Consider the following 72089-nt stretch of genomic DNA (forward strand, 5'->3'; position numbering starts at 1 on the left):
ATTGCCTTCTGTTTAGCTGCCGTTATGGACGACTACTATCTCCGGCTTTGATTTTATTTGATACATGTGACCATATCATCGTAAAGTATGTTTTTTCAATATAGTTTAATCAGATTATTGAATTTTTTTCGGGAGTTTTGCCGTGTTCCGTTCTCTGACTTTGTTGACGATGGAGAGATCCGTGCCACTTGGCTAGTGTGCGTGCTAAATCAAGAGGGAAAGTTGCCGTTCTAAATCCAAACAACGATTGTTCAGGACAGAGGACACCTTGTCCAACATTCTGATGAAAGATCAGCAAAAGTAAGAAACATTTTATGATGCTATTTCATATATCTGTCGTACATGTGAACTAGTCGTGGGCGCCCAACGTTTGGGTACTCTAGCTATACCGAAGCTGCATATCGTAATGAAGTTATTTTTAGAATTCTAACACTGCGATTTCATTAAGAACTAATGGATCTATCATTTCCTATACAACATGTATTTTTTAGTTATGTTTATGAATAGCTATTTGGTCAGAATATGTGTGTCAGAAAAAGTGTCAGGAAAAATCCGGACGTAGTGGAAAAAGTAGCTAAGTTAGCACAATGTGTAACCATTGATTTCAGCTCTAAATATCCACATTTTCGAACAAAACATAAGTGTATGTATAACCTGATGTTATAGGACTGTCATCTGAGGAAGAAAATCAAGGTTAGTCAAAAATTATATATCTTTTGCTTGTTTGTTACGATCGCTTACTTTTGCTACTGGGAAATTGCTTGTGTTTTTGGCTATTGTGGTAAGCGAATATAACGCTATATTGTGTTTTCGCTGTAAAACACTTGATAAATCGGAAATATTGTCTGGAATCACAAGATGCCTGTCTTTCAATTGCTGTACACTATGTATTTTTCAGAAATGTTTTATGATGAGTATTTAGGTATTTGGCGTTGGTGTCTAATTATTCTGTCTGCTTTCGGTGCAATTTCTGATTGTAGCTGCAATGTAAACTATGATTTATACCTGAAATATGCAAATTTTTCGAACAAAACATAGATTTATTGAATAACATGTTATAAGACTGTCATCTGATGAAGTTGTTTGTTGGTTAGTTTGGTTGGTTCTTGGTTAGTTAGGTTGGCTTTGTGCATCCTACCTGTGCTGTGAAAAATGTCTGTCCTTTTTTGTATTTGGTGGTGAGCTAACATAAATATATGTGGTGTTTTCGCTGTAAAACATTTTAAAAATCGGACATGTTGGCTGGATTCACAAGATGTGTACCTTTCATATGCTGTATTGGACTTGTTAATGTGTGAAAGTTAAATATTTAAAAAATATATATTTTGAATTTCGCGCCCTGCACTTGAGCTGGCTGTTGTCATAAGTGTACCGACGTTGGGCTTGCAGCCATAAGAAGTTTTAACATTAATCATCAATAAGGATCCAACCGGAGAATTTCATTGTCTGAAGAAAGAGCATTGGAACGAGAGCACTCTCTTTCGCTCGCGCGCAAAATGACACTGAGAATTTCTGAAGACCACTCAGTAAAATAGCTCCTATGAGCCCCTCCTTTATAGTAACATCATATAACCAAAATCTAAAGACGGTGACATCTAGTGGAAGCCCTAGGAAGTGTTTTCTCATCCATAACTATAAGGGGTATCATTTGGCACTGTTTTGAAAATCGAGTTCTCACTTCCTGTTTGGATATCTTCTCAGGTTTTTGTCTGCCAAATGAGTTCTGTTATACTTACAGACATAATTCAAACAGTTTTAGAAACTTCAGAGTGTTTTCTATACAATAGCAATAATAATATGCATGTATTACCTTCTGGGGCAGAGTAGGAGGAAATTCCTTTTGGGCACGCAATTTGTTCGAAATGCTGCCCCCTGTCCCGATGAAGTTTTAACTCTAGGCAGGCCCGGTGGGCTCTGTTATTCATTAGGTTTAATTTCACCTTCTCCTACCACCCAGGGTCCAAAAATGTGAATCCCGACACCCTTTTCCACTGGTACAGTTCTGCTGCCACACCCTTGGAATCAGACACAATCCTCCCTGCCTCATGTTTGGCGGCTGTGTTTGTCTGGGATATTGAGGCTCTGGTTCGCAAAGCACAACGTTCCCAGCTGGACCCTGGGGAAGGTCCGGCTAACCGGATGTTCGTTCCTGATTCAGTCCGGTCCCAAGTCCTGAAATGGGCTCACTCCTCCAGGCTTACCTGTCATCCTGGTTCTCGTCATACCCTGGCTTTCCTTCGACCGCGCTGCTGGTGGCCCACCATGGCTCCTGATGTCTCAGCCTTCGTCACCGCATGCATGGTATTTGCTCAAAGAAAGACTCTGCAGTAAGCTCCGTCTGGTCACCTTCAGCACATTTCCTGTTCCTCATCGCCCCTGGTTCCATATTTCCCTGGATTTTGTCACTGGGCTTCCTCCGTCAGATGGCAACACCACCATCCTGACAGTGTTTGACAGGTTCTCCAAGGCCGCCCATTTCATCCCTCTTCCTAAATTACCTTCCGCCAAGGAGACGGCCCAGCTCATGGTGCAGCACGTCTTCCGAATCCATGGACTCCAGGTCGACATTGTCTCAGATCGGGGTCCTCAATTTTCGTCTCGATTCTGGAAGGCGTTCTGCACCCTTATCGGGTCATCGGCCAGCCTGTCCTCCGTGTTTTATCCCCAGTCCAACGGCCAGTCGGTGCGAGCTGATCAAGATATGGATATGGCACTCCAGTGTCTTGTTGCCAGTGACCCCACCACCTGGAGTCCGCAACTGGTCTGGGTGGAATATGCCAGGAACACTCTCCCCTGCTCGGCTACTGGACTATCCCCCTTCGAATGCTCCATGGGATATCAGCCCCCGCTCTTCCCAGAGCAAGAAGCGGAGGTCAACCCACCTTCAGCCTAGATGTTCGTCCGTCGCTGTCGGCATACCTGGAAAAGAGATCCGGCGGCTCTTCTCAAGACAACCTCCAGGTGTCGTCGACAAGCAGTGGCTCCTCACTGTCGGGCAGAGGGTATGGTTATCCACTCAGGACCTACCCCTACTGGTAGAATCCCATAAACTTTCCCCCCGTTTCATCGGTCCTTTCCTCATTTCTAGAGTCATTAATCCCACTGCTGTCCATCTGCTGTTGCCCCGTACCCTCCGTGTTCACCCTACTTTTCATGTGTCCAGGATTAAGCCCTTGTCTCACAGCCCTCTGACATCCGTTTCTAGGCCCATCCCTCCCCCCGGGTCATCGATGGCCAGCCGGCGTATAAGGTGAGACGCCTCCTGAGGGTTCGACCACGGGGCAGGGGTTTCCAGTACCTGGTTGGCTGGGAGGGTTATGGTCCGGAGGAGAGGTGCTGGGTTCCTGCTAAAGACATCCTGGACCCGGCCCTCATTGCCTATTTTCACCGCCAACACCCTGGTCAGCCAGGTATGCGCCCAGGTAGGACGTCTAGGTGATGTCCCCGTTTCCGGGATGGGGGGGGGGGGGGGGTACTGTCACGCCCTGATCTGTTTCACCTGTTCTTGTGATTGTCTCCACCTCCTCCAGGTGTCGCTTATTTTCCCTTGTGTATTTATCCCTGTGTTTCCTGTCTCTCTGTGCCAGTGTGTCTTGTATGTTTTCAAGTCAACCAGCGTGTTTTTCCTGTGCTCCTGTTCTCCATTCTCTTTTTATAGTCTTCCCGGTTTTGACCCTTGCCTGTTTTTTCTGGACTTTGTACCTGCCGCCCTGACCCTTCTGCCTGCCCTGACATCGAGCCTGTCTTCCACTCTTTACCTCTTGGACTCAGAATCTGTTTTTTACCTTTTGCCTGTCCACGGCCATTCCCTTACCTACTCCTTTTGAATGAAATAAACAACAAAGACTCTAACCATCTGCCTGCTGTGTCTGCATCTGGAACTCGCCTTGTGCCCTTATAATTCTGATCCACAAAGGTTAATTTTGTCTTCTAAGGCAACATATTATAACAGGAGAGATGCTGCATGTATCTAGTTACAGACAAGTTGACTAACAAATAGTCAAAAAATCGTTCTGCCGTCTCTGACTGTAGCCTACAGCGCATTTTCAATATTTCCTGGTTAGAGTCAGGTGCGGTCAGATTTTCACTTCGTCACATATAGTTGGGTGGTTGCGGAGGTTTATTAGCAAATGCGGGCGGGTGCAGGTGAACAAACAGCTGACACCACTAGAACACACGCTTGAACACATCTGAAAAATGTCACGTGGATGTTTTGTTTACATGAGTAAGATATGGTTTTCCGGGGTTTCACATGGATTTTCACATGTACATTTGTTCGTACATGTACATTTGTTTGTACACAAATAATCCTTTGCAAAATGTTAACTATGCAAGCCATTGGCAAATGGATACAGTTCTTCATCATGCAACAATGATAGCCATTGAACATGAGTAGAAAAATCAAGGGAAAGTCAAGTCTGAAATTTCAAAGTGGAAATTACAAACTTCAGAAGCCTTTTTAATCCTTAAATACGCTACAAGTAAAAAAATTCCTGCATTGCATGAAAGTGCTCCTGCAACATGGTGATCAAATTAAGATCCTACATCTTTATTGGAAACGAGTAAAGGACACTTGTGGTGTTCCACAAGCTAACAGTGGTGGTTGCAGTTCCTGAGTTTCGATTACCATTTATGCTAGAAGCTGGTTTTAAATAGAGCCTAACGATGCTCTATTAGATAAGGGAGGAAATCTTGAGTATGCTGAACATGATATGCTAAACATTTAAAACACTATAAGATCATGTTACTGGAACGTACAATAAGCTATCAGCAATCAGTGTGGTTTTTTCATTCCATGATTGAAATATGACATTCAAGAAACAGCTCACATCTTTATATTGACAGGGACAGTTGATTAACGTGAACATTTATTTCAAAATTAAAGCATGTAAGTCTTCTTACCGAAAGTCAATTTGTACATTTCCAGATTTGTATACAGTGATACAGGTTATTTATTTGTTTGTTCTTGACTGTATTATATTTCCCCCAAACAGCTGTATTTATAATGAAAATATTTTTCTGTTATTGGAAATATGTATTTGGTGGGGAAATGTTGATTTTCCTCTCTTTGATCATCTTTGATTTGTGGGTGACTGGTCTTTGGTTGTGAGCCAAAAGCCCCTTTATGTAAGAATTGTGTGTGTGTGTGTGTGTGTGTGTGTGTGTGTGTGTGTGTGTGTGTGTGTGTGTGTGTGTGTGTGTGTGTGTGTGTGTGTGTGTGTGTGTGTGTGTGTGTGTGTGTGTGTGTGTGTGTGTGTGTGTGTGTGTGTGTGTGTGTGTGCGTGGGTGGGTGCATGTCTCTATGTACATACAGTACCAGTCAAAAGTTTGGACATGCCTACTCATTCCAAGGGTTGAACTTCATTTTTACTATTTTCTACATTGTAGAATAATAGTGAAGACATCAAAACTATGAAATAACACATATGGAATCAAGTAGTAACCAAAAAAGTGTATTTTGGTATATTTTATATTTGAGATTGTTCCAATAGCCACCCTTTGCCTTGATGACAGCTTTGCACACTCTTGGCATTCTCTCAACCAACTTCATGAGGTCACCTGGAATGCATTTCAATTAACAGGTATGCCTTGTGAAATGTTTTTCCTAAATGTGTTTGAGGCAATCAGTTTTGTTGTGACAAGATAGGGGTGGTATACTGAAGATAGCCCTATTTGTCCATATTATGGCAAGGACAGCTCAAATAAGCAAAGACAAATGATAGTCCATCATTACTTTAAGGCATGAAGGTCAGTCAATCCGGAAAATTTCAAGAACTAATATTTTGTCAAGTGCAGTCGCAAAAATCATCAAGCACTATGATGAAACTGGCTCTCATGAGGACTGCCACAAGAACGGAAGACCCAGATTTACCTCTGCTGCAGAGGATAAGTTCGTTAGAGTTACCAGCCTCAGAAATTGCAGCCCAAATAAATGCTTCACAGAGTTCAAGCAACAGACACATCTCAACATCAACTGTGCAGAGGAGACTGCATGAATCAGGCCTTCATGGTCAAATTGCTGCAAAGAAACCACTACTAAAGTACACCAAAAAGAAGAGACCTTCTTAGGCCAAGAAACACGAGCAATGGACATTAGACCGGTGGAAATCTGTCCTTTGGTCTGATGAGTCCAAATTTTAGGGTTTGGGTTCCAACCGGCATGTCTTTGTGAGATGCAGAGTAGGTGAACGGATTATCTCCTTATGTTTGGTTCCCACCGTGCAGCATGGAGGAGGAGGTGTGATGGTGTGGGGATGCTTTGCTGGTGACACTGTCGGTGATTTATTTTGAATTCCAGGCACACTTAACCAGCATGGCTACCACAGCATTCTGCAGCGATACGCCATCCCATCTGGTTTGCGCTTAGTGGGACTGTCATTTGTTTTTCAACAGGACAATGACCCAACACACCTCCAGGCTGTGCAAGGGCTATTTGACCAAGAATATGAGTGACGGAGAGCTGCATCAGATGACCTGGCCTCAACAATCACCTGATCTCAACCCAATTTAGATGGTTTGGGATGAGTTGGACCGCAGAGTGAAGGAAAAGCAACCAACAAATGCTCAGCATATATGGGAACTCCTTCAAGACTGTTTGAAAAGCATTCCAGGTGAAGCTGGTTGAGAGAATGCCAAGCGTGTGCAAAGCTGTCATAAAGAGGACGCTACTTTGAAGATCTAAAATATGAAATACATTTTGATTTGTTAAACACTTTTTTGGTTACTACATGATTTCATATGTGTTATTTCGTAGTTTTGATTTCTTCACCATTATTCAACAATATAGAAAATAGAACAAATAAAGAAAAACCCTTGAATGAGTAGGTGTGTCCAAACTTTTGACTGGTACTCTATATGAGGTGTGTATAGTCAGGTGTGTGGATGAGTGTGACCTTACTGTACTACACACTAATCTAATCAGAGGAAGTTGAAGCAGATCATAAAAGAGAGGGAGAGCCCAGAGGCTGCCAGACACAAGCAGAAGTCTGTTGTGTTGACATTCACACGAAAAAGGACGAGAGGCCGAATTATACCGTGACCTTCGGAGGTCTATTCAAACAATTCAAACAAATCAATTCAAAAAGTAAGTTACTCCAAAGTAATTCCAGCATCCAAACTGCACTGTGCACTCGCGGCATTTGATTTACTGTATGTAATAGCTCAAAAAGTGTAATGACATTCAGCAATTGTCTTTGGGTTTACACTCTTGTAGCCTGAAATAATTGATGTGTCTTGCTGACAAAAGGATATTTTTTGTTTAAAGAAAAGTTGGCACACCTGAAGAGGGGCTGAGATACAATACTGGGATGACATGTGCAGCCACATGGAATTCATTTTTTAAAACCATGACACAGAGTAATGTGCACTCTGCAAAGGACAACCAACAACCAGGCTGTGCTCTGTCTATGACCGCCATGGAGTGCCCTATACAGTCTACAAATGCTGTAGGTAACTTTATTCCACGGCCAAGACACTGAAAATGCAGAAAATATGACTTTAGGCTAGGTTGCATTGTTTACATAATCCATTCATAAATAATTAACATTACTGTATCGGTATAGATTTTATTGCTTACCATAATCTGTTGATTTCATGTTGTCTGTCAAAGATACACACAGCAATGTTCACAACATGTTGTTACAAATAGGACTAAACGATTTTATTGACAGTTGGAATAGAATAATAATTCACCAAATTGTGCATTACTCAACAATTAGTTTGAAAGAATTTCAAATATTCATGTTATAAATTATTGTGAATAAACCAAGGATCCACATGCTTAACAGCATCAGAAAGGACGTGCTTGCTCCCCATTTCATCCCACACCTCTGCACAAGAAAATGATATGCTCTGGGTCTAGTTGAAACACACCCATGTATTTTATGAACATAAAACAGTGCTTTCCTCTTTTAAATACCCAAACCCGCATAGCAACAGAGACGCCAACATGGGGCAAAAGAAACTGTGAAAAAATAAGCATTGGACAAAATTGAATTCAAAATAAGTTGAGACATGGGAGAAGAAAAAAAAACTGTTCACATTTTCACACTTTTTTTGCTCCTTGAATTACATTTTAGGATTGTTAAGTCATCTGGTATGATTCTTGTGTTTTTAAGGCCTCTACTTGCATCACAATTGATGGTAATGAATTTAGATGTGCATGACAGATACGAGTAAAAGAAAAGGGATAGGGATTCTGATGACAGCATATTTTGGTGTTTTTGACATTCTCCACCATTTAACCATATTGAAACATCTCATTAAAACAAACTCAAAGTCACACACCACTGCATCAGACCCATGAATTAAACTGTTGGATAGGCGATATCATACCTCTAAGGCTGAGATATATGAAACAACCACAAGTTAAATTTGAAATCGGGTTGCACTTGTAAGTAATTACATGGTTAATATTTTGAGCATTCTTCAAACATTTCCTACAATACCAATGTGTTTCATTCAATCATAACATTTATTTTTTATTATATCACAGTTGGTCAATTTTTAAAATAAACCATGTTCCTTTCATTTTGGAAATCCAAAATGGTACACTGAAGTACTAAAGTAGGTGAAGGACAACCATGCAATGTCAATATTATTTGATTTGATTGATTTTTCATATAGCTACTCTAAATTGATTTTGAAAGTAATGGTATAAGGAACAGAAGCCTGGGAGGTATTGTCTTTAATTGATAAAGGTTATTCCTCAAACTAAAACCTTCCATCAGTTTTAAAATGGAGATAGATTATTTAATGCCATGTGTATCTTTCAGTTTACATGGTACTAAATAATATCAGTTATTTTTGAAAGCATAGATTTTTTCCAAAAGGTTTGTTTTACATATAAAAAGAAAATACTTTGGCACAAAGAAATAACAAATACAAAAACATTCCAGTTAAGATAAGTAGATTGATTTGATCTATACATTTGATCAAAATATTTTTTTTCATGTGTGAAATTTACAAAATACAATCGTACAGTACAATGCACTTTTTACAAATGTTTTAAATCCTTAACTAGTTTTTCCAATATTCTTTAATAATATGGCATCTTTCTTTTCATGTCTATTCTACATAACATGTTCAGGCTAGTAAAGGTTCAATCCAAATGTTTTCTTTTTTGATTGTAAACTTGTTACAATGTGGTAAATGAGTTTTCTGGTCAGACTGTGAGTGAAACTGATTCTCATACTATCACCAACTCTGTTTAATCTTGTCCTATTGTACCACCCTAATGATGTAGCATTTGTCAGTTCAAACACATGCATACACTTATACACTCACACACATATGCGTGTGTGTGTGTGTGTGTGTGTGTGTGTGTGTGTGTGTGTGTGTGTGTGTGTGTGTGTGCGTGCGTGCGTGCGTGCGTGCGTGCGTGCGTGCGTGCGTGCGTGCGTGCGTGTGTGTGTGCGTGCGTGCGTGCATGCGTGTATAAGTGTATGCATATGTTTGAACTGACAAATGCATGCATACATACATACAGTACATACATACTTTACACAGGTGCTAAACTTATTGTCTACACTGGATTGCATATAAATTACTTACAGGTTGTATTAGCTTAATTATAGTTTTAGCCTTATACATCACACTTCGAGGGACAAAACATGGAGGTTTGTTATGGATTGTTGTGGATGGGTGCTGCTACTTATTGCTTTACAAAATGAAGATATTGGTTGGAAAAATACATGTTTCAAAACATTAAGTCTTAGTAACATATTCCTGTACCAGTGCTACCTGCTCTAGTGAGCTCTAATCTTTACCACTTTGATGCTGTGCCTACAATTTAATGTTCATCTTAAGACTTGAATTTAGTCTTCAAGTTAATTCAGCATTTTCAAAATGTTGTCTCCATATTATATATATGTTTTTTTACATTTCATAAAAATGTTGACTTAATACATTATGCACAACATGTAGGCTCATTCAAGCTAGATTCAGGTGTTCTGTATAGTACTTAAACGGACCAAATACACTTGTTTCTTAATATTTAATACAGATATTCTGTTTTCGACAGTAGCACATAAGTCAGAATTGCAATAATCTTCATAAATCTGAATTTAACTGCTACATGTTAAGGACAATACACAATGTTCCAGTGAATGGTTAAAAGCCGTGGGTGTCCATCCTATCCCCTCTGACCAGAACATTGGCCATAATCTTCTGTTTATTTCCCGACCATTCTACGTTGAACCACTTTTAACTGTTCGTTGGCACTGTGTGTTTTGTCGTTTAGCTCCTCAATCAATGTACAATTTAGTTTTAACCAACTTGTGCTGTTTCACATTCCCTTGTAATATCTCATGCTTACTATTATTATTTTGTGATAAGCTAATACGGTATTCTGTCATGCAGATGCTACCACCTATTGCTACAACCTTACTATGCTACCAAGTTCTGCATCTCTGCCCTTTGAACATGAATCAAATAAATCAAAAAACACACTTTGGCTCACTCAAGACTAACATTCATTAAAAAAAACATCTATAATAAAGTGGCCAAATAAAATACATGTTATTTTCATTACCCTACAGCTCTACAATTTTCTGTAAATTCATTTGATTTAATTATATTATCTGTCATATTTCCTCTCAGACCTTTGTTGATGATGAAAAAATATATTTCAAGCTTTCCTCACAGCTTCACTTGTGGAGTTGTGTTAATCACTACCTGCTTTGACAGTGTCATAATGATGATTGTAATTTAAAAAAGGGCAGCTCTAACTGAAGCTTCAGTGCCTCTGTCACGAGCTGTAATCAGATGTTTCCGTTCCAAAATTATCCTTTTGAACAATGGCACAAGCCACAAAGTCAAGACACTTACTGGTAAATTGGCACAGTTGAAACTGTTAGAATATTAGCCAAGCTTCAAAGACAATCTTAAATCTATTCAAACAACACTTAAGCTCAATTTAAATTTGAATTCTCACCTTGGCTTATTTTATTGTAGAGATAATCTGCTTCCCTTGGTGGTAGATGTCTAGAACTTGTGTTGGCTTGTTTGCTTCTGTACCAGCTACATTATAACCATGATATTGCACATTCCCCTCTGTGTTGCAACCTTCAGCTTCAGACCCAATGGCTGCCACCAGAACACAGGAATGAAACCTCCCCAGAGGAGGTTTGCAAACCTCTCTCTTGCTCCCATGACACGCATTGACATATTATCTGGGGCCATGTAAAAAGAAAACAGCCCAAGTCAAGAGTAAGAACAAGGAAATCCTATTCTCAAAGTCTTTCTAGACCTATGGTGCCCCCTTTATCTGCTGTTTTCTTCTGAAAAACAGTGCACGGCCAGTGTCACTAACCATCTCAGAGCAGTACACTACGGTCAGTATATGTCCCTCTGAAGGGGTAGTGCATTTCTTTTGGGTGGCACACAAAGGGAAGGGTGTGTTCAAAAAGAGCCAGTAAGCAAAGTTCTTAAGAGCGCTCAAAGGATGGGCCCACGGTGCTCTCCAAGGACAGTTGGGAAGAGTGCCGGATCAACGGTGCCATTGTGGGGTCCACCATGGACGAGGTGGGGAAAAGCTTGTACCAGCCAATCACCATGCTCGTCAAATCCAGCTCCTCCAATAAGATGCGGGCGACACCCATGAAACATTTACGATCCATGCGTCCGTAGTTTCCCCAAACAATCACCTGTTGGAGAAATAAAATGGGAATGTCAGTGAGACAAACAGAGATGCTATTTACTGCAGGACAAAATAATCAATGACCATAATTGATTTCCTCTGGGATCCTTTGCAGTAGACAAATCACCTCTACTAATTTCTCTCAATCTTTGGAATGAAAGATTGTTTCCCTGCCTCGGCATCCATTACAAATATGGTTCCTCCTCAACCTCAGGTTTCCAGAGGACATTTTGCAGAGGGGCTGGGTTCTGTTTAAGCCTTTTAATGCTTGTTATGACAGAAAGGAGTAAATGTTCTCCTCTGAAAATGTTATTTCAGATGAATGTTCAACATCCCCTTTCCTCTCTAATACCAGAAAACCAGGCAGTTTATCCCTGTGTTCCCATGCCAAGTCTCCTAGAGGCAGAAATGTGTCTGAACAGAATGATAAGGAGGGAGGTGCAAAGATCTAATTATGCAGTGATAGGACACCAAATCATTGCTGGGATTATTCACAAGCTGTCGAGTAAACAGTGACTGTTTTAAAAGGCTATTAACCTCTCTGTTCTGTTCTAACTGCTAGGGCATGACTTTAGTTAGCCATATCCATGCAGAGCCCCTTTGTGGCTTCAAAAGAGAAACTAAACTTGGGATATATAGAGCCTGGCTCAAATGGATAAGGCTATCAAAATATGAAAATAGGGCAGTCACTATACTTTATTCTTTCTTTGGCACAGTCACTAATGTATGTCGGTGGAAGGAACTCAGCATGCCTTCAGTCCTTCCATTGTGCTTGTTCTCATAGCCGAGTGGGCCAGCCTGATCCCATACTAATAGAAACCGATTTTGTGTGTCTGTACGGCCACAGGTGTGTGTGTGAGAAGTAAACAGGAAGAAGGTGGACTTGTATATCAGGCTTCCTGGAGCAATCGTACAAATGAGCACTTTCCATCATCTGATTGCACCTTTGGGGCAAGGAATTTGTTCCACTGGTAATGGTAGATGGTAGATGACTCTACACTTATAGATATACTTTACATGATGTTGTCTTTACATCTTCATAGGCTAGTCTACATAATTAGAAAACAACACTAGTTAACATTAGCCCGGTGTCCTGCATTTGAGGTTTTCGTCAACAGGAGTAAATATTCAGAGATATCTTTGATTGCCGCAGTCACTGCCGTTGTAATTATCGTAGAGACTGCCAGGGCCATGTTCATTGGGCACCAAGTGGAAGAAAACAGATGGAAAAGGGGAAAACTACCTGGACCTGGATGCTCATGATCATTTTCTCTTTAAAAACATTTTTAAACGTTTTCAAATGCGTGCCCTTATGAACATGAAACTGATGAACATCTACGTATATGGAGTGAATGGTGACTAAAGTCTGTTTTAACTTACCTGAACGACTTTCGCCTGTGGACTCTCCGAGAACACCAGCACTTGGTTATACAGAGGGTCCAGGGATTTCCTAACTGACTTTGTCTTCTTTTTTGCAACACAGATCCCCTTTTCAAGTAGGTACACTTTAATGTAAGCCGCTGGCAACAAGAGAAGACAGGTATTATTGCATTGTGTGTCTCTAGGGAACGCATAATACCTCAAAGCAATCAGATCACACAGATACGCTTTTCATCCCCCATTTCAGATTACAAGATTAAAGATTAGACTTTGACATCTTGAAATCTACCATGAGGAACAAGGTTTACAGTGTCTCAAAAATTGTTTTGTTTCTTCCCCCACTGTAGCAATATATGGTTTGTTTTGAGTACTGATTGGATATCATCTCCCAGAGAGCTAAAGGGATTAGATGATGGTTGCAGCTCCTTGCTCACCTGGAGGTCCTTTGGATCCAGGTTTCTGTGTGAGTCCTCTGGCCTGCACAATCTCCACCTCCAAACCACCATTTCGCTCCAGCAGGCCTATTTCAACATCACCTGGATAATTATAAACATATCTATGACTATAGTCACTCACACTCACAAACTTTACTACTATTGAATGTTGGCTGTATGGTTCATACACATTACATAATTTTAATGCATTTCCTAACTCATGAAACCACAGAAATCTTTTTACTTTAAGACAAACAATATATATTTTGAGCATGTGGTGAGGTGTGGCCCCTTCTGTCCATTACTGCACAATATATCTGTCCAGTTAAATAAAGGTTAAATAAATAAATCAAATCAAATCAAATTTAAGGGACCTCGTTTGGCTCCAGAGCTATCTCAAGCACAGTGTTTAGTAACTCTCACCCAATGATGTTGTGGCTAATGTCTGTCGCCCAACAAACTGTGCAGGGCCCATCCCATCTAGGAAGTCACTGAATTGGGCGTCAGAGGCAAGGCACATCCCACTGTAATTTAGACTGGCAAAAAGGAGAAAGAAAAAGAAATGGGAGAAACTGTTAGCTTTGCTTCTCTAAAGAGCAATCCTAGTTAGGCTTTATTTAATAACGCTTGGTTTTACAGCTCTCTGCCAGGTAGTTATGTAGGAATTACATAGTTAAAGCAGTAATTACCTAATAATTGTATAGGAATTACATTTTGGTTTCTTTGAGATTCAGTGAAACAACTTTTGTTGAATTCTTAGTTAATACTTTGTAAATAAAAGATAAGTATGAGTAACCACCAGTGTTACCCTTTATTTTACAAATTGTTACCATTTATTTTACAGTACTGTTTCAGTAAGAATTTGCTTGGTGTTTATTAAAGACCTCTTACGGATCAGACCTTTTTTTCAATTTTTGCCTAAAATGACATACCCAAATCTAACTGCCTGTAGCTCAGGACCTGAAGGAAGGATATGCATATTCTTACCACCATTTGAAAATAATAACCTCTACGGGATCGGTGTCCCTCCACCAGGACGGTTGAGCTAATGTGCGCTAATGTGATTAGCATGACCTTGTAAGTAACAAGAACATTTCCCAGGACAGAAAACATGTCTTATATGGGCAGGAAGCTTCAATTATTGTTAAGCTAACTGCACTGTCCAATTTACAGTAGCTATTACAGTGAAAACATAACATGCTATTGTTTGAGGAGAGTACACAACAACAAAAAACTGTTATCACGGCAACTGGTTTGATACATTCACCTCTGAAGGTAAATAATGTACTTACATTCAGTAATCTTGCTCTTATTTGTCATCCTGTGGGTCCCAGAGATATTTTTTGTATTATCTTTTACCAGATCTAATGTGTTATACTCTCCTACATTAATTTCACAATTCCACAAACTTCAAAGTGGTTATGACATCTACTTTGTGCATGACACAAGTCATTTTTCCAACAATTGTTTACAGACAGATTATTTCACTAAAATTCACTGTATCACAATTCCAGTGGGACAGAAGTTTACACACACTAAGTTGACTGTGCCTTTAAACAGCTTGGAAAATTCCAGAAATTATGTCATGGCTTTAGAAGCTTCTGATAGGCTAATTGACATAATTTTAGTCAATCGGAGGTGTACCTGTGGATGTATTTCAAGGCCTACCTTCAAACTCAGTGCCTCTGTGCTTGACATCATGGGAAAATCAAAAGAAATGAGCCAAGCCCTCTGAAAAAAATTCTAGACCTCCACAAATCTGGTTCATCCTTGGGAGCAATTTCCAAACGCCTGACGGTACCACGTTCATCTGTACAAACAATAGTACGCAAGTATTAACACCATGGGACCACACAGCCATCATACCGCTCAGGAAGGAGACGCGTTCTGTCTCCTAGAGATGAATGTACTCTGGTGCGAAAAGTGCAAAACAATCCCAGAACAACAGCAAAGGACCTTGTGAAGATGCTGGAGGAAACGGGTATAAAAGTATCTATTTCCACAGTAAAACGAGATCTATATCGACATAACCTGAAAGGCCGCTCAGCAAGGAAGAAGCCGCTGCTCGAAAACTGACATAAAAAAGCCAGACTACGGTTTGCGATTGCACATGAGGACAAAGATTGTAATTTTTGGCGAAATGTCCTCTCGTCTGACGAAACAAAAATAGAACTGTCTGGCCATAATGGCCATCGTTATGTTTGGAGGAAAAAGGGTGAGGCTTGCAAGCCAAAGAACACCATCCCAACCGTGAAGCACGGGGGTGGCAGCATCATGCTGTGGGGGTGCTTTGCTGCAGGAGGGATTGGTGCACTTCACAAAATAGATGGCATCATGAGGGAGGGAAATTATGTGGATATATTGAAGCAACATCTCAAGACATCAGTCAGGAAGTTAAAGCTTGGGCGCAAATGGGTCTTCCAAATGGACAATGACCCCAAGAATACTTTCAAAGCTGTGGCAAAATGGCTAAAGGACAACAAAGTCAAGGTATTGGAGTGGCCATCACAAAGCCCTGATCTCAATCCCATAGAAAATTTGTGGGCAGAACTGAAAAAGCGTGTGCGATTAAGGAGGGCTACAAACCTGACTCAGTTACACCAGCTCTGTCAGGAGGAATGGGCCAAAATACACCCAACTTATTGTGGAAAGGTTGTGGAAATCTACCTGAAACGTTTGACCCAAGTTAAACAATTTAAAAGCAATGCTACCAAATACTAATTGAGTGTATGTAAACTTCTGACCCACTGGGAATGTGATGAAAGAAATAAAAGCTGAAATAAATCATTCTCTGTACTATTATTCTGACATTTCACATTCTTAAAATAAAGTGGTGATCCTAACTGACCTAAGACAGGGAATGTTTACTAAGATTAAATGTCAGGAATTGTGAAAAACTGAGTTTAAATGTATTTGGCTAAGGTGTATGTAAACTTCCGACTTCAACTGTAAAATGTCTGTTAAAAAGCATATGATAATTAGCTTTGAATAAAATGACTATGTTTTTCCTTCTTCACCCCCCCTCACTCAACCACAGCGATTGGAGAGGCACCTGAGCTCTTGTACTCAGCTCATCCCCTTTTCCTTTGTATTTTATTCCGTCAGAGAGAAAATGCTGCCAAAAATCACACATCAAGTAATTCCCTTAATTCTGCCTCCAGGCTGGTGGTTTAGCTGCTCCTCAGTGCTGGCCTGCCGCCAGAGGACCACTCTGTGCTGCTTCCTGCCATAGACAGGCCGACCAAACTCCAGCCTCATTGTCAGACACCATTAAGCCAAAGCTGCCGCTATTATATAAGAGCACTGAGTTCCACTGCACCAATACAGTGGCAGTTCTCTATCGAATGTTTAATTGACATGAACCCACAGGGGTTTGCCTTGAATATTGGAGGGGGTAAGGCTGATGTTGTGTTGAAGGGAGGTGTATGAGGAGGGCATTTGTTATCGCTTTACTAGGGGTGGCCATTGCTATGTTTAGATGTTGTCATTGAATAACTCAGCCCATTACAGGACATGGCAACTAACATACTGTAATAAAGTGTAATGCAGTGTGTGTTGTTGTGGCTCCCAGGTCAGTGCTACAGACTGCTGACATTGTGACTGCATATACAATTATTGTTCTAGGTTCACAAGTGCATTTGATTTTACTGTGGTATTTACATTTCACTATATGTACACCTTTGCAGCTTTGAAATCTATTAAAACATGTACCATCCCAAACATTGGTACCCAGTTTGTTTTTGTTGAAGTACCAGAAATGTGATGAATTGTTACCACTTAATGAGTTGGACGCAAAGGATATAATTTTGCCCCCAGACAAGGCCCAAATCCCCGTCATTCACATGAAGAAAATAAGAAAATACAGGGGGAGGAGATCAGGGTGCTTTGTGAGAATTCGTCGGCGAGTGGGTAACCGCCTCTACCATCCGTTCTATTATCCAACGTGCAATCACTGGAGAATAAACTGGATGAGCTCCATTCGAGACTATCCTACTGTCATGACATTACAATCATTCATCTGATGACTGTTATTTATTTTATCAACTAACTATGTTTAATTGATGCTCTATTCAATTAAACATAAACACACATGGTATAGGTTATCGATTACTAATGTGATACAATGAAAACAGGTCCCTAGTGGACTAACAAAAGCATGACCGTTTGCTTACACAAAGGGAAACGAGGGGTAGGTAAGGAGAGGGAGAGACAAAGTGAGTCAACCTATTGTACATACACCACCGTTCAAAAGTTTGGGGTCACTTAGAAACGTACTTGTTTTTGTAAGAAAAGCACATTTCTTGTCCATTTAAAATAACATCAAATTGATCAAAAATGCAGTGTAGACATTGTTAATGTTGTAAATGACTATTGTATCTGGAAACGGCAGATTTGTAATGGAATATCTACACAGGCGTACAGAGGCCCACTATAAGCAACCATCACTCATGTGGTCATCACTCATAGCGATAATACACTGTTTACCAGGGGGCAGGGCTACCGACGTTAAGGCTAATCTGAAGATGGTGCTGGCTAAAGCTAAAACTGGCGAGTGTAGAGAGTATAGAGATATTGTTATCCACGTCGGCACCAACGATGTTAGGATGAAACAGTCAGAGGTCACCAAGCGCAACATAGCTTCAGCGTGTAAATCAGCTAGAAAGATGTGTCGGCATCGAGTAATTGTCTCTGGCCCTCTCCCAGTTAGGGGGAGTGATGAGCTCTACAGCAGAGTCTCACAACTCAATCACTGGTTGAAAACTGTTTTCTGCCCCTCCCAAAAGATAGAATTTGTAGATAATTGGCGCTCTTTCTGGGACTCACCCACAAACAGGACCAAGCCTGACCTGCTGAGGAGTGACGGACTCCATCCTAGCTGGAGGGGTGCTCTCATCTTATCTACCAACATAGACAGGGCTCTAACTCCTCTAGCTCCACAATGAAATAGGGTGCAGGCCAGGCAGCAGGCTGTTAGCCAACCTGCCAGCTTAGTGGAGTCTGCCACTAGCATAGTCAGTGTAGTCAGCTCAGCTATCCCCATTGAGTCTGTGCCTCGACCTAGGTTGGGCAAAACTAAACATGGCGGTGTTCGCCTTAGCAATCTCACTAGGATAAAGACCTCCTCCATTCCTGCCATTATTGAAAGAGATCGTGATACCTCACATCTCAACATAGGGCTACTTAATGTAAGATCCCTCACTTCAAAGGCAGTTATAGTCAATGAACTAATCACTGATCATAATCTTGATGTGATTAGCCTGACTGAAACATGGCTTAAGCCTGATGAATTTACTGTGTTACATGAGGCCTCTCCTCCTGGTTACACTAGTGACCATATCCCCTGGGCATCCCGCAAAGGCTGAGGTGTTGCTAACATTTACAATAGAAAAATGACTGCGTTTTCGTCTTTTGAGCTTCTAGTCATGAAATCTATGCAGCCTACTCAATCACTTTTTATAGCTACTGTTTACAGGCCTCCTGGGCCATATACAGCGTTCCTCACTGAGTTCCCTGAATTCCTATCAACCTTGTAGTCATAGCAGATAATATTCTAATTTTTGGTGATTTTAATATTCATATGGAAAAGTCCACAGACCCACTCCAAAAGGCTTTTGGAGCCATCATCGACTCAGTGGGTTTTGTCCAACATGTCTCTGGACCTACTCACTTGCACAGTCATACTCTGGACCTAGTTTTGTCCCATGGAATAAATGTTGTAGATCTTAATGTTTTTCCTCATAATCCTGGACTATCGGACCACCATTTTATTACGTTTGCAATCGCAACAAATAATCTGCTCAGACCCCAACCAAGGAGCATGAAAAGTCGTGCTATAAATTCTCAGACAACACAAAGATTCCTTGATGCCCTTCCAGACTCCTTCTGCCAACCCAAGGACGTCAGAGGACAAAAATTAGCCACCTAACTGAGGAACTCAATTTAACCTTGCACAATACCCACAATACGCAGTTGCACCTCTAAAAACTAAAAACATTTGTCATAATAAACTAGCTCCCTGGTATACAGAAAATACCCGAGCTCTGAAGCAAGCTTCCAGAAAATTGGAACGGAAATGGCGCCACACCAAACTGGAAGTCTTTCGACTAGCTTGGAAAGACAGTACCGTGCAGTATCGAAGAGCCCTCACTGCTGCTCGATCATCCTACTTTTCCAACTTAATTGAGGAAAATAAGAACAATCCAAAATTTATTTTTGATACTGTTGCAAAGCTAACTAAAAAGCAGCATTCCCCAAGTGAGGATGGCTTTCACTTCAGCAGTAATAAATTCATGAACTTCTTTGAGGAAAAGATCATGATCATTAGAAAGTAAATTACGGACTCCTCTTTAAATCTGCGTATTCCTCCAAAGCTTAGCTCTCCTGAGTCTGCACAACTCTGCCAGGACCTAGGATCAAGAGAGACACTTAAGTGTTTTAATACTATATCTCTTGACACAATGATGAAAATAATCATGGCCTCTAAACCTTCAAGCTGCATACTGGATCCTATTTCAACTAAACTACTGAAAGAGTTGCTTCATGTGCTTGGCCATCCTATGTTGAACATAATAAACGGCTCTCTATCCACCGGATGTGTACCAAACTCACTAAAAGTGGCAGTAATAAAGCCTCTCTTGAAAAAGCCAAACCTTGACCCAGAAAATATAAAAAACTATCGGCCTATATCGAATCTTCCATTCCTCTCAAAAATGTTAGAAAAAGCTGTTGCGCAGCAACTCACTGCCTTCCTGAAGACAAACAATGTATACGAAATGCTTCAGTCTGGTTTTAGACCCCATCATAGCACTGAGACTGCACTTGTGAAGGTGGTAAATGACCTTTTAATGGCGTCAGACCAAGGCTCTGCATCTGTCCTCGTGCTACCAGACCTTATTGCTGCCTTTGATACCATCGATCACCACATTCATTTGGAGAGACTGGAAACCCAAATTGGTCTACACGGACAAGCTCTGGCCTGGTTTAGATCTTATCTGTCGGAAAGATATCAGTTTGTCTCTGTGAATGGTTAGTCCTCTGACAAATCAACTGTACATTTCGGTGTTCCTCAAGGTTCCAATTTAGGACCACTTTTGTTTTCACTATATATTTTACCTCTTGGGGATGTCATTCGAAAACATAATGTTAACTTTCACTGCTATGCGGATGACACACAGCTGTACATTTCAATGAAACATGGTGAAGCCCCAAAATTGCCCTCGCTAGAAGCCTGTGTTTCAGACATAAGGAAGTGGATGGCTGACAACTTTCTACTTTTAAACCTGGACAAAACAGAGATGCTTGTTCTAGGCCTAAAGAAACAAAGAGATCATCTGTTAACCTCTTTGGGCTCAAGGGGCAGTATTGAGTAGCCAGATAAAAGGTGCCCATTTCAAAAAGGCCTCGTACTCAATTCTTGCTCGTACAATATGCATATTATTATTACTATTGGATAGAAAACACTCTCTAGTTTCTAAAACCGTTTGAATTATATCTGTGGGTGAAGCAGAACTGGACTTAGAGCAATTTTCCTATGTGTATGTCAGAATGCAGAATTTTGCTGGCTTTTCTGAGACCTGTGTATTAATTTGCCTGTCCTCTATTGGTTGAGATGCACTGCATATGCCTTCCACTGGGTGTCAGCGAATAGGGAGAGTTGAAATGGAGTTTCTACGTAGGTCCCAAAGGTTATAAATTGCTTGGAACCGAAGTGTCCCATCTTTCCACTCTTCGCTCTGACGCAGGAAGGGTCTTGGCATGTCATTTTAGAAGCTCCCGTATTAGCTCCTAGATATATCCGGCTCTGTTTTTATTCGATATAGGTGTTGAAGACATCGTAATGTTGTTATTTGAAACCGAATTATATCAGTTTATGTCAGTATATTGCGATTTTCGGGTATTTATTTTCGTGACGTTTTAGGAAGTTGGGTATCTCTGGCCCACATGGCTATTGTTTACTGCTAATTGCAACGTTGAAGACGACGTTCTCCAACCTAGCAACGATTCTTTTGGACAAAGGACACATTTCCCAAGATTCTGATGGGAGTTCATCTAAAAGTAAGAACTATTTATGCTGATAATTCATTGTTTTGTTGAAAAATGTCAAATGCATAAGACGCCATTTCCTGCAGTGTAGCCTTGCGTTATCGCAGCCTGTATTGCGCAGTAAGGTTAATTTTAAAAATGTAATTCAGCGAATGCATTAAGAACTAATTTGTCTTTCAATTGCTGTCCAACCTGTATTTTTTTTGTCAAGTTTATGAATAGTATTCGATAAGAAAAGGTGCCTTTACAAGATGGCGCCGGACAGACGTTATGGACACTATTCTCATTGTCTAAGCACGATTTGTGCCGCTAAATATGCACATTTTCGAACAAACTCTATATGCATTGTGTAATATGATGTTACAGGACTGTCATCTGAATAATTCTGAGAAGGTTAGTGAAACAATTAATATATTTTGGTGGTTTATACATTATAGCTATTTTTGCCTTGAATCAATGCTGTTGTTATGTTTGCTATTGTGCTAAGCTAATATAACGCTATATTGTGTTTTCGCTGTAAAACACTTGATAAATCGGAAATATTGTCTGGAATCACAAGATGCCTGTCTTTCAATTGCTGTACACTATGTATTTTTCAGAAATGTTTTATGATGAGTATTTAGTTATTTGGCGTTGGTGTCTGTAATTTTTCTGTCTGCTTTCGGTGCAATTTCTGTAGCTGCAATGTAAACTATGATTTATACCTGAAATATGCAAATTTTTCTAACAAAACATATGCTATACAATAAATATGTTATCAGACTGTCATCTGATGAAGTTGTTTCTTGGTTAGTGGCTATTTATATCTTTATTTGGTCGAATTTGTGATAGCTACTGATGTAGTAAAAAACTGATGGAGTAAAAATAGTGGTGTCTTTTGCTAACGTGGTTAGCTAATAGATTTACATATTGTGTCTTCCCTGTAAAACGTTTTAAAAATCGGACATGTTGGCTTGATTCACAAGATGTGTACCTTTCATCTGGTGTCTTGGACTTGTTAATGTGTGAAAGTTAAATATTTTAAAAATATATATTTTGAATTTCGCGCCCTGCACTTTGAGCTGGCTGTTGTCATAAGTGTACCGACGTCGGGCTTGCACGCCAAACAGGTTAAATCTGACAATTAATCTTGATGGTTGTAAAGTCGTCTCAAATAAAACTGTGAAGAACCTCGGCGTTACTCTGGACCCTGATCTCTCTTTTGACGATCATATCAAGACTGTTTTAAGGACAGCTTTTTTCCATCTACGTAACATTGCAAAAATCAGAAACTTTCTGTCCAAAAATGATGCAGAAAAATTAATCCATGCTTTTGTTACTTTTAGGTTAGACTACTGCAATGCTCTACTTTCCGGCTACCCGGATAAAGCACTAAATAAACTTCAGTTAGTGCTAAATACGGCTGCTAGAATCCTGACTAGAACCAAGAAATTTGATCATATTACTCCAGTGCTAGCTTCCCTACACTGTCTTCCTTTTAAGGCAAGGGCTGATTTCAAGGTTTTACTGTTAACCTGTTGAGGATGGGGGCGCTGTTGTGACTATTTATGCTAATCGTGTAATTTTTGAAACGGCTTCCCACAAAATCCTTGATCGTACAATATGCATATTATTATTATTATTGGATAGAAAACAGTCTATAGTTTCTATAGGAGTTGAAATTTTGTCTCTAAGTGGAACAGAGCCCATTCTACAGCAATTTCCCTGACATGGAGTCAGATTTCAGAATTTTTGGCCCCTGATCTGGAGTCAGTTAAAAGGGCACTGTTATTGCTATGAGTATACGGACACTGCTTACGTCTTCCCCTGGATGCCTTTACGTGATGACGATTTGAATGGGGTCGATTGCGCGTTCACAGGCACGACAAATTAAAAAACCCTGAGGCTAGTCACTCTTTTGGAGCTGCGTCATGCGCCTAGAGGACACCGACCCGCACCTGTTCCAAGCATTAGTGGAGGGAGTAATATTACTCGGGTCATGTTTCTACTCGTTATGGGAGTTAAAAACATCATAAGGTAGTTAATTTAAAGCGTTTTATAGCAATTTATATCCGTTTAGTGCGATTTTGGGACATTTATTTCTGAAACGCTGTGAATTGCTGGGCACGCTTCCAGTTCATCCCGAACGCAGTTGGCATTTCCACATGGCAAGAGGACAGCTTTCCACCAAAAGACGATTACTCCCAAGAAAGGATCCTTTGCCCAAGATACTGATGGAAGAACAGCTCAAAGTAGGACATTTTTATTATGATAAATCGTGTTTCTGTCGAAAAATGTTAGTGGCTTAGGACGCCATGTTTTTTGACGTAGCTTCGCTTGGCGCAAACTGTATTGAAAAGTAAGGATAAATTAAAAAATGTAATTCCGCGATTGTATTAAGAATTAAATTGTCTATCAATCCCTGTCCACCCTATATTTTTTAGTCACGTTTATGAGTATTTATGTATAAGAGTAGATCACTGTCTAAGTGGCGCACGGACATTTTCTCACCAGCTTGGCTACATTTCACATTGTCTAACCATGATTTTGGTGGCTAAATATAAACATTTTCGATCAAACTCTATATGGATTGTGTAATATGATGTTACAGGAGTGTCATCGGAAGAATTCTGAGAAGGTTAGTGAAAAAATTAATATATTTTGGCGATGTTGACTTTTATCGCTCACTTTGGCTAGAATCAATGCTGGGCTGCTATGTGCTATGTGCTATGCTAATATAACGATTTATTGTGTTTTCGCTGTAAGACACTTAGAAAATCTGAAATATTGTCTGTATTCACAGGATCTGTGTCTTTCGATTAGTGTATGCTGTGTATTTTTACGAAATGTTTGATGATTAGTAAGTAGGTAAACACGTTGCTCAATGTAGTTTTTCTAGTCCATTTGTGACGGTGGGTGCAATTGTAACCTATGCCATCTACCTGAAATATGCACTTTTTTCTAACAAAACCTATCCCATACCATAAATATGTTATCAGACTGTCATCTGATGAGTTTTTTTCTTGGTTAGGGGCTATAAATATCTTAGTTTAGCCGAATTGGTGATAGCTACTGGTGTTGGTGGACAAATAAAAGATGGTGGATTATGCTAATGTGTTTTTAGGTAATAGATGTACATCTTTACATATTGTGTCTTCCCTGTAAAACATTTAAAAAATCGGACATGTTGGCTGGATTCACAAGATCTGTGTCTTTCATTAGCTGTATTGGACTTTAATGTGTGAAAGTTAAATATTTAAAAAAAATATTTTTTTTGAATTTCGCGGCTCTGCCTTTTCAGTGGGGGGGGGGGGGGAGTAGGTTAACCTATAAAGCGTTACATTGGCTTGCTCCTACCTATCTTTCCAGAGTTGGTCCTACCGTACATACCTACACGTACGCTACGGTTACAAGACGCAGGCCTCCTAATTGTCCCTAGAATTTCTAAGCAAACAGCTGGAGGCAGGGCTTTCTCCTATAGATCTCAATTTTTTTGGAATGGTCTGCCTACCCATGTGAGAGACGCAGACTCGGTCTCAACCTTTAAGTCTTTACTGAAGACTTATCTCTTCAGTAGGTCATATGATTGAGTGTAGTCTGGCCTAGGAGTGTGAAGGTGAACGGAAAGGCTCTGGAGCAACGAACCGCCCTTGCTGTCTCTGCCTGGCCGGTTCCCCTCTCTCCACTGGGATTCTCTACCTCTAACCCTATTACAGGGGCTGAGTCACTGGCTTACTGGTGCTCTTTCATGCCGTCCCTAGGAGGGGTGCGTCACTTGAGTGGTTTGAGTTACTGACATGATCTTCCTGTCTGGGTTGGCGCCCCCCCCTTGGTTTGTGCTGTGGTGGAGATCTTTGTGGACTATACTCGGCCTTGTCTCAGGATTGTAAGTTGGTGGTTGAAGATATCCCTCTAGTGGTGCGGGGGCTGTGCTTTGGCAAAGTGGGTGGGGTTATATCCTTCCTGTTTGGCCCTGTCCGGGGGTATCATCGGATGGGGCCACAGTGTCTCCTGACCCCTCCTGTCTCAGCCTCCAGTATTTATGCTGCAGTAGTTTATGTGTCGGGGGGCTGGGGTTAGTTGGTTATATCTGGAGTACTTCTCCTGTCTTATCCGGTGTCCTGTGTGAATTTAAGTATGCTCTCTCTAATTCTCTCCTTCTCTCTTTCTTTCTCTCTCTTGGAGGACCTGAGCCCTAGGACCATGCGTCAGGACTACCGGGCATGATGACTCCTTGCTGTCCCCAGTCCACCTGGCCTTGCTGTCCCCAGTCCACCTGGCCTTGCTGCTGGTCCATTTTCAACTGTTCTGCCTGCTGCTATGGAACCCTGACCTGTCCACCGGACGTGCTACCTGTCCCAGACCTGCTGTTTTCAACTCCCTAGAGACCGCAGGAGCGGTAGAGATACTCTTAATGATCGGCTATGAAAAGCCAACTGACATTTACTCCTGATTATTATTTGACCATGCTGGTCATTTATGAACATTTGAACATCTTCGCCATGTTCTGTTATAATCTCCACCCGGCACAGCCAGAAGAGGACTGGCCACCCCTCATAGCCTGGTTCCTCTCTAGGTTTCTTCCTAGGTTTTGGCCTTTCTAGGGAGTTTTTCCTAGCCACCGTGCTTCTACACATGCATTGCTAGCTGTTTGGGGTTTTAGGCTGGGTTTCTGTACAGCACTTCGAGATATTAGCTAATGTACGAAGGGCTATATAAAATAAACTTGATTTGATTTGATTCCAATGGCACGTTGTGTTAGCTAATCCAAGTTTAGCATTTTAAAAGGCAAATTGATCATTAGAAAGCCCTTTTGCAATTATATTAGCACAGCTGAAAACTGTTGTTCTGGCCTTCTTAAGACTAGTTGAGTATCTGGAGCATGGGATAGATAAAGGCTCAAAATGGCCAGAAAAAAAGAACTTTCTTCTGAAACTCATCAGTCTATTCTTGTTCTGAGAAATGAAGGCTATTCCATGTGAGACATTGCCAAGAAGCTGAAGATCTGGTACAACGCTGTGTACTACTCCCTTCACAGAACAGTGCAAACTGGCTCTAACCAGAAATGAAAGAGAGTTGGGAGGCCCCAGTGCAAAACTGAGCAAGAGGACAAGTACATTAGAGTGCCTAGTTTGAGAAACAGACGCCTCACAAATCCTCAACTGCCAGCTTCATTAAATAGTACCTGCAAAACACCAGTCTCAACGTCAACAGTGAAGAGGTGACTCCGGGATGCTGCCCTTCGAGGCAGCATTGCAAAGAAAAAGCTATATCTCAGACAGGCCAATATAAATAAAAGATTGAGATGGGCAAAAGAACACAGACACTGGACTTAGGAACTCTGCCTAGAAGGCCAGCATCCTGGAGTCTTCACTGTCTTCACTGTTTTGAGATATTGAGAGTACCTCATGTTAAGCTGTAGACCACACTATCTACCAAGAGATTTTTCACCAGTGGTGTAAAGTACTTAAGTTTTTTGGGGTATCTGCACATTAATTTACTATTTATATTTTTGGAAACTTTTACTTTACCTTCACTACATTCCTAAAGACAATAATGCACTTTTTACTCCATACATTTTCCCTGACACCCAAAGTACTCGTTACATTTTGACAGGAAAATAGTCCAATTCACACACTTATAAAGAGAACATCCCTGGTCGTCCCTACGGCCTCTGATCTGGCAGACGCACTATACACAAATGCTTCGTTTGTGAATTATGTCTGAGTGTTGGAGTGTGCCCCTGGCTAACCATCAATAATAAAAAGCAAGAAAATTGTGCTGTCTGGTTTGCTTAATATAAGGAACATTTACTTTAGATACTTAAGTACATTTTAGTAATTCCATTTACTTTTGATAATTAAGTATATTTAAAATCATATACTTTTAAAATGACCACCGCCCCGTAGCACTCACGTCGGTAGCCATGAAGTACTTTGAAAGGCTGGGCTTGCCTCACATCAACACCATCATCCCAGAAACCCTAGACCCACTACAATTCGCAAACCGCGCCAACAGTTCCACAGATGATGCAATCTCAATCGCACTCCACACTGCCCTTTCCCAGATGCTGGACTTCCTGGTGGGCCGCCCCCAGGTGGTAAGGGTAGGCAACAACACATCTGCCATGCTTATCCTCAACACGGGGGCCTCTCAGGGTGCGTGCTTAGTCCCCTCCTGTACTCCCTGTTCACCCACGACTGCATGGCCAAGCACGACTCCAAAACCATCATTAAGTTTGCAGACGACACAACAGTGGTAGGCCTGATCATCGACAACGACGAGACAGCCTCGTTGTCAGAGACCTGGCAGTGTGGTGCCAGGTTAACAACCTCCGATGAGACAGCCTCGGAGGTCAGAGACCTGGCAGTGTGGTGCCAGGATAACAACCTCCCTTAACGTGAGCAAGACAAAGATGATGATCATGAACTACAGGAAAAGGAAGACCAAACACGCCCCCATTGACATCAACGGTGCTGTAGTAGAGCAGGCCGAGAGTTTCAAGTTCCTTGGTGTCCACATCACCAACAAACTATCATGGTCCAAACACATCAAGAAAGTAATGAAGAGGGCACAACAAAACCATCACAAATTTTTACAGATGCACAATTGAAAGCATCCTGTTGGGCTGTATCACCGCCTGGTACGGCAAATGCACCGCCCACAACCGCAAGGCTCTCCAGGGGGTAGTGCAGTCTGCCCAACGCATTACCGGAGGCAAGCTAGGACACCTACAGCACCCGATGTCACAGGTAGGCCAAAAAGATCATCAAGGACATTAACCACCCGAGCCACTGCCTGTTCACCCGCTATCATCCAGAAGGCGAGGTCAGTACAGGTGCATCAAAGCTGGGACCGAGAAACTGAAAAACAGCTTTTATCTCAAGGCCAACAGACTGTTAAACTTCCATCACTAGCACATTAAAGGCTGATCCCTATAGGCATATACTAGGAATTACTGGCCACTTTAAGGAATTGGAACAGTAGTCACTTTAATAATGTTTATATATCTGGCATGACACATCTCATATGTATATACTGTATTCTATACTATTCTACGGTATCTTAGTCACTTAATAATGTTTACATATCTTGCATTGCTCATCTCAAATGTGTATACTGTATTCTATACTATTCTACGGTATCTTTGTCACTTAATGTTTACATATCTGGCAATACTCATCTCATGTGCATATACTGTTTTCTATACTATTCTATGGTATCTCATTCACCTAATAATGTTTACATAACTTGCATTACTCATCTCATATGTATATACTGTTTTCTATACCATTCTACTGTATCTTAGTCCGTTCTGCTCTGACATCGCTCATCCATATGTATATAGTCTTAATTCATTCCCACTTAGATTTGTGTGTATTGGGTATATGTTGTGTAATTTGTTAGATATTACTTGTTAGATATTACTGCACTGTCGGCGCTAGAAGCACAAGCGTTTCGATACACCCGCAATATCATCTGCTAATCACGTGTATGTGACCAATAACATTTGATATGATTAGATCAGATTTTTCCACCTCAGGAGACTGAAAAGATTTGTCATGGGTCCCCAGATCCTCAAAAAGTTATAGAGCCGCACCATCAAGAGCATCCTGACTGGTTGCATTCACCGCCTGGTATGGCGGTGAGTAAGCATTTCATGGTGGTCTACACTTGTTGCATTCGGCGCATGTGACAAATAAATGTGATTTGATTTGAATTATGGCCTTGATTATGATGAAGCAGCTTGACAGGAGGTTGGTGGCACCTTAATTGGGGAGAACGGACTCGTGGTAATTGCTGGAGCAGAATCAGTGTAGTGGTATCAAATACATCAAACATGGTTTCCATGTGTTTGATGGTATTCCATTTCCTCCGTTCCAGCCATTATTATGAGCCGTCCTCCCCTCAGTAGCCGGCTATATAGCGGCTATACGACTGAGCTGATTAATGATTAATTTCTACTCATTAGCGGGTAATCCAGGACTCACTTTCTATAATTAGGAACGCTGTAGTTACTTATTGTTAGATAATAGGGACATTTTGATGGTACATGTGTCCAATTAATTCAGTACAAACAATTAAAGCCACAATCTGTCATTTCAACTGCCACAATGTTTAGTAAGTAGAGGGATGGGGGTGTGGTAATGTAACCACTCTCAAACTGATTGCTATGGGTCACTGAGTATAAATCATAACCTGATAGTACAAAGATGTAATGTGCCTTCAAAAAGAAAGTAAAATGTTCCACATTTTGTTGTGTTACAAATTGGGATTAAAATGAATTACTTTTTTTAAATATATTTTTTTTTACAATCTATACAAAATACTCTAATGTCAAAGTGGAAGAAAATAAACTATTAATGAAAAATAAAACACGAATATATCTTCATTAGATAAGTTTTCAACCCCCTGAGTCATTACATATTAGAATCACCTTTGGCATTAGAGCTGTAAGTCTTTTGGAGTAAGTGTCTAAGAGCTTTGCACACCTGGATTGTACAATATTTGCCCAATATTGTTTTTTAAACTCTTTAAGCTCTGTCAAGTTGGTTGTTGATCATTGCCCAGACAGCCATTTTCAAGTCTTGCCATAGATGTTCAAGACGCTTTAAGTCAAAACTGTAACTAGGCCACTCAGGAACATTCAATGTCGTCTTAGTAAGTAACTCCAGTCTATATTTGGCCTTGAGTATTAGGTTAAAGTCCTGCTGAAGATGGATTTGTCTCCCAGTGTTTGTTGGAAAGCAGACTGAAACAGGTTGTCCTCTAGGATTTTGCCTGTGCTTAACTCTATTCTGTTTATTTTTATGGTTAAAAAAAACATAGACCTTGCCGATGATGAGCATATCCATAGCATGATGCAACCACCACTATGTTTGAAAATATGAAAAGTAATATTCATTGATGTGTTGGATTTGACCCAAACATAATGCGTTGTACTCAGTACAAAAAGTACATTTCTTTGCGACTTTTTTTTGCAGGATTACTTTAGTGCCTTGTTGCAAACATATGCATGTTTTGGAATATTTTTTATTTTGTACAGTCTTCCTTCTTTCACTCTGTCTTTGTGGAGTAACTACAATGTTCTTGATCCATCCTCAGTTTTCTCCTATCACAGCCATTAAACTCTGTAACTGTTTTAAAATCACCATTCGGTCTCATGGTGAAATCCCTGAGCAGTTTCTTTCCTCTCCGGCAACTGAGTTAGGAACGACGCCTGTATCTTTGTAGTGACTGGGTGTAATGAAACACCTTCCAAAGCGTAATTAATAACTCCACGATGCTCAAAGGGATATTCAGTGTCTGTTTTTTACCCATCTACCAATAGATGCCCTTCTTTGCGATGCATTGGAAAACCTCCTTGGTCTGTGTGAATTTTTTCAAAAATCTAAATTTCACTTTGACATTGTGGGTTATTGTGTGTAGATCAGTGGCACAAAATCAAAATTGAATACATTTTAAATTCAGGCTGTAGCAAACAAATGTGGAGAAAAAAAATTAAGGTGTGTGAATACTTTCGGAAGGCACGTTCTGAATATTCAAATGAAAACAAAAACACTAGAACAAGCAACCCCCCCCCCTCCCCCCACCCCTGTACCGACCTTGTTCATTGAGCTGAACATAGGTGCTGAAGACGCATAATGAATTTCCTCCCTGTGTTAAAGTTATGACCTCGATTCCTCGTTTTTTCCCCCTTCTCTCTGGTTCTTCGCTGATCTATTTTTAAAGCACTTCAGGGACAGTCCAAACCAGCTGCCACACATTTGGACAGGCAGTCTTGGGAGAATTCTCACCCTATCTCATCTATCTTCTGCCATCACTCTCGACTCAGGTTCACTGTTTCTTTATCAAATGTGCTTGAAGAAACACGGCCATTCTGGGTAATGAGCGGGATAACAAAATACAGACTGACCCAATAACTATTTTGCTCTCTGTTGCTATTATGCATTACATCCTGTTCCACTGAAATTAAAGTTTTACTCTTGATAAATGAAAATGATTACCCCTATGTCCCTAATGTACCGTATATTCTAATAGGCAATGTATGAACACAAAATATATTATAATTTGACTAACAGGTCTATTTTCATGCATTAATAATGATCCTGTGCCCATTACCTTATTAAAATACACATGCTCAATCATCATGCTTCATTACTTTGCCAGCTGAAATATGCAGAGGTACACTACATGACCAAAATTATGTGGAAACCTGCTCGTCAAACATCTCATTGCAAAATTATGGGCATTAAAAGGGAGTTGATCCCCCTTTACTGCCACTCTTCTGGGAAGGCTTTCCACTAGATGTTGGAACATTGCTGCGAGGACTTGCTTCCATTCAGCCGCAAGAGCATTAGTGAGGTTAGGCACTGACGTTGGGCGATTAGGCCTGGCACGCAGTCTGCATTCCAATTCATTCCAAAAGTGTTCGATGGAGTTGAGGTCAGGGCTCTGTGCACACCAGTCAAGTTCTTCCACACCGGTCACGACAAACCATTTCTGTATGGACCTTGCTTTGTGCACAGGGGCATTGTCATGCTGAAACAGGAAAGGGCCTTCCCCAAACTGTTGCCACAAAGTTGGAAGCATAGAATCGTCTAGAATGTCATTGATGCTGTAGCTTTAAGATATCTCTTCACTGGAACTAAGGAGCCTGAACCATGAAAAACAGCCCCAGACCAGTATTTGTCCTCCACCAAACTTTACAGTCGCACTATTAATTTGTTCTGTGAGCTTGTGTGGCCTACCACTTCGCAGCTCAGACATTGTTTCTCCTAGATGTTTCCACTTCACAATAACAGCACTTACAGTTGCCCGGGGCAGCTCTAGCAGGGCAGAAATGACTTTTTGGCTTTTCCTATGACCGTGCCACGTTTAAAGTCAATGAGCTCTTCAGTAAGGCCATTCTACTGCCAATGTTTGTCTATGGAGATTGACTGGCTGTGTGCTCGATTTTATACACCTGTCATCAACGGGTGTGGCTGAAATTAACGAATCCACTCATTTGAAGGGGTGTTCACATACTCAATCACATTTTAGACTTCCATGTTTGTTTGTTGTGACAAAAACTAAGTCAACATATTTCAGCGACACTGAAACAAATACTAGGGTCAAATCCTGCGATGTGTATCTAGTGTTGTACGCCAGGCATGCTAATGTTTTGGGATTATGTACATATTTTTGAGAAAACGAGAGCCAATCTCACTCAACCTATGGTATATAAAATAGCTTTTGAAATTAGATTGGGTGAGTTGACTGAGAATACATTCTCATTTGCAACAACGACCTGGGGAAGGTTACAAGACATAGGCTTGGTTACATACAAGATCTAAGCAAGCAAAAAAACACAACACAATACAAAATATAAAAAACTTAAGATCTAATCATAGAAATATAAAAAACAAACGCATTATTCCTTAAAAAGGTCCTCACATAGCTGTCTGACTGCATCAGAGGCACCAATTCGTGACATTTAAACCATTCCACAAGCAACGTGCAAAATAGATAAAGACAGATTTACCCAACTCTGTCGAGATCGAAGGAACCTCTAGAGTTTACCGTTCCTGAGATCTTGTCTGATAGCTTGTATCTCTATAGGTTACCAGAGAAGTCAGGTAGGGTGGTAGTTTACACAAGAGGGCTTTATAGACAAAAAGAGCTCAATGCATAGATCTGCGAGACTTCGAATAGGGCCAGCCTACTTTCTCATACAGAGTACATTGATGTGTGCTGAACCTACAGCCCGTAATGAAGCATTATGCACTATTACATACAGTGTCCAGTGGCTTCAATACAGTGGCAGCTGCATTTATATAAATTATATTGCCATAGTCTAAAATTGGAATGAATATCGACTGAATTATTTGTTTTCTGCTATTTACCGTAAGGTACAGTCTATTCCTGTAAAAGAAGCCAATTTTTATAGTTAACTTTTTAACAACACTCATCAACATGTGTTTTGAATGAAAGCCTATTGTCAATCGGGATGCCCAGATATTTATACTTCGTTTAACTTGCATTAAACACTAACTTCAGTTCAACAAAGGCCCTCTGCAGGGCAATAAAGACAGACTGAACGATCCGAAAGAGCCTGGTCAGCCGTGGGGGCAATAGCATACACAAAAGTATCGTCTGCATACAGGTGAAGGTTGAACGCTTTTACAGATGAACCAATATTGTTCATATAAATCGTGAAAAGAACCAACCAAGACGTTAACCTTGTGGGACACCTTCTGTTATGTCCACAAAGCACGATTTAACACCATCAGTAAATACACGGTGTTCTGTCCTATGAATAATTTTCAAACCAGAAACATGCAGCCTGGTTCAGGCCAATTATTGGAAGTCTCTGAATAAGTGATGAGTGACCCACAGTGTTGAAAGCCTTAGACAGGTCAATAAAAAAGGGCCTCACAATGTTTCCTCCTATCCAAACAATTAAAAACGTAATTTAGCAGAAGCAGATATGGTGGTGTACATTTAGAATACATCTTATGGTTAAAAAGGATCTAAGTTGAGTATTTACCAAGGATTCTAAAATGTTTGCTAGGGAAAAGGCCTGGTAATTATTTTGGTCACAAGGGTCACCACTTATGTGAAGGGGTATATGTGCTGCCTTCCAGACCGTGGGGATGATACCAGAAGTAATCGTAAGGGTACAAATATGTGTTAAAGATTCTGCAATCAGAGCAGCAGAAAGCTGCAGCAAGAAGGGATCATGTAAATCTGCCTCAGTGGATTGTTTTTACATCAATCTTCAGCAAGGCATATAGAACATGACAAGTAGAAAGTTGTTGAAATGAAAACAAAGATTCACCAGAAGTTGCCTGATCCTCCATCAAGCCAACCGGGGGCTGGGAGAGGGAGGAGCCATCTACTGACTGACCAGGGTCAGCTAAACCAACATTTCTTTCAAATTAAAATTGTACTGAGATAAAATCATGATTAAAAGCATCACTTATTTAATTTTTCCCAGTAATGATGCCAGAGTCTGACAGAAGGAGGGGAATTCCCACGCTTCTTTGCATTTACTGTTTTAAAAAATTTGGACGGATCACTAACAGTCAGAAATAGGACTTAGAAAGTAGCTGGATTCAGCTTTCTAAATTGAGGAAGTACATTTATTTATCAATTGTCTGAAAAGCTGCCAATCGGCTAACAAGTCTCTTTTTTTGTCTATGCTCAGGCCTGATTTCTCATCATAATGAGATCTGAAAGTTCTATAGAGAATCATGTATTAGCTATATTTGTTACTCTAAGGTGTTTAAAGGGGGCGTTTGTCTCCCTGAGATATAGAAAGAGATGAGAAAATAGCTGCTATAAACAAGTAACCAGAAATTTAAACTTTTCGGTAATAGTGACACTTAGGGAACATGATGCTACAAGAGTCAATTTCCCATACAGTACCAGTCAAACGTTTGGACACACCTACTCATTCAAGGGTTTTACTTTGTTTTTACTATTTTCTACATTGTAGAATAATAGTGAAGGCATCAAACTATGAAATAACACATATGGAATCATGTATTAACCAAAAAAAGTGTTAAACAAATATATTTTTGATTCTTCAAAGTTTTGCATTGACAGCTTTGCACACTCTTGGCATTCTCTCAACCAGCTTCACCTGGAATGCTTTTCCAACAGTTTTGAAAGAGTTCCCTCATATGCTGAGCACTTGTTGGCTGCTTTTCCTTCAATCTGCGGGTCCAACTCATCCCAATCCATCTCAATTGAGTCCTCATCTGAACCGGAGCAGAGGAGGATAGTCTTGTTTGGATTGTATAATGCACTAAGAAATTGCACCCATTTCTTTGCCTTTCAAGCATGAACTTTCAGAGAGAAAACCAAATCAAGGTAATAGCCCATTTTTCCCCCGCCGGTCGGCCCCAAGTCTTTCGACGGCTTGTTTATGTAAAGATGTTATGTATTCTGTTCATGAGATCCAATAAAATATGGTGAACCATCCTCTGTGCCAAAAAAGTAATCCCGACTGTTCAATTCCCTGTAATCCAGCTTCAATGAGGTTGATTTCCCTCCCTGATGCTGTTTCCCCTGTCGGAGTGGCCACAGATGTTACATAACACTACAGTGTGCATGCAGTGGTCATCCCTGGTCCTTTGATGATGGCTCACTTTGCAGAGTACAGAGCTGGCTCACGTTTAGTAGTGCCTGGTAGGCGGCTGTCAACAAGGGAAACTTCCATAGAGGAAAGAAATACTGTATTGTCCTCTTACTCGTAATAAAATGAAAGCAAAAAAGGGCACTGATAATGCCACCCTTTTTTCACTTCTTTGATGTAATGTGTGTAAGCATTGTTCTTTTAATAACACCAAAGGACTAAGACGCTGTTAAACCAGCTACCATCGGTGCTAGTCTGAGCCAGCCAATCCACATGTTTTGTGTGGTATACATCAAAATCACACTGCACCTATCCACATAACATTCCCTATGCTTTTGAAAAAGAACAGCAACATTGGATACACAAAGGCTTAGCAGAGGCCGTTTGCATTCTGACTCTGGATTAGTACTTGTAAGTGCAAATAACTTGTATTGAAATCACACAGTCGGTTCACAACAATTCTTCAGGAATATTTATATTATAATGCCATAAGCCACAACATTTTGGACGGATCTCCTTCAACGATTTTTTTATGTTTTCTTAATTTTAGGCATGAAAGAAGAAAATCATCCAGTGACATGACACTTTATGTTCCGCTTGTTTGTATTTTTATTTATTTTCAAATTGTTTTTGGGATGTTTGTAAATCGGAGCAACCATGATGTCACAATGTAGGCCTGAAATCCAGAACCTGTTTTGTGCTGACATTTCACTCCTCTTACCCCGTGTCATTGCCAAATAGTCTGACCTTTCTGCAATCTCAACGTTCCAAATGCAGCTGGATTTTGTGCACGATCCCTGATTGGTTGTTAAACATAACATAAATAATTCCATGACAATCACTGCACCAAATACCCTAGTTTCAGTCTCCTAACTAGTCTTTCACCTCTGAAGACGAGATACTTCTATGCCAACTTTGGTGTTTTATCTCTGAACACTCAAAGCTTGTTTCTCCACCGACTGTTGGTGGGGAAGTATGGGGTATTAACAACGTTCGGTGGAGACTAGAGATCCTGACCGCCAATGTGTCTAGGCTGAGACATGCCATGTACTGTAGATATCACCACATTCACACCTGACCATTGTTACGGCCCCCATCTCCCTTTATGGTCACAGCCCCCCACCTCTCCCTTTAATGCCCCCCACCACCACCATACACTAATTCTGTCATCAATTCAAGGAAAAGTCACGTGTTTACTATTTAAACATTGAAACATGCTTTTTTTGGGTCAAAAACGAAGAACAAGTGTTCAAAAGTCAGATGATAAAATACAGCATATTTAATTAAATAAACATTTCAAAAAAATAAGTGTACAAGGAAAGCCAAGAAAAAAATGATCCCAAACCCCCTTCCAAAAAAAGAAGTAACTGTAACGGCGGTCCTCCTCCTCTTCGCCCGAAAAGGAGGAGTATTGATCGATCCAAGGCGCAGTGGAGTTTGAACACATATTTATTTAACGAAAACACGAACTTAACTAAACTAACAAAACAACAAACGGTGTAGACAGACCTATACGACGAACTTACATAAAACAAGAAGAACGCACGAATAGGACAATTAGACTACACAAACCGTAACAGTCCCGTATGGTGCAAACAATTACACAGACACGGAAGACAATCACCCACAACGAACACTGTGACAACGCCTACCTAAATATGACTCTTAATTAGAGGAACGCCAAACACCTGCCTCTAATTAAGAGCCATACCAGGCAACCCAAAACCAACACAGAAACAGAAAACATAGAATGCCCACCCAACCTCACGTCCTGACCAACTAACACACATAACAAACTAACAGAAATAGGTCAGGAACGTGACAGTAACGAAATAACAAATAACTGTCAGCTCATAATGGTGCAATACACATTTATAATAAAAATGCACAATATTAAGACATTTCTCAAAAAAACAATGAGGAGTAAATAGTAAAAAGGGTAATGTTCTGTGTGTGTGTGTGGTGTATATATATAAAAAAAAAATATATATATATATATATGTATATATATTAGTTTGGATACACCTATTCATTCAAGGGTTTTCCTATATTTTTACTATTTTCTAATTGTGTAGATACCAAACTATGAAATAACACATATGGAATCATTTAGTGACCAAAAAAGTGTTTCCAAATTCGCCTACAGTTTCCAAATTAACCTAAAATTTAATTAGGAGCTATGTTTTTCATTTTTGAATGTTGGATGCTTGGGAATATTAAAATTGTAATGTGAGTTCCGCAACCTACAAGACAGGTCGGTTGAGGGATGAGTGGTGACGCTCATGAGGAGTGACGTCACCTGTCGGAAGACAATGCTATTCTCCTCGTTCATTAATGATATGTTAATATTGGAATATTGCAGAAAGGCCAGTCTGTTTGGCATGACAACGAGTGGCAAAGGGTGAAATGATAGCGGAAACAAATTGGTACCCAGGCTAGGCCTTTCTCGGCCAATTTGGAAACTGTAGAATGATTTCCCAAAGTCATATCTGCTTCTATTCCATTATGCGCTGTAATTTAAATGCATCATAATGAATGCATCATAATACTTTTGGTAAAAACCTCAATGATCAAACTATCGCAGGTGTTGGAGGTATAATGTGTCCACTCCCAAATCAACAACTGCATTTCATGGCCTATAGCTGCTCTGTTTTACCCTCTAATCCTTACTAATAAAGCAAGGTTCAAAATATAGACATCAAACGTGAGCTAGTAGATTAGTCAGCCCACACTGGGGAGAGGGAAGTTTGACACATTGCATTTCCAAGAGAAAGACAGTGCCATGATTCCACAGGAATTATGGGAGTTTTTTCAATGCTCCGGAGTTGAGCTTATCAGCGGCATATCCAGACACCAAAAAGCTGAACAGATAAACAGATTTTTGAGGAGGGGGGAATTGCATTGAATCAAATGATTAATTAACAGTGATTTACCGCCCGTAAGGGAGGGTGCCACTAGTTACATTATACTTCACTATACTATACTTCACCTCACTTAGCAGATGGTTTTATCTAGAGGGACGTACAGTACAGTAAATGCATACACTTTAAGTATGTTTATGTGATTTGTGCAGGAGTGGACCCACAAGCTTGGCTTTGTTAGCGCCACACGCATACTAACTGATCCACACAGAACCACTGTGAATCAGTGGGCGCCCCAAGTGCTAATGGTGCTAGTTATGTTTTGTACTCACTTGCCCTCTGAGCCGTAGCTGTTCATGCTGTCTTCAATGGACTCGTGGCTGGCCTGGCGTACAGTGCGGCTGGGCATCTCTACAGCCAGTCCCGTCTCAGTGCTCCTTTGGATCCCCTTTAGCCTTCTACCCTCAGCATCTACAATTCACACAGGGAATAGACATGTTTGGTAAACAGAGGTAACACTTTACTGGCTAACTCTAGAGGTCCCGTTGATCTCTAGAGAATTAAGTAAATCTGCATTCAGTTTTTTGGCGCCCCGTAAATGGAATGATCTGCGGAGCTCTCTGCACCTTGACACTCTGGTGCATCTAGGGCAGTTCAAGCTATTAATGAAGTACCTCATTGTTAAGGAATGTGTTTGTTTCTTAAAGGTCAACTGCCCCTTAGAACCAATCTCTCTGGTTTTAAACAGCCAATGTGGCATTGACATGAGTCAGAAACATTCATTATAGTGTAAAAATGTACTACAACGTGTAAATAGGATCATTTTGTTCATACAGTCAGCCTCGTCCAGATTTGGTAACCAACTTACCTGAGGGTTTGGTTTGGATTACAATTATGTCATCAATTTATGCTCCCTTTTGCCTATTAATATGTGGTGGCACCGTGTTTTCTGGGAAAAGCCTGGGAGATTTCGATTTGCATGGCCGCAGAGCTCTCCTTAGGAGGACCAGTGGAATGGTTGAAATGGAGCAAACCCCGCCCACCCAGCTTGATTTGCAATGCACATATTGATCGGGAAATAGCTACTCTAGTGAAAATGGGCTGCCGTAAAGTTCAACAATCAGATGGCCAGGATATGGATTACATCCAACGCTAGATACAAGTTCTGCAGGCTGTCAACCGTCAAACTTGAGACTATACGTGGTGTTGTTGGTGATGGTCAGTTGGTTACGCATGTCTTGTGGGGTATGCATGGGTGTCTGAGCTGTGTGCTAGTAGTTTAAAAAGACACCTCGGTACATTCAGCATGTCAACACTTCTTACAAAAACAAGTAGCGATGAAGTCAACCTCTCCTCCACTTTGAGCCATGAGAGATTTACATGCACATAATCAATGTTAGCTCTCCGTGTACATTTAAGGGCCAGCCATGCCGCCCTGTTCTGAGCCAATTGTAATTTTCCACGGTGACTCTTTGTGGCACCTGACCACCCACGACTGATGGTGTGACAAAACTAAGGCCTGTAGGACCTGCCTTGTTGATAGTGTTGTGAAAAGGCAGAGCAGCGCTTCATCATGAACAAACTTCTCCCCATCTTAGCTACTGTTGTATCAACATGTTTTGACTATGATAGTTCCAGGGTTACTCCAAGCAGTTTAGTCACCTCAACTTGCTCAATTTTCATATTATTTATTACAAGATTTAGTGTTGAGTCATCTGCATGCATAGACACACTGGCTTTACTCAAAGTTAGTGGCGTGTCATTAGTAAAGATTGAAATTAGTTAAGACCTGGATTATGTTGGAGAGGCTTCTATAAAGAACAACCTCTCTTTATCCACAATATAGCAGGGGGTGTAAAGCCTGACACATACGTTTTCCCAGCAGCAGACTATGAACGATAATGTCAAAACCCACACTGAAGTCGAACAAAACAGCTCCCACTATATTTTTATCATCAATTTCTCTCGGCTAATCATCAGTAATTTGTGTAAGTGCTGTGCTTGTTGAATGTCTTTCCCTATAAGCGTGCTGAAAGTCTGTTGTCTGTTGTCTATTTTTAGTTGAATCCTAGAATTTAAACAATAGCTATTGATGACTTCCCAGATGCTATATAGGCCTAAATAGCAATATTGATGATATATGATTGATAAAGTATGGTTACATTTAATTTGCTCTGTTAAATCTAACCTTTGGAATGACTTCGATAGCAACGGTAAATCTATTAAATGGAGATCTCTCAACAATCAATCTCAGGATTGCACATTGATAATAGTCAGTTATAAATATGAAAGCTAAGTAGTGCTGGGCTTGGTTAAAACACTGGACGGGAGACCAAGGGGATAGCTATAGACAGATCAACTCTCCAGTAGAAGGTGCAGCCCAGCCTATTGTTTTCTTGCTTATAGTGGATATTATGTTGAAGATCTGTTGTTTCAAAGGTACAAATTCAACTTATTTTATACTAGGCTATATCAATAATAGGATAATGTTTGCTCCACATACTAGGTCATGAATCACATCCTTGATTTAGCCTCCAACTGCAAACACACTAGCAACATTTAAAAACAGGGCTTTGATTTTTCAAAAGGCAGTATTCCTTAACTCAGACGAAGCATTTTTTCAAATGGAGTTGTTGATGTATAGCAGTGCAAAACTTTCATTTGGAAATCTACAGAATGCCAGAACTGTTGTACAACAAGTGCCAACCACACAGCCACATTATTTACAGTAAAGGCTCTGCCTGCTAAATGTCATTCATTATATTATGAGACCTCTGTGAACTGGAACAATTCATAGTTATTCCTGTCCACCAATGCACAACAATGAATTAAGACATAATGTCAAGGTAATAATAATTTGGCTACCTTGTCCTTGTGCAATACTATAGAGACAAAAGTAGATGTTTTTTTTCTATTTCCAATTCTCAGTAAATACAGCACATATAATCAGATGTTCACAGTAGTAGCCTCACCTACCTAACATTTCTCATTCTAAGCAAGAGACACTTTTTTATGGAGTGCTCCAACAGGCTTGATAAAAAAGTCTTTGACATCGTCAATCTATTATTAAGGACAGGAAAATGTCCCATTTTTACAGCCTGATGGAGCAGACAGAGTGCAATATCAGTTTCAGGTCATCCTAGTCTATGCCTCCATGTTAACTTTGCACTGTGCCATTGTCTCACAGCCATGCAGTACAGTCCTGAACACTATAAACACCTTGCCCAAAGATACAGAGAATTGGTCCATAGTCTTCTGTGCAATAATCATACTATTGAGATTTGATCATTTGCTGCGTGTAAAATAACTGTGATATCTGTACATGGCCCAGTCTTACATAGCAACTCCAGTAGGGGGTGTCAGGGATTAGGTTTTTAATATTGCTCAGATGTGACCCAGAACATTGCTATTTTCATGCTGTTCACTGGGAAATTAAACATAGGCATATTGGGGTTACTCAAAGACTGGTTTCAAATAATTGTGCATTGATACGCATCCTGTCTGCAGGTAACCGAATTCCACTCATTAATAATGGGAATACAATCATGTTCAGCATTCAAATGCTGAATCTTAGACACATTTTATATACTACCTGTTCATGCTGTCTGAAACCATATCAACCCGAGTGTATTATATAAAAGCAATGAGCAGCATGCTGTCCTAACAACATCTCTAAAGCTATGTCTGAAAAAGGACATTCCGCCACAAGAATTACGAAAAGGATGTTGTTGCTATGGGAGACCACACCAAAGACATTCTGGAAGTGTGTCCCGTGGCTTTGAAAATGTTTTAACCCTGTTAACATTTTAGAGAAGGATCATTATGTCTTACTTCTATTCTCTTAGAGTGTAACACTATTTCACCTTTCCAGCAAGATCCAGCTGAACAATAGTGTTATGCACAGCAGGTAGGACTATAATGGTTCTTGCAAGGTTGAGACAGATGTACAGTACAAATGGAATAAGAATTCATATACCATAGAAAGGGACAATAAACATTCAATAAACCCTGAACACAGAGACCTGTTCTGTTGCAAATAGTATAATAAATGACTTGCCATTAAAAACAGTGCTGTAACCTGAAGTAAAATACACAGGCTCATTGATTTCTCATCATAAAAAACATTATTGGTACAATTTTATATGTGCTCTAGTCTATTAACATTCAATTATCTGGCAACAGCTCTGTTGGACAGTCCTGCAATCAGCATGTCAATTGCACACTCCCTTAAAAGTTTAAATATCTGTGGCATTGTGTTTTGTGACAAAACTGCACATTTTAGAGTGTCCTTTTATGGTCCCCAGCACAAGGTGCACCTCTGTAGTGATCATGCTGTATAATCAGCTTCTTGATATGCCACACCTGTCAGGGTGATGGATTATCTTGGCAAAGGAGAAATGCTCACTAACAGGGATATAAACAAATTTGTGCACAGAATTTGAGAGAAATTCCTGGGATCTTTTATTTATTTATTTTACATTTAGTGTTTGTATTTTTGTTTAGTATAGAAGTAATATAACACATTGATCATGTATACCGTATTTAAATACATTTCCATTCTCTGTAACAAATATACACTAAAAAACAGACTCAGAAAGCAATGCATTTTCAGCTGATTACCTTGTTTTGTCATTTCAACATAGGTTTGTTTTCAAGCATCTGCTTTTTTTTTTTTTTACATGAAAAGAGACTTTGTCTTTACTTAGAGGCCTCTAGGAAACCACCAATCTACAATGTTTGCGTATGAAGACAAGAATCGGGACCGTATGACACACATACCTTCCCATCAATGTGAACCAGATTGATAACTTTGGTGTCCAGTCTAATGTAGCACATGCACAAGTAGGTCTCATTACAGAGGTCCCTCGTGTGGGGATATAAATGAAATAGAGCACATTGATTAAGTTGGCTGAATTCATTTAGCACATAAATTTGAAACAGGGAAAGGGAGAGAAGGGGTATTGTTAAAGCACCTGCTGATCACTTTGCTTATTAAATGGTTCACAAGATAGCAGTAGCGGTGCATGGGTAAAATCACTGCTGTGTAGCCAAGCCAAGCCTATGTTGTGATAATTGCATTGTTTGCTCTTTAACCCATACGTTCATACGCCACCATGATATACAATAAGGCCAAGACAAGAAAAAGACAACAGTCACACAGTGGCGGTTTTGTGTTTCATTACAAAACCCGGAGAGCAACATCTGTCCAGTGAAGTCCACAAAGCAAATATCTCATGGTCGAGCAACTTAATGTTTTCGACAGTTTACTAAACAACTACTGATTTAGAACAGCGGAGTTACTGCAAGTCAGCACAAAGTACACTGCCGCAGCTATTCCAGCACCATTTCAACTTAAAAATCATCAAATCAACAAGGCTTTATATGCTTAATTTAATACAGTGAAAACAAACTTAAAGATACTGAAAACTATTTAGTCCAATCAATGTTCCTAAATATTATGTGGCTGTCCATGGTACTGATTTACCTGTGTGTGTGTGTGTGTGTGTGTGTGCGTGTGTGCGTGTGTGTGTGTGTGTGTGTGTGTGTGTGTGTGTGTGTGTGTGTGTGTGTGTGTGTGTGTGTGTGTGTGTGTGTGTGTGTGTGTGTGTGTGTGTGTGTGTGTGTGTGTGTGTGTGTGTGTGTGTGTAGACTACTTGTAGACTAGTTGAACATCAATGCCATCCTCCTCACTTTCAGGTTGGCAAAACGGTCTATGGCTCTGTCAAACAGTGCACTTTTAGTTTTTGTTGTCATAGGCTACCTAGCTTAAATGCTTGCAAGCCTAACTTCCTCGCATGGGAAACAATGAACCAGCTAAGTTAGCTAGCTAGTTAACATGAGCCTAGGTAGGCTACATCTAGGCTACATATTGAACATATCGTCTCAGGCCAGTGGCACAATATATGATTCAGGCACTTGTGAATTGAAGGAAAATTATCCAAACAGTCTTTTGTCTGCAATGTATTTTTCGAAATGTGTCGGACCCCAGTAAGACTAGCAGTCACTAATAAGGATCCTAATAAAAACATATAAAATATATACATTATTTTATCATCTTTACTTTTTATTTGTCAAATATTTGGGGATATTTGGGGCTTTCCTTGGCATCCTTGAACACACGTCACTGCAAAACAGGCACAGGCCTTATAAATGCCTGTGGTGTGATAATCCCATTGATTGAAGAAATACATTCTAGTTTTTTAAGTTGACGAAACTGAAAATTGTATTTCTTATCTTCAAAATCTCATGCATCAGAAACAACATGTTTTATCACTATCTCTATCAACATCTGTATCTGCTTCTCCTCCCATAGAGAATGGCTTGTGAAAGGGATATTTTCTAATGTTTTAATATAATTAAATGTACCATTCCTATCACCTGGGGTGTTATCGATCCCAAACCCCAGTCGTCAATGCTCTTTTTAATTCTGATCATTGATTGGGCCATCATATAGCACGTCATTACTCACTCTGCCATTAATGAACCATTAAGCAGGTGATGGATTGGTGGTGCCTGTAACTCATCAATCCCTAATGATTTCAAGGAATGGTCTGCCAGAGATAAGGGTATTGCTGTAGACCACTCTGCCTCTGGGGTGTCTTCTGTGTTAGATGGTTTGATCAGATGACCCAGGTCATGAGGTTTGAAAGTCCCTGAACAGGATATGCAATCCTACATCTGATGAAGGATATACACAGGGTTTCAGATGTCTGTGATGAAACAGACTCTGATCCTTTGTTGGGAACTCATCCATACACAATATTACAATTTCCCAACCTGTGCAACTCTATTTTGTTGTAACTTGTCTGACTTGATGTAGTCATGCTGGTCAATGGCATCTAAATCAAATACCACGAGTAATAACATCCCATAATACACTAGAAATGAAACTTGACATTGATGTGGAGGATACAGATGCCCTAATAACAATGCTGCAGGAAGGCCAATGGGTTTGGAATGGGCTCATTGTGTTAAGCCCTAAGTAGTCCCATTTTGCAAAGCCGATAAGAGCATGTTATGTAAACGCCTAAAACAAAACAAGCAGCCATCCTAATAGACATTCAAGAGAAACATATGATTTAGGTCTGTCACACAATCCTGGGCCACATTCAGTAGGCAAACGTGGAACATTGCAGATAGAAATGTCATGAATAGGGCCAATATGATTCCTCATTCCACATGTAAGAGAGGCATGTTTGTTCTACATCATATATTTATATCTGAATGTTCCACAGCTCCTGTTATAGGCTAGCTCCGAATGGGGAGGTGTAGCTGTAGCACGCATTTGCTTAAAGGTCAGATCAGTGCTTGTTCTGTGCAGACCTTGCTTTCATAGAACACATGTTTGTGCACATCCACGGCACTGTATTAGCAGGAACAAAGCAAGCAAAGAAAGGAGGACAAGGTGGAGGGGTTGAGGCAGGCAAGCTGCATGAATGGGCTTCACGTGGCCAACAAGAGAACATCAATAGATTGCTAACAGGGTTACTTCATCTCATCTATCTCATGTTTGTGTAAATCAAATATGGATTTGCCATTTTTTAGAGGATTGCTCTAGGATGAAATCTCATACATAGTGACAGATTATATAAATCATGGAGGGATTATACACTTGATAAAGCCTAATATAGTCACATTGCCACTGAGTAACTTCAGATACACATATTTTTTAATTCAAAGTCCATTAGGTGCTAACGGATATTTACCCCCTACACACACATGACAACTTGACAACTTTAATTCCTCATTGTTTAATACAATGCAGACTGCAAGTGCATGGGTATGGGAACTACATTTCTCGAGACACTCTCTCTCTCGTTCTCTCTATTTCTCTCTCTCTCTCTCAGTCTCAATAATATTTTGAGAGGCAGCATCAAACCAGGCTTGACAGTGAGGGACTGGTAAGAAGCATAGGAAGTTCTGAGATTTTTTTCAATAGATCCCAGTTCATCTCCTGGAGGCGCTAGAAAACAGGCTTGGCATATAGATCCTCAGTAGTGCGTCAATACGAGTGGTAAACACGAACATTTGAAGCAAAAGATGATACTTTAAATACATTGGGAGAAGGTTGTGCGGTGGGTTGGATCTGAAGACACATTTCTTACATGTAGTCCATTATGGGACCCTATGAACACAGCTTAGACACTGACCTTGTGAAAGGTAATAGATACTTGACCTTTGAGGCATTGGTTGAGCTGAGGACCCAATAGAGAGGTATGCATTCATGCCATGAGGCTATGAAGTGAACATAGAGATAACTGTAAACTGACCCAGAAAAGACAATGCATTTCTGAATTCGGGATGACAGTACTTCTAGGTCTCAGGATGGCAGTAGTGATGCACTTAGCCATCCACCACACTTTGGCCTCATCCAGCAGCAACCCCAACAGCCAGATGAAACCCAACTGTGTGATTTGAGTCAAGTGCAACAGGGTGTGAACTCACAACCTTTCGCACCGTAACATAACATACCCAAGAAGCACCATCAATATCACTGACCCCGAAAAGCCAAGGCATTTCTGTTACCGCAACAACAGTACTTCTAGGTGTCATGAAGGCAGTAGTGATGCACTTAGCTATCTGCTCCATAACCAGAGGCGCCTGAGCAATGGAGCCAATGGAGCAGCTGCACTTCCACTTTCAAAATAAGAGTGCAAATGTATTGTTTTGCAGATTATCATACTCCATTGGGAAATCTGTCATTTTTTTATATTTGTAATGTTTTGAGCTATTCTGTAATACTATAGATATGACAATTTTATATATGATATAAAAATGTACAGATTCCATTTTGCACCCACTCCCCCAATGGACTCAAGATGAATGATTTTGAGCACTGGAAAGTTTTGCTTCCCTCCTGTGTGCCACTGTTTTAGTTTAGTTAGAAAGGGGTGGCAGGTCGCCTACTGGTTAGAACGTTGAGCAAGTAACCAAAATTTGCTAGGCCGAATCCCCGAGATGACAAGGTAAAAATCTGCCGTTCTGCCCATGAACAAGGCATTTAACCCACTGTTCCTAGGCCGTCATTGTAAATAAGAATTTGTTCTTAACTGACTCGCCTGGTTAAAAAAAAAGCACTGGTTGCACCACTGGTATTTAAAATGAAAAGGCACCTGCAAAATAAAATGGTTTATACATTTTTATTGATGGTGTTGGTTCAATGGTGCTGTTACATATCATTTGAGCTCCGTGCACCACCAGCAAATTCATTGTATCGTTTCACTTTGCCTGTTGGAACCAGACAGACTCTGCCTCTGAGTAGCCTTCCATCAGCCTATCAAAGGTTGCACCTGAGCAGAAAACTGCCTGTCCGGTAGCTCGCAGGGTGTCAATGAGTAGCTCGCAAGTAGATAGTGATATTAGGCCTAATATTACATAATTAAATCAGTTAACTAATTCTCCTCCCAAGCTGTTTACAGGTATTTAACAGCATTCTGCATTTTTGCCATCTACTGATGATTATTTTTATGATTTTCATGATTATGATGTTTCTTCAGCATTTGTTAACAGATATGTAGCCTACTCACGGTGGTTATTGTTCAAGAGGCCACTATAAAACAGAACGACAATTTAACAATCATTTGAAAATCATTGATAGTAGCCTTGTCCTGCAGGGACTATTCAAACCAGTTTGTTCTCTCTTAAAAAGGCAAGATTCGCAATGTAGGCTACAGTAGAATGATTTTTGTAAAAAAATGTGTGGTTTTAAGAACCAAAATGCAATTATGTTATGAATGTTCTTTGTTTTTAGTCATCAAATTTGGCCTACACAGTAACAAAATATGCAAGCTGTATATGATTAGCTTGTGAAAACATGTTTTAGTATGAAGTAGCTTTTATGAAACAAAAGGTTGGAGAACCCAAACTGTTCAAATATGACCCATATTACCGGAGCACCATTTTATTATTTCTATTGCAGATTCATGGGCCGCAAGTTATGGATATTTATATAGTTGCCCAAAAAAATGCCAATTGGATAATAAAAAACGTATAATATCTTTGCACTATTCTTTTTATGTGAACATAATCAATTACCAAATTTAAATGCAAAACCACAGTTTGCATTTTCAAGTTGACAGTTCTTGTTCAATGCCCTCACATGTTACACTGCCTTATTTAGAAAATTGTTAAAAGATAAATCAAAGTCACATTTGTAATTGTACTGCATTATTGTGACTGCATTATTTGTGACAAAAAAAAGATGACAACTTAATGTACAATTTAAAAAAGTTTTTTCTTAACCTACCATGGACAACATTCTAATTCAAATCCATTTTGGGTAAAACAATATTATTCCTCCCATTTACTATTTAATTTTTTCAATGGCATGCATTATCCTGGCCACATTCTTAATAGTTTGGCCTGTCATAGATCACTGTAAGTGGGATTGTCAGGGGAGGACCAGGATATTTGTGAGAGTCACAGAGTTGGTAGGGTGTCAGACCTGTCAATCGATCACTATGGGTGAGATATTCAGGGAAGGGTGTAGATTAGTAACCTAGTCAAAACACTTTTTCAATATAATTTTTTTGTGGAAAAATCTAAGAAATATTGTTGTCCTCTGTTCATAAATATGGATTCCATCTGTTAACCCTTTACACTCATGGAAATTGTGCTAAATAAAAATGATTCTTACAGAAGAAATATGAAATGCATATAGAAAAGATGGCGCTGACAGAGAGGGCTGCCTCGCTTTTAGTCCTTAGGAAACTTTGCAGCATTTTGTTTTTTTATGTATTACAAGCATTTCGCTACACTCACAATAACATCTGCTAACCATGTGTATGTGACCAATAAAATTTGATTTGATGCATAACCATGGTAGCTATTGAAAGGGAACAGTTTCGAGATTATGGGGACACAACAGTTCACCTGACACAAGACTGAATCCAAACATTGCGCTGTTGATTTGATGTGCATTTCACATTTACTGTACTTTTGTTGGTAGCGAAATCTAAAAGTACTCTGGATACATTTAGTAATATGATAAGAATGTTCATGGAAAATGTGGGGTAGGTGCAACATAAGACCAAAACATTTCAAGGGGTTGAGTAAGAGGACTAACTGGGGTCTTCAAGTGGCCACACACCTCTCCAATGTGTGTACAGTTCTTAAGTTCCTAAGTAATCCTAGCTGTACCGTTGAGGACCTAGAGCAAGCACACGTGTAGCTGTTTTGTTTGGAACACAAGCCTGCATCCCTGCCCTCACACAAAAACTGCTGTTGTTTACACAATCCAAAAACGGTCCATGATATATTGCAGTCTGGGTCAGGGGGTCACAAGGACTCCACAAGGGTGCGTGCTCAACCCCCTCCTGTACTCCCTGTTCACCCATGACTGCGTGGCCGTACACGCCTCCAACTCAATCATCAAGTTTGCAGACAACACAACAGCAGTAGGCCTGATTACCAACAATGACGAGACAGCCTACAGGGAGGAGGTGAGGGCCCTGGGAGAGTGGTGCCAGGAAAATAACATCTCACTCAATGTCAACTAAACAAAGAAGCTGATCATGGAGTTCAGGAAACAGCAGAGGGAGCACGCCCCTATCCACATCGACAGGACCGCAGTGGAGAAGGTGGAAAGCTTCAAGTTCCTCGGCCTACACATCACTGACAATCTGAAATGGTTCACCCACACAGACAGTGTGGTGATGAAGTCGCAACAGCGCCTCTTCAACCTCAGGAGGCTGAAGAAATTTGGCTTGGCCCCTAAAACCCTCACAAACCTTTACAGATGCACAATTCAGAGCATCCTGTTGGGCTGTATCACCGCATGGTACGGCAACTGCACCACCTGCAACCCCAGGGCTCTCCAGAGGGTGGTGCAGTCTGCCAAACGCTTTACCAGAGGCAAACTACCTGCCCTCCAGGACACCTACAGCACCCGATGACACTGGAAGGCCAAAAAGATCAAGGACATCAACCACCCGAGCCACGGCCTGTTCACCCATTCGAATCCAGAAGGCGAAAGTCAGTACGGGTGTAACAGTCCTGACCTGTTTTATGTTGTTTTTTATGTGTTTATGGTCAGGGCATGTGTTTTGGGTGGGCAGTCTATGTTATCTGTTTCTATGTTGGTTTCGGTTTGCCTGGTATGGCTCTTGATTAGAGGCAGGTGGTTTGCATTTTCCTCTAATCAAGAGTCATATTTAGGTAGGGCATTTTCACTGTTTGTTTGTGGGTGATTGTCTCTTGTGATGTCTTCGTTTGTGTTCGATATATTCACTTTTGGAGCTGTTGGGCTGTTCGTATGTTTCGATGTCCGTTCCTGTTCGTGAGTTTACGTTTGTCTATGTAAGTTTATGTTCAGGTTCCGTTGTACGTCGTTTTGTTATTTTGTAAGTTTTGAAAGTGTTTGTTTTCGTGTCATCAGTTTTCGTTATTAATAAATAAAGATGGCATATTTCCCGGACTCCGCATTTTGGTCAGAAGATCCTTCTCTCCTCACCTCTTCCGAGGATGAGGAGAGCGACACCTATGACAGAATCACCCACCAAAATACAGAGACCAAGCGGTATGGGAATGCTCGACGGAGCAATAAGGATTTCTGGACTTGGGAGGAGATATTGGACGGTAGAGGACCTTGGGCTCAACCAGGGGAATATCGCCGTCCTAAGGAGGAGAAGAAGGCAGCCACAGCCCAGGAGCGCTGGTATGAGGAGGCAGCGCGACGACGCGGTTGGGAGCCCGTGAGTAAGACCCAAAAATTTCTTGGGGGGAGGCACACGAGGAGTGTGGCAAAGCCGGGTAGGATACCCGAGCAAACTCCCCGTGCTTACCGTGGAGGTAGAAGGCGTCGTACTGGTAAGACACCGTGTTATGCGGTAAAGCGCACGGTGTCCCCAGTACGCGTGCTTAGCCCAGTGCGGGCTATTCCACCTTGCCGCACTGGGAGGGCTAGGTTGGGCATCGAGCCGGGTGCCATGAAGCCGGCCCAACGTAGCTGGTCTCCAGTACGTCTCCTCGGGCCGGTGTACATGGCACCAGCCTTACAGGTGGTGTCCCCGGTTCGCCTGCATAGCCCAGTGCGGGCTATTCCACCTCGCCGCACTGGCAGGGCTACGGGGTTCATTCAACCTGGTAGGGTTGGGGAGGCTCGGTGCTCAAGAGCACGTGTCCTCCTTCACGGTCCGGTATATCCGGTGCCACCTCCATGTACCAGTCCTCCGGTGGCAGCCCCCCGTACCAGGCTGTCTCTCCGGGTTCTCTCTCCTGCTGTTTCCTCCTCTCCAGCGCAGCCGGTGCCTAGACCACGCACCAGGCTGTCTCTCCTTCTCCTCCCTACAGAGCTATCTGTCTCCCCAGCGCCATCTGAGCCATCCGTCTCCCCAGCGCCATCTGAGCCATCCGTCTCCCCAGCGCCATCTGAGCCATCCGTCTCCCCAGCGCCATCTGAGCCATCCGTCTCTCCAGCGCCATCTGAGCCATCCGTCTCCCCAGCGCCGTCTGAGCCATCCGTCTGCCATGAGCCTGCAAAGCCGCCCGTCTGCCATGAGCCTGCAAAGCCGCCCGTCTGCCATGAGCCTACAGAGCCATCCGCCAGACAGGAGCCGCTAGAGCCGTCAGCCAGACAGGAGCCGCTAGAGCCGTCAGCCAGACAGGATCTGCCAGAGCCGCCAACCAGACAGGATCTGCCAGAGCCGCCAACCAGACAGGATCTGCCAGAGCCGCCAACCAGACAGGATCTGCCAGAGCCGCCAACCAGACAGGATCTGCCAGAGCCGCCAACCAGACAGGATCTGCCAGAGCCGCCAACCAGACAGGATCTGCCAGAGCCGCCAGCGAGCCATGAGCAGCCAGAGCCGTCAGCGAGCCATGAGCAGCCAGAGCCGTCAGCGAGCCATGAGCAGCCAGAGCCGTCAGAGAGCCATGAGCAGCCAGAGCCGTCAGAGCGCCATGAGCGTCGAGAGCCGTCAGCCTGCCATGAGCGTCGAGAGCCGTCAGCCTGCCATGAGCGTCGAGAGCCGTCAGCCTGCCATGAGCGTCGAGAGCCGTCAGCCTGCCATGAGCGTAGAGAGCCGTCAGTCTGCCATGAGCGTCGAGAGCCGTCAGCCTGCATGGACCTGCCAGAGCCGTCCAACCAGGACCTGCCAGAGTCCTTCAGCTGGGATCTGCCCCTTGTCCCGGTGTTGCCCCTTGTCCCGGTGTTGCCCCTTGTCCCGGTGCTGACCCTTGTCCCGGTGCTGCCCCTTGTCCCGGTGCTGCCCCTTGTCCCGGTGCTGCCCCTTGTCCCGGTGCTGCCCCTTGTCCCGGTGCTGCCCCTTGTCCCGGTGCTGCCCCTTGTCCCGGTGCTGCCCCTTATCCAGGTGCTGCCCCTTGTTCTAGTGCTGCCCCTTGTCCCGGTGCTACCCCTTGTCCCGGTGCTGCCCCTTGTCCCGGTGCTAGCTGTTTATTTAGGGGAGGGTAGTGTTAGGGTGGTCATTAGAGGGGGTAGACAGAAGAGGGGAGTGACTATGGTGGTATGGGGACAGCGTCCTGAGCCGGAACCACCACCGTGGTCAACTGCCCACCCGGACCCTCCCCTGGACTTTGTGCTTGTGCGCCCGGCGTGCGCATCTTGAGGGGGGGGTACTGTAACAGTCCTGACCTGTTTTATGTTGTTTTTTATGTGTTTATGGTCAGGGCATGTGTTTTGGGTGGGCAGTCTATGTTATCTGTTTCTATGTTGGTTTCGGTTTGCCTGGTATGGCTCTTGATTAGAGGCAGGTGGTTTGCATTTTCCTCTAATCAAGAGTCATATTTAGGTAGGGCATTTTCACTGTTTGTTTGTGGGTGATTGTCTCTTGTGATGTCTTCGTTTGTGTTCGATATATTCACTTTTGGAGCTGTTGGGCTGTTCGTATGTTTCGATGTCCGTTCCTGTTCGTGAGTTTACGTTTGTCTATGTAAGTTTATGTTCAGGTTCCGTTGTACGTCGTTTTGTTATTTTGTAAGTTTTGAAAGTGTTTGTTTTCGTGTCATCAGTTTTCGTTATTAATAAATAAAGATGGCATATTTCCCGGACTCCGCATTTTGGTCAGAAGATCCTTCTCTCCTCACCTCTTCCGAGGATGAGGAGAGCGACACCTATGACAACGGGTGCATCAAAGCTGGGACCAAGAGACTGAAAAACAGCTTCCATCTCAAGGCCATCAGACTGTTAAATAGCCATCACTAGCCGGCTTCCACCTGGTTACGCAACCGTGCACCTTAGAGGCTGCTGCCCTATATACTTGGAATCACTGGCCACTTTAATAATGGAACACTAGTCACTTTAATAATAACTTTAATAACATACTGCTCTGCTCATCTCATATGTATATACTGTATTCTATGCTACTGTATTTTAGTCAATGCTACTCTGACATTGCTCAATCTAATATTGATATATTTCTTAATTACATTATTTTACTTTTAGATGTGTGTGTATTGTTGTGAATTGTTATAGATACTACTGCACTGTTGAAGCTAGGAACACAAGCAATTCTCTACACCCGCAATAACATCTGCTTAATCTGTGTATGTGACCAATCAAATTTTATTTGATGTATAGCATGTTACTGTACAGCTTCTGCATTCCAATTTAGGCATTTATCAGTGCCCAAATCTGCCATTTTCAACCCGTATACTGGAACGAGTCTAAAGGGTTAAGAAAAACAGTGTAGAAAAAACATTTAAAATGCAAAAATAGTCTGGGTGCACCACCAAGCGTTTTCACCCCCACTTTCAGACAGTCAGGCGCCCATGTGCAAAACACGATGTCAATAATGTTAGTACTGTTACATTTTTAAGCCCACCCTTAAGGAAATCAACTCTACCAACACTGAAAAACGATGCAATGCAAAATATCACAGGAATCGGTAGATATAATGTACAGTATGTTCCTCAATGGATTGCCTCTTTTCACCACTGACTAGACCTACTTTTCTGGGTTGTTTCTCCAACATGGCCACCAAGGGAACCTTTTTTCCTCCATGTTCTAGCCCTGTCTAAAAACATAGACCTGACTGATTGAACAACATAAAATGTTCAGTTTCCTCTGGATATAACTGATGTGTAATTAATAGCTTTGTCATTACCTGCACATTTATAGATCACCAGAACCAATACAACAGTCGTTTCATTTTTTCATAAATGTGTGTTGTTTCTATATTGTGCCCAATTTCTCCTCTTAGAAATTGATTTATGTTAGGTATTAGTAGGAGGGTGCCCTGGGGTTATTTCCTTAATTAGTCCAATGTTGTTGGTTTTTTCTGTTGTTTCATCCAATGTTCTGTTAGAAACGTCACAGCGTTCTTCAACTCCTGTGTAGATATTTAGAAATGCTGTTTTACTTTTCTGTCAAACCCAATTTGACAGATTTGGTGGATTTAGAAGCATCCCTCATCCATATGAAATGGCATATAGTACTGCATCTATATGACAGTATCAAATATTATGCAACAGGATTCTTTCTATGACCTTTTAATTTCCTCCGTACCTCTGTTTTTATTTGTTCCCCATTTTCCTCACTTTTGGCATTAAAATGCTGCTCGTAACAATTGTGCCCCAAATATAATCCCAAATACAGTATATTCATATTTATTCACTTCTTGCCCTGGCTGAGACATGATGACAGGGGTCAGCGATGGTTTTCAAGCTGTAATCAAGGCTGAGTGCCAGTACATGTCTCAACAGGCAATAATCCTCCCCTCTGGCTCCCAGCACCACTAGGTCCGCTACACTATAGCCACAGCAATGCATTCTGCCAGCATTAGCTTCACAGTAGCATCACTACCATATGCTCACCTGCTGCATTCTATTCCGGTGATTCTTACAGTACACGCAAGAAAATGACCATGATGAAAAGTCTATGTCTGCTGTCTGACAAGATTAAGTCTAATGAGATGCGAGTTATGGAAAGCTGATGAGATCCTGAGATAGAGATACATATAATACATGTAGGCTACATACGTAGATCAGTGACCATGGGTTTTAACTATACATGAAAGGATTCAATCATATAATAAAATGTCTGCCGTTTAATCAAGTGTAATGACATACTAGCATGGAAGGGCTGATGATGAAATCCAGAGATTTCTATTTGTGATAGATCTCTGACAACGGGCTGCTGTGTGTGACTCTTCTGACTGTACGTAGAGCTTGACGGGGAGGTGCAGTCTGATGTGCTGTTCCTGTTGGCGGTGAGGTTTAGCTGGGGAGATGTGATGTCTGGCCTGGTAGCACTTTGTCTCACATGCAGATCCCCACAGTCTGACAGTCAGAGAGGGGAGAGGATATGGAGACATATACAGATACTGTATACCTGTACAATGCCTTCAGAAAGAATTTACACCCCTTGACACATTTTGTTGTGTCTTTAAAAATGAAAAAATGTAGATTTTGTGTCATCAAAACATCAAAGTGGAATTATGTTAGATTTTTGGGGGGAAAATTTATATAAAAGGAAAAGCTGAAATGTATTCAACCCCTTTGTTATGGCAAGCCTAAATAAATTCAGGAGTAAAAATGTGCTTAACAAGTCACATAATAAGTTGTGTGGACTCAATCTCAATAATAGTGTTTAACATGATTTTTGAATTCATCTCTGTATCCCACACATACAATTATCTGTAAGGTCCCTCAGTCAAGCAATGAGTTTCAAACACAGATTCAGCCTCAAAGACCACAGAGGTTTTTAAATTCCTCGTAAAGATAAAAAATAGCAATTTAATAAATGTTGAATCCAGGCTGTAACAAAACAGAATGTGAAAAATGGCAAGGCGTATGAATACCTTCTGAAGGCACTGCATACAGTGAAAGAGAGGGGGAGGTAGAGACATAAAACCGGGGAGATTATGGAGATTGAGATATACAATGAAAGAGAATGGGAGAGAAGGAGATGGAGACAGTGAAAGAGAGGGGGAGATGGAGAGTGAAAGAGGGGGAGATGGAGTCATGGGGAGATGGAGAAAGTGAAAGAGAGGGGGAGATGGAGACAGTGAAAAAGAGGGGGAGACGGCGACAATGAAAGAGAGGGGAGATGGAGACAGAACACACACAGTAAAAGAGAGGGGAAGATGGAGACATACACAGCGAAAAGAGAGGAGAGATGAGATAAAATAGCGACAGTAGTGATCTCACAATCAATTCTCTCTACCTTCACACTTTTGGCTGGCAATGTGCACCAGGGAGAGTCCAAATCAGCCTAAATATAATGACAGCGATAGATTGAATGAGAAGTGAAATGATGAGGGCATATTTGTGGCTCAACTCAACAGAGGAGAAATTAACCTGTAATCAGTGGGTGTTGAACTTGAGAAGTGTAGTTTGTCAAATCGCAAAGGAATTAGCATTTCAATTGCGCATTCAGACACAGACCTACTACTCTCTTTTCCATGCGTCCGTCTGATTACAGTAGTTAAAGTAGCCAAATTTTGTGTGTGTGTTGGCAGCAGTCATGGGAATAGTTGGGCTTATGCATCCAGCCATTTATAATGAGATTGGGGTGGATAAATAATTTCTCAGTCAGAGAGAGATTGAATTTCTTTGTGCTCAAAGCACCACATTAAAATGGCAGTTCTAATATTTGCAATGCATCAAGTTGGATGACACCTATAATATTCCTTTTGGAGCTGTTAGCAGTCACCCATCAGCCATTTGCAAATGTATTACACACTTACATGGTGGCAACATTTGATCAGAAGCTATGTTCACTATACATCAAAATATCTGCCCAAATGGTTTATTAGACATGCAAACCACCACTAAACCATAAGACTCACAAATACACTTGAATTGAGTTCAAGAGAGGGATACCGACATGCATAACCATGCTCCTCTCACAAACTTTCACAACCTTGTCTACCAACCTGTCACAACAACTATGAACTACTACGAGAAGCCCACGAGCAGCGAAGATGGAAATGATGGAAGTAGTGAATGAGGAGGCCCGTGGAGGCTGCTGCTAGCACCTTTAGGCTGCTTACCGACATCGTCCTCATCAAAAGAGTTCATGCAGGGGAAGTAGATGGCCAGGGCCTCGAAGGAGGCCGACAGGCTGATCCGACTCTGCGAGCGCTCCATGTAGAGCCCAGGTGTTGGTGCTGGCTCAGCCGGCTTGGCCATCCTCGCCTGGGCATTCTTCACGCGGAGCACGGCACGCGGCGTCTTGACAGACTTTCACAGGCCCACCAGAAGAGAGAAAAATCCCCAAATCACCTCTTTCTCTCCCCAAATGTCACTCTCTCTCTGCACTGGAAGGCCACCGTATATATCCGGCCGTATAGATAGGCTTCTCTCCAAAGTTGATAGGTTTCCACAACTTTTGTTTGGTCAGACTGGGGTGTCCTGGTGTGTTGTGGGAGTGTCTGCTCCGAGGGTAGTCGCTGAGGAGAGGAGCAATGCTGTCCTAGAATGAGAAAATAGAATAATTCTGGGGAGAATTGAAAGGAAAAACAGACTCTCAGTTCAGTGGAGTCTGTTGTTTTCTTGAAGAGAAGGTATATTCCTACGTAGCATGCTCTATTGATGTAGCTTCACCCAGGGTAGGGTTCTCCTGTGCACTGCAATGGCGTCGGTGTCTGTCTGGTTGCTCTGGGTGATAAAGATCGGAGGAGAGAGGCTTTTACTATTTCAACAGCTTGTGCTTGACTCAGTTCATTCACTGGTAAGTCCTTTGTGGAGAAAGAGAGGGGAGGAGAGAGAGCAGGCTGTTGCTGGGATTTTGCGGATCAGCCAATAGGAAAGCCGATGTGGGAAACTGGGTGTGGTTTAGTGCTGTCAGCAGAACTCCCCCGGCACAATGGGGCTGCGCAAGTTTATTACATCCCCTATCCATCTTTCGCTCTCACTGGCTCTCTTTTTTTCTCTCTCTCTCTCTCTGCATCTGTCTTTCTCTCTCTCACTCACCTTCTCTCTCTCTCTTTTCTGGACTTCCATTTGTGTCTCCTTCTCTCTCTCTTGCTCTGTCTCTCCTCTTTCTCTCTGTTACTATTTTTTAGTACCTCTATCTCCACCCGTCATTGTTCAGCCCAGTGTTGCTCAACCACCTCCATGTCAACATTCAAACACCGCGCCTTCACTTGCAAAATGTTTGCTCCGCCGAATAGCATACCACATCCAATCATCCGCCTAGCGTTGGCTCTTCCAGCAGCGGCCTAACATGTGACATGTACAGTACATTTGAAAAGTATTCAGACCCCTTGACTTTTTCCACATTGTTACGTTGCAGCCTTATTCTAAAATTGATAAATGAAACAATTTCTTCATCAATCTACACACAACACCCCATAATGACAAAGCGAAAACAGAAAAACCTTATTTACATAAGTATTCAGACCCCTTGCTATGAGACTCAAAATTGAGCTCAGGTACACCCTGTTTCCATTGATCATCCTTGAGATGTTTCTACAACTTGATTGGAGTCCACCTGTGGTAAATTCAATTTATTGGACATGATTTGGAAAGGCACACACCTGTCCATATAAGGTCCCACAGTTGACAGTGCATGTCAGAGCAAAAACCAAGCCATGCGGATGATGGAATTGTCCGGAGAGCTCTGAGACATGATTTTGTTGAGGCACAGATCTGGGGAATGGCAAAAAAACATTTCTCAGCATTGAAGGTCCCCAAGAACACAGTGGCCTCCATCATTCTTAAATGGAAGAAGTTTGGAACCACCAAGACTCTTCCTAGAGCTGGCCGCCCAGCCCAACTGAGCAATCGGGGGAGAAGGGCCTTGGTCAAGGAGGTGACCAAGAACCTGATGGTCACTCTGACAGAGCTCCAGAGTTCGTGTGTGGGGATGGGAGAACCTTCCAGATGGACAATCATTTCTGCAGCGCTCCACCAATCAGGCCTTTAAGCCACTCCTCAGTAAAAGGCACATGACAGCCCATTTGGAATTTGCCAAAAAGCGCCTAAAGGACTCTCAGACTATGAGAAACAAGATTCTCTGGTCTGATTAAACCAATATTAATATTTTTGGCCTGAATGCCAAGCGTCACATCTGGAGGAAACCTGACACCATCCCTACGGTGAAGCATGGTGCTGGCAGCATCATGCTATGGGGATGTTTTTCAGAGGCAGGAACTGGGAGACTAGTCAGGATCGAGGGAAAGATGAAGGGAGCAAAGTACAGAGAGTTCCTTGATTAAAACCTGCTAGGACTGTCTGGGAGTGGTCTGAATGAGGAGGGGAAAACAGAAAATTTGCTGTTTTTGACAGAGAGGTTAGGAACTCTTTCTTATTGGTCTATTAACTTATTTAATAGACCAATAGACCAGTCTTTTCAAACAGCTCTACACTAAAATTGTATTTTAGTGTGTAAATATACACTGAGTGTTCAAAACAGTAAGGACACCTTCTCTTTCCATAACATACACTGACCAGGTGAATCCAGGTGAAAGCTATGATAGCTAATTGATTTGTAATTGTTATATCCACTTCAATCAGTTTACTGTAGATGAAGGCGAGGAGAAGGCTTTTTAAGCCTTGAGACCATTGAGACATGGATTGTGTGTGACATTCAGTGTGTGAATAGGTAAAACAAAATATTTAAGTGCCTTTTAATGGGGTATGGTGGCAGATGCCAGGCGCACCTGTTTGTGTCAAGAACTGCAACGCTGCCGGGTTACTCACGCTCAACAGTTTCCTGTGTGTATCAAACACAGCAGGGGTTCAGACTGTGGAACTCAGTTCCTACATTTAAATATAAAAATTGATTTTATCACACAAAACTATGCTACATTTTATCTCTGTGACCCTCAGGATGACATATCAGAACAAGATTACTGAATGTAAGTACATTATTTACCTTCAGATGGGATTGTATCAAACCAGTTGCCATGATAAAATTGTTTAGTGCACTCTCCTCAAACAATAGCATGGTATTTTTTTTACTGTAATAGCTACTGGAAACTTCTGTTAGATTAACACGAGCTTTTAACGACTGAGGTTGTGATGTGACAGTTTGTGGGCAACTGATGAGCAAATGACCATCTGTGAAGTCCAGGGGAAAATGGGTTCGTATTGACATACCTTGCATAATGGAGAAGATCTGATATCCTTCTTTCCAAAGTCCCAAAATACTTTATTTTCAAGGGGAGCCATATACTTAACAAAGATTTGATTTTGACATGGATGCTGGCTCATTTTGTTTCCCATTTTGACCAACTACTGTCTGACGCCAGCATCTGCAGTGCAGTTGTGCTATGGCACAGTGTCACTCATACCAATGCAGAATCCAATTAAAGGATTAGGTGAACATTGTGTCCGTTCACTGGCAAATCCTCCAAACAGATTTTTCTGTAGTAACAGCAGACCAGGAGCATTTGGATTACTCCTGGCCTATGTACCTGGTTACCAGCAGGTCCTTTCATCCTCCCAATGAAATTTCAATGGGACTCCGTAGAGCGAGTGGAGTAGAGGAAACTCAGCTAAGATTTACAATGTGCAGGTCCATTGTCTGATCCAAGTCTTTAAGGGCCTCTCCAAAACCACAGAATGCTCAGTTCATCAGCCAACACTGCCCCTGTTTAGCCTGTGGGGATTATGCAATGAAATGTTTGTTATTTCCAAGTAATCCCGACTCTGTCGGTATTAACATTCCAACTGTTATATGTATGTAAAGCAGTACAACAGTTTTTTTTGCAACCTTGGGAAATGGTATCCTGCAGGCTTACTGCAATGTTTGGTTCAGTACACGATTGTTATTGTGTATGTACAGTGTAGTATGTTAAAAAAGTGCCATTTTGGGTGGCACAACACGATGCGATTGGCTACATGCAATTTTCAAATTCCTCTAACATTGCAAGACAGTCAAGTAAGTTTTGAGTTTAAGTTGCAAAATGCAAGGAATTTACTGTAGAACATCTCCATTTCCATTGGGGACAACATTTAGGGTAACACATGAAGGGTAACAAATAGAGCAGGGCAACTGTAGGCTAGCATTTCAAAAGGATCTTGCAAACTCACTTAAATTCTTGACATTTGGCCCAAACGTGAAATTGGATACGCCAAAACTGGCACAAATGTGAAATTGCGAGGCTGTCAAATGTTTGTGCACGAAAGAGGATGGAAGATCCTCAAATAAGGTTAGGCAAAAACCCCTAAATGGCTAAGTTATGGTACTCTTAAACCTGCAAGCCAGGTTTCTAGAAAACAAATCTGCTACAACAAGGTGCTCGGCCACCCTCTCACGGACGAACTGCCTCTTCGTGTCCCTACAATACGTAAAAACGACCTTAAAACATCTAAAAACGCAGTTTAAAGTTCAGAGACTAGGATTTGCATTGGCCTGCGCAATTGTTCTTCAAGGGGGACCACATCAACACAAACGCTAGTTACACCATTTACATTTTTTAAGGTTTAGTTGTCATGGTCAACAACATTGTAAGAGCTGCATTATTATTTTTTTGCCCATGCTACAAACGGCTATATTGGTCTGCTAATAATTCGAGTAATATTTTTTTTCATTCTTATTATTAAAACATTTCAGTGGGTGCTGCAGCATGCTCAGCATCCCTACATCCCGCGGCTATTTATTTGATTTTATTTCACCTTTATTTAACCAGGTAGGCTAGTTGAGAACAAGTTCTCATTTGCAACTGCGACCTGGCCAAGATAAACGCATAGCAATTCGACACATACAACAACACAGAGTTACACATAGAATAAACAAAACATAGTCAATAATACAGTAGAACAAAAGAAAACAAAGTCTATATACAGTGAGTGCAAATGAGGTAAGATAAGGGAGTTAAAGCAATAAATAGGCCATGGTGGCGAAGTAATTACAATATAGCAATTAAACACTGGAATGGTAGATGTGCAGAAGATGGATATGCAGGTAGAGATACTGGGGTACAAAGGAGCAAGATAAATAAATAAATACAGTATGGGGATGAGGAAGATAGATAGATGGGCTGTTTACAGATGAGCTATGTACAGGTGCAGTGATCTGTGAGCTGCTCTGATAGCTGGCGCTTAAAGCTAGTGAGGGAGATATGAGTCTCTAGCTTCAGAGATTTTTGCAGTTCGTTCCAGTCATTGGCAGCAGAGAACTGGAAGGAAAGACGACCAAAGGAGGAATTAGCTTTGGGGGTGACCAGTGAGATATACCTGCTGGAGCGCGTGTTACGAGTGGGTGCTGCTATGCAAGGCACTTTATACAGCAGCACACTTTACCATACGCAGCATTTACTGTGAATGCAATATCTGCAAACATTGTGGAAAAGGGTGACTGCACTTCCTGATTTGGCCTCGTTTTAGATTTGGTTCATTAAGAAATTCTAGCGGCCATGACTGAATTCAAGCGTGAGTTGGTTTTGGGGTGTGGTCTGATGTGGGTGTCTCGTGTGTGTGTTCGCACGTGGGAAGAGTTAGCCCAATTATTTAGCCAATTAGCTTTAGCCGTCTGGTGTGCGATCGTGGCAAAGTTGGCTTAACTTTGGATAGCCTATCTCCGGGGCTAGATAGGGACCATCAATAAATTATTAATTTATTCATTTTACCTTTATTTAACTAGGAAAGTCACAATGTAAATGAGACCATATTTTCATGTTGCACACCTTTTTGTTTTCTCATTAATAAACGCTTTCAATATTTGTATATGAATTTCTACAATTTATAGATGGTTTGATGTTTTTAAGTCATTGAAACTTGGAGCTATTGTAATTTTGACATGTTGTCCCATGAACATTAGTTCCAGCCTTCATTTAAATTGTGACATACTCATGTATTTTTTAAAATTGTATTTAACCTTATTTAATTAGGCAAGTCACAATTAAGAATAAATTCTTATTTACAATGACGGCTTACCCCGGCCAAACCCTAACAGCGCTGGGCCAATTATGCACCGTCCTATGGGAATCCCGGCCAGTTGTGATAAAGCCTGGAATTTAACCAGGGTCTGTAGTGACGTCTCTAGCACTGAGATGCAGTGCCTTAGACTGCTGCGCCACTCGGGAGCCCTATAAAAACTAATCTCAGACGAGACTAACTTTAATGACCAAAATGATCCTATTAACACTTTGTAGTAAATAGTTACAATAGAATGAATGTTTATGACTCATATCGATGAGCCTATACATTTTCTAAATGACAAGTTTGTCTTTAGGGGCAGTTGCTCTTTAAAAGGTGCAATGTTGACTGTCTAGTGCACTGCTCCAGAATGTTCCTTAGATTGAATCCCGGCCTTGATAAATTACACTGAGTGACGACTGTGTGATTAATTAAATGTAAAATAATAACAAAAAGGCTAGTATGCACCAGAGGAGGCTGGTGTGAGGAGCTAGATGAGGACAGGCTCATTGTAATGGCTGGAATGGAATTAATAGAACTTGTGGTTTCCATGTTTGATGTTTTTGATACCGTTCCATTTAATTCAATTTCAACCATTACAATGAGCAAGTCTTCCTATAGCTCCTCCTCTGGTATGCACCATACTTCGCCCCCTGCAGGTAACCACGTCCTGAAATTAATTCATTGAGAGAGTAGTGTTTGTCCTTCTTTAAGGACGAGCCTTCAGTGGTTTATTGTTCAAATGCCAGGCATGTTTGACATTTTGGCTAGGCAGTTACGTTGTTTTTTTATGTTGGTTCTTGCTGTGCTCAGTGACTCAGCCATGGTTACAGGCCTCAGGTAAATTCTACCCAGTATTCTTCCTCTAGATGCTGTTTGACATCTGAGACAGGCTTTAATTCTGGAATCATAGCTGACTCTGCTCTGTCACAGTAGCTGCAAAACAACCCTGTCATTGTTGCATAAATCCTCCAGCCGACTTGTGCTGGGTGTCACTTGTGTACAAAAATGAATGGCATCATACACTGCTCAAAAAAATAAAGGGAACACTTAAACAACACAATGTAACTCCAAGTCAATCACACTTCTGTGAAATCAAACTGTCCACTTAGGAAGTAACACTGATTGACAATACATTTCACATGCTGTTGTGCAAATGGAATAGACAAAAGGTGGAAAATATAGGCAATTATAGGCACCTCCTTGCCTTTGTGCAAGGAGGTGCACTGCCAGCGCCCTGCAAAATTACCTCCAGCAGGCCACAAATGTGCATGTGTCTGCTCAAACGGTCAGAAACAGACTCCATGAGGGTGGTATGAGGGCCCGATGTCCACAGTTGGGGGTTGTGCTTACAGCCCAACACCGTGCAGGACGTTTGGCATTTGCCAGAGAACACCAAGATTGTCAAATTCACTACTGGCGCCCTGTGCTCTTCACAGATGAAAGCAGGTTCACACTGAGCACATGAGCACATGTGACAGACGTGACAGAGTCTGGAGACGCCGTGGAGAACGTTCTGCTGCCTGCAACATCCTCCAGCATGACCGGTTTGGTGATGGGTCAGTCATGGTGTGGGGTGGCATTTCTTTGTGGGGCCGCACAGCCCTCCATGTGCTCGCCAGAGGTAGCCTGACTGCCATTAGGTACCGAGATGAGATCCTCAGACCCCTTGTGAGACCATATGCTGACACATGCACATTTGTGGCCTGCTGGAGGTCATTTTGCAGGGCTCGGGCAGTGCACCTCCTTGCACTAAGGCGGAGGTAGCGGTCTTGCTGCTGGGTTGTTGCCCTCCTACGGCCTCCTCCACGTCTCCTGATGTACTGGCCTGTCTCCTGGTAGCGCCTGCATGCTCTGGACACTACGCTGACAGACACAGCAAACCTTTTTGCCACAGTTCGCATTGATGTGCCATCCTGGATGAACTGCACTACCTGAGCCACTTGTGTGGGTTGTAGACTCCGTCTCATGCTACCACTAGAGTGAGAGCACCGCCAGCATTCAAAAGTGACCAAAACATCAGCCAGGAAGCATAGGAACTGAGAAGTGGTCTGTGGTCACCACCTGTAGAATCACTCCTGTTTTGGGGGGGTGTCTTGCTAATTGCCTATAATTTCCACCTTTTGTCTATTCCATTTGCACAACAGCATGTGAAATGTATTGTCAATCAGTGTTGCTTCCTAAGTGGACAGTTTGATTTCACAGAAGTGTGATTGACTTGGAGTTACATTGTGTTATTTAAGTGTTCCCTTTATTTTTTTAAATAGTGAATAATATTCCACTACTCTTTAATAACTTTTTCATTAGTAAATGCTGTCCATGTGCATGTTTGTATTTCTAAGCATCCTTTCATTCTTGGAAGGGTTTCTATTTATTTTTGGTAAATTATCTGAATAATACTTATGTAACAGCTACTGGCATTCACAACCATTACTAAATCAAGGAGTACTTAATCCGGAACAACTGGTTTGCCCCGATTTTGAATATTGTAATTTGTTGTTTTAGAATATCTGCTGTTGGTGAGACATGCAGAGCTTTATGGGGGGCAAAGTTGTAATCATATTTCTGTAGCGCCATTTCTCAGGGATGTTTTACCTGTCCTGTTTAGTATGGCAATTAACACTGTCAGGGACGAGTCACATTTCAATAATGTCATTGAAATGTGAAAATCATAGATCATTCATTGACAGGACAGTTGTAGACCACTCCACAATACCCAGAGAAAGCAAGCAGCCACAGACATCCTGTATTTTCCAAGCTACATTTTTTAAACTGAAGTCTGCCCATACTGTAAAGAGCTCTGTAGAAAACCATTTTGGACCTCAGTGAACTTATAGTCTCTGTTGCATCAACAATAGTTTAAGTAAAACCATGCTAATGTCCAAGCCACAGGAGAATCGTACTTGCCGACGCAGTACTCATCACAAATCTCACAATAGACAAGATTAGAACATAGATACACAGAGTCCTTTAATCTAACCACCATGTTTCAGTCTAGTCAGTCCTTTCATGTGACCAGTGTTGCACCTCTTGCCAAATGGAGACATAATTTTGGCAACTCCATTGAATCATTTGGGAAGTTGTCCAAGAGTGAACAGCACCAATAATTAGAAAGTACAGTATGTACAGTGTACTCCTGTCCCACACTCTCAATCAACAGAGCAGCCCATGAGGGTATTGAGATTATGGTGTCTACTAAAAGTAGTGCAATAAATAGAGAATAGGGTGTTATTTGGGATACAGTATCTATCTCCTGGTGGTTAGGTGAAGGAAAAAAGGGTGAATGTGGAAGGAGGGGTGGTACATAATCAAATCATGATAGATCATTGGTTTAAGGACCAGTCGCACAAAACTAGCATCTCTGGTCAATCCTGCAAGAATCTGCCTCAAATGCATGGCTTCACAGCAGTGCCTCTGCTCGAGAGTATGTGACTCGACTGCATAGGCTCCAGTGCAGTGGTGGTGGGAAAAGTAACCAGGTGTCATACTTGAGTAAAAGTATAGATACTTATTTTACTTTCTATTAAGGTAAAACTGAAAATCACCCAGTAAAATACTTGAGTAAAAGCCTAAATTTTTTTGGTTCTAAATATACTCAAGTATAAAAAGTAAATGTAATTACTAAAATATACTTAAGTATCAAAAGTTAAAATAATTTAAAAATCCTTATATTATGCAACCCAGATGGCACCAATTTCTTGTTTTGGAAATGTACGTATATCCAGGAGCACACTCCAACACTGAGACATAATTGACAAACGATGCATTTGTGTTTTGTGAGTCAGAGGCAGTAGGGATGACCACGTGTTCTCCTGATAAGTGCGTGAATTGGACGATTTTCCTGTCCAGCTAAGCATTCAAAATGTAACAAATACTTTTGTGTGTCAGGGAAAATGTAGGGAGCAAAAAGTACATTATTTTGGGGGGGAATGTAGTGAAATAAATGTAAAAGTTGTCAAAACTAAAGTACAACTACCCCAAAAAAAGTACATTAAAGTATTTTCACTTAAGAACTTTACCCCACTGCTCCAGTATGCACTCCTCTTCAGCTTACCTAGCTCTACCTCAGCACTGAAAACAAAAATGCATTTTATGACAGCAGCCCATATGCATTTAGTTTCAATTGGGATGATAATATGCAATTTGCATTGTTGTATTTTGATTACTGCATTATGACCTTTTTTTTCATATACAGTACCAGTTAAAAGGATGGACACACCTACTCATTCAAGGGTTTTTCTTTACTTTTACTATTTTCTACATTGTAGAATAATAGTGAAGACATCCAAACTATGAAATAACACACGGAATCATGTAGTAACCAACAAAGTGTTAAACAAGTAAAAATATATGTTTGCCTTGATGACAGCTTTGAACACTCTTGGCATTCTCTCAACCAGCTTTATGAGGTAGTCACCTGGAATGCATTTAAATAAACAGGTATGCCTTGTTAAAAGTACATTTGTGGCATTTCTTTCCTTCTTAATGCGTTTGAGCCAATCAGTGTCAAGGCTCGGGAGAAGACCCAGATGCAGACAGTTGAGGTATCAAAGTTTATTACAAAAACAGAGGGGCAAGCAAACAACAGGTCAAGGGAAGGCAGAGGTCAGTAGTTCAGAGCAGAGTCCAAAAGGTACAGAATGGCAGGCAGGCTTAGGGCAGGCAGAGGTCAGTAATCCAGGGTGGTGTTACAAGGTACACCTGGAGTCCTACCTGGGCGCATACCTGGTTGACCAGGGTGCCAGCATTGGGACTCAGCGATGAGGCCTGGGTCCAAGATGTCCATAACCCTGGCCATAACCCTGCCAGTCAACCAGGTACTGGAATCCCCTGCCCCGCGGTCGAACCTTCAGGTGGCGCTTCACCGTGAACGGCGGTTGGCCATCGATGAGACGGGGAAGAGGGGGGGGCCTAGAAACGGGAGAGAAAGGGTTGTGAGACATAGGTTAAATCCTAGACACGTGAAAAGTGGGATGTATGCAGAGGGTACGGGGAAAAAGAAGACGAACAGCAGAGGGACTAATAACTTGAGATGGGGAAAGGGGTGATAAAACGAGGGGAAAGTTTGCGGGACTCCACCCCGGGGTGCAGGTCTCGAGTGGACAGCCATACCCTCTGCCCAAGACGATACCAGGGAGCTGAGGTCCGGTGGCGGTCCTCTTGTCATTGATACCTGCAGGTGGTCTTGAGATAGGCCTGTCCGGGCTCTCTTCCAGGTACGGCAACAGCGGCGGCAAACATCTGGGCCGAGGCTATGCCAACCTCTTCTTCTTGTTCCGGGAAGAGCGGGGACTGATATCCCAGGGAACACTCGAAAGGTGAGAGCCCAGTGGCAGAGCAGGAGAGTGAGTTGCGGGTGTATTTAACCCACACGAGTTACTGGCTCCAAGTGGTGAGTTGGCGGAGACAAGGCAGCAAAGAGTCATCTCCAGGTCTTGATTGGCTCGCTTCGACTGGCCATTGGACTGAGGATGTTACCCGTAGGACAGGTTGGCCGACAACCCAATGAACATGCAGAACGTCTTCCAGTACCGGGACGAGAACTGAGGACCCGGTCAGAGACCATGTCCACCGGGAGTCCATGGATCCGGAAGGCATGCTGCACCATGAGCTGTGCCATCTCTTTGGCAGAGAGTAGCTTGGGGAGGAGAATGAGGTGGACGGCTTTGGAAAACCGGTCCACTACTGTCAGGATGGCAGTGTTGCCATCAGACAGGGGAAGACCCGTGACGAAGTCCAGGGATATACGAGACCAGGGATGGTGAGGGACAGGCAGTTTACTCTGGGCACGCTTTTCATCCAAACGTGAAAATGCTGCCCCCTATCCCAAAGAAGTTAACCAGCAAAGCTACCAGAGCATTCTGCAGCGATACACCATCCCATCTGGTTTTCCGTTAGTGGGACTATCATTTGTTTTTCAACAGGACAATGACCCAACACACCTCCAGGCTGTGTAAGGGCTATTTGACCAAGAGGGAGCGTGAGGGAGTGCTGAATCAGATGACTTGGCCTCCACAATCACCCAACCTCAACCTAATTGAGATGGTTTGGGATGAGTTGAACTGCAGAGTGAAGGAAAAGCAGCCAACAAGTGCTCAGCATATGTGGGAACTCCTTCAAGACTGTTGGAAAAAAATTCCAGGTGAATCTGGTTGAGAGAATGTCAAGAGTGTGCAAAGTTGTCAAGGCAAACTGTGGCTACTTTGAAGAATCTCAAATATAAAACATTTTTTGGTTACTACATGATTCCATGTGTTATTTCATAGTTTTGATGTCTATACTATTATTCCACAATGTAGAAGACAGCAAAAATAAAGAAAAACCCTTGAATGAGTAGTGTATAAAATTTAAATATCACATTTACATAAGTATTCAGACTCTTTACTCAGTACTTTGTTGAAGCACTTTTGGCAGCGATTACAGACTTGAGTCATCTTGATTATAACACTACAAGCTTTGGCACACCTGGATTTGGAGAGTTTCTCAAATTCTTCTCTGCAGACCCACAAGCTCTGTCAGGTTGGATGGGGAGCGTCACGGCACAGTTATTTTCAGGTCTCTCCAGAGATGTTCGATCGGGTTCAAGTCCGGGCATTGGCTGGGCCACTCAATGACAGAGACTTTACCCAAAGCCACTCCTGTGATGTCTTGGCTGTGTGCTTAGAGTCATTGTCATGTTGGGAAGTGAACCATCACCGCATTCTGAGGTCCTGAGCACTCTGGAGCAGGTTTTATTCAAGGATCTCTCTGTACTTTGCTCCGTTCATCTTTCTCTCGATCCTGACTGGTCTCTCAGTTCCTGCTGCTAAAAAGCACCCCCACAGCATGATGCTGACACCACCATGCTTCACCGTAGGGATGGTGCCAGGTTTCCTCCAGACATGACGCTTGACATTCAGGCCAAAGAATTCAATCTTGGTTTCATCAGACCAGAGAATCTTGTTTTTCATGTCTGAGAGTCCTTTAGGTGCCTTTTGGCAAACTCCAAGCGGGCTGTCATATTCCTTTTACTGAAGAGTGGCTTCTGTCTGGCCAGTGTACAATAAAGGATCTTGGTCACCTCCCTGACCAAGGTCCTTCTCCTCCGATTGCTCAGTTTGGCCGGGCGGCCGGCTCTAGGAAAAGTCTTGGTGGATCCAAACTTCTTCCATTTAAGAATGATGGAGGCCACTGTGTTCTTGGGACCTTCAATGCTGCAGAAATGTTTTGTTATCCTTCCCCAGATCTGTGCCTTGACACAATCCTGTCTCAGAGGTCTATGGACAAATCCTTCAACCTCTTGGCTTGTCAACTGCATTGCATGCACTGTGGGACCTTATTTCGGCAGGTGTCTGCCTTTCAAAAATTATGTCCAATCAATTGTATTTACCACAGGTGGACTTCAGTCAGGTTGTAGAAACATCTCAAGGATTGTCAATGGAAACAGGATGCACCTGAGCTCAAGTTTGAGTCTCGTAGCAAAGGGTCTGAATACTTATGTCAATAAGGCATTTCTGTTTGGGTTTATTTGGTTTGTTCATGTTACAGTGAATCCCAAATGAACTGAAACACAATTGTTTGGTAAATATTACAACCTCTTAATAAACACCAGGTAAAATGGAACAATAAAATAACACATAACCCGTATTTCTCCCATTAATTTAGAATACCATACATCCCATTGTATTATAACTGAAGGGTGAGCCTTTACAGTATTTCTGAGCCTATGTTTATGCTGTGTCCTCCTCCTTGGGGATACACCATGATTAATTCTGCACGTTTGTAGCATTACTCAAGCAGCTTGTGTATCGACAGCATGACATGGCATAGAGAGCACACGACACCATTCATTTTTCTCTCCATCGTGGCCATCCAAACATCACTGGGCTCCTTCACCCCAACAATGAGAGACATGGCGAGGGGAGGTGTCTTCGCAAAGGAATTAAACACATTCACGCATTTAAACATGACCCTTTGCAGCAGTGGTCCTACATTATGTTAAAACATAGTGTTCTTCGTTGTGACTGTCAGCTACAGAACTGCCACACTGTGTGGTAGACCTGGATTCAATGGAACCATTAGAATATTGGCACAAGCGCAAACTTCGCCCATCTGGCACCACAGGCAGGCTAAAGCAAATGCTAAAAGTATTTGTAAGATTTCAAATAGTGTTTGAACCCAGGTCTTCTGTGTAGCATACTGTATGGTCTCTAAGCTGTTCTCTCAATGCTTGTTAGCTGCTGAGGTTTTGAGATTCGGTCATAATGTACCATAAATCTTATTTGAGTCATTTGTGTTTACTTGTTCCAGCTGCAATAAAGGTTGTTAGCTGCATTGTTCGGTTTTGGGGACTGTTGGAAGCCTATGAGCAAGGGAACGGGTTCGTATTTTTGCATGCACGTGATTAGAGCAGCTTCTGTGCAGCCCTCCTCTGTAGCAGGTTGACGTTTACTGTCATGAATCTTGCCATGAAGTCCGAACTGAGCGATTTCCGCTTGCTGGACCAGCTGCAAAATCTAAATTTGCTATATCGTAAAAACGTATGAAAACTTAAAAATGTGCTTTTTGGTCTTAAAGTGTAAGGTTAGGGTTAGGCATTAGGGTTAGAAGGGTGGTTAAGGTTTGGGTTAAGCTTAAAATCAGATTGAATGAATTTGTGGCTATGCCAGCTGGTGACCACCCTGCAGAGCTGCTTCCAGGGTAAGATTCATTACAATAAATGCCAACCTGCTCCTCAGTAGAACAGGACCAGTATGACATTGATTTGCCTTTGACAGCTGCTCTCTCCACGGTAGCCCCCTCCTCCTATTCTCCCTCTCCTTCCTGGTACAGGGAGGTAGCTGCAGGCAGCTGCTCCGTTCCATGTATGACATAGCCTGGTCTCATAG

General features: G+C 41.7%; 1 protein-coding gene across 2 annotated transcripts; it reads right to left on the reverse strand.

Moving 5' to 3' along the window:
- Nucleotides 1-7633: 7633 nt before the first annotated feature.
- On the reverse strand, nucleotides 7634-58101 carry rims4 (regulating synaptic membrane exocytosis 4). Of its 2 annotated transcripts, none has more exons than XM_055867806.1 (6): nucleotides 57408-58101; nucleotides 38790-38928; nucleotides 13876-13988; nucleotides 13453-13554; nucleotides 13019-13158; nucleotides 7634-11645 (listed from the first exon to the last, which is right to left on the reverse strand). In XM_055867806.1, the coding sequence occupies exons 1-6, from the start codon at nucleotides 57544-57546 to the stop codon at nucleotides 11427-11429; spliced, it is 852 nt and encodes a 283-aa protein (XP_055723781.1). In that variant the 5' UTR covers nucleotides 57547-58101; the 3' UTR covers nucleotides 7634-11426. The 2 variants fall into 2 exon arrangements, with proteins under 2 accessions (XP_055723781.1, XP_055723780.1); XM_055867805.1 differs by having other exon boundaries at nucleotides 57393-58101.
- Nucleotides 58102-72089: the final 13988 nt, after the last annotated feature.

The sequence above is a fragment of the Salvelinus fontinalis genome, chromosome 18, assembly GCF_029448725.1.
Source record: "Salvelinus fontinalis isolate EN_2023a chromosome 18, ASM2944872v1, whole genome shotgun sequence".
Lineage (NCBI taxonomy): Eukaryota > Metazoa > Chordata > Actinopteri > Salmoniformes > Salmonidae > Salvelinus > Salvelinus fontinalis.

Bases quoted from the DNA above. Each gene is read 5' to 3' on its own strand.
- rims4 (XM_055867805.1), bottom strand. From the start codon at position 57,546: ATGGCCAAGCCGGCTGAGCCAGCACCAACACCTGGGCTCTACATGGAG. The intron at 13,989-38,789 runs GTGAGTACAAAA...CCTTTTTGCCAG, and splicing joins AGCTACGGCTCAGAGGGCAA to TCTAAATTACAGTGGGATGT. The intron at 13,159-13,452 runs GTGAGCAAGGAG...TCTTGTTGCCAG, and splicing joins TGGATCCAAAGGACCTCCAG to CGGCTTACATTAAAGTGTAC.